At 37.1% G+C, this 72089-nt stretch overlaps 1 protein-coding gene across 1 annotated transcript; it reads right to left on the bottom strand.

The window, feature by feature from the left end:
• Positions 1-24846: 24846 nt before the first annotated feature.
• On the bottom strand, positions 24847-47962 carry CEBPE (CCAAT enhancer binding protein epsilon). The gene is made up of 3 exons (XM_053700587.1): positions 47850-47962; positions 28581-29148; positions 24847-27587 (listed from the first exon to the last, which is right to left on the bottom strand). Exons 2-3 carry the CDS (start codon positions 29055-29057, stop codon positions 27273-27275), a joined length of 792 nt encoding a protein of 263 aa, XP_053556562.1. The 5' UTR covers positions 29058-29148; positions 47850-47962; the 3' UTR covers positions 24847-27272.
• Between the last annotated feature and the right edge of the window lie 24127 nt (positions 47963-72089).

Below are 72089 nucleotides of genomic sequence, written 5' to 3'. Positions count from 1 at the left end.
GACCTGTAAGCTAGACTGCTAATTATGCGGGTATGGAGGTATATAGGGTGAGGAAAACTGGCTAGAGTGATAATGTGACCCAGCAACTAAAGTAAAAAACTTCTGTGGAATGACTGGATAACCCAGGAAGAGACTTCTGTTGGGATACGCAAAAAATGGATTAGTATGAGTTAAGCTAAGTTGCATGGAATTAGAGTAAACTAGATAGGGCTGATATCTGCAAGATACAGGAGAGTCCACCTCCCCGGCCGTAGGCGGCAGACCCCCCACTTTACATATTCTTTCAAGATCATTTGTAGGTGCTAATGAACCAGCCCATCCTTAGCCAGTTTCCTAGGGGGAAGAATAAGAAAATAAAAGAGCAACCAAAGCACCAATATCTTAGAAGAGGCATGCATTTCTATAGGTTATGCTAATAGGAACCTAAAAGGAACTATCATTTGCAGTCATAGCTAGTAAAGTTATTTAAATAATTTCAGTCTCATACAAGTATAATAATAAAAAAAAATAAAAAAATACACAGTCTGAGCCCTTAACACAACCTGAGGGAGGAGGATGATTGACGCATTTCATGTTTCACATTTGTAAGCCCTTAAACACGCACATACAAAAGGTACAAACAAGGGCAATTAATGTTAACAATTAGTCTCCCTTTCGGCAATACATACATAGGGCTTCTATGTGCACAGACCAATGCTGTTAAAACAAAATACTGCTGAAGTGAAGTTATTACGTCTGACTAAGTGGAACCATACACCATAAACACAATAACGTATGGGGTTAAAATGAGCTATTTCAACTATAAACACATAACTGACATTAACTTTATAAGAAAAGGAAAGCGCTTTCAATGTATCTGGGAAGACAAACATAAAAAGAACTGTTAATTTATATCCTGAGGTGCAAGTTAAATACGACACTAATACAACAAACTAAGGCCTAGATTTAGAGTTCGGCGTTAGCCATGAAAACCAGCGTTAGAGGCTCCTAACGCTGGTTTTAGGCTACCGCCGGTATTTGGAGTCACTCAAAATAGGGTCTAACGCTCACTTTTCAGCCGCGACTTTTCCATACCGCAGATCCCCTTACGTCAATTGCGTATCCTATCTTTTCAATGGGATCTTCCTAACTCCGGTATTTAGAGTCGTTTCTGAAGTGAGCGTTAGAGCTCTAACGACAAAACTCCAGCCGCAGGAAAAAAGCAGAAGTTAAGAGCTTTCTGGGCTAACGCCGGTTTCTAAAGCTCTTAACTACTGTACCCTAAAGTACACTAACACCCATAAACTACCTATGTACCCCTAAACTGAGGTCCCCCCACATCGCCGCCACTCGATTAAATTTTTTTAACCCCTAATCTGCCGACCGCCACCTACGTTATACTTATGTACCCCTAATCTGCTGCCCCTAACCCCGCCGACCCCTGTATTATATTTATTAACCCCTAACCTGCCCCCCACAACGTCGCCGCAAGCTACTTACAATAATTAACCCCTAATCTGCCGACCGCAAAGCGACACCACCTACGTTATCCTTATGTACCCCTAATCTGCTGCCCCTAACACCGCCGACCCCTATATTATATTTATTAACCCCTAATCTGCCCCACTCAACGTCGCCGACACCTGCCTACACTTATTAACCCCTAATCTGCCGAGCGGACCTGAGCGCTACTATAATAAAGTTATTAACCCCTAATCCGCCTCACTAACCCTATCATAAATAGTATTAACCCCTAATCTGCCCTCCCTAACATCGCCGACACCTAACTTCAATTATTAACCCCTAATCTGACGACCGGAGCTCATCGCTACTATAATAAATGGATTAACCCCTAAAGCTAAGTCTAACCCTAACACTAACACCCCCCTAACTTAAATATAATTTAAATCTAACGAAATTAATTAACTCTTATTAAATAAATTATTCCTATTTAAAGCTAAATACTTACCTGTAAAATTAATCCTAATATAGCTACACTATAAATTATAATTATATTGTAGCTATTTTAGGATTAATATTTATTTTACAGGCAACTTTGTAATTATTTTAACCAGGTACAATAGCTATTAAATAGTTAAGAACTATTTAATAGTTACCTAGTTAAAATAATAACAAAATTACCTGTAAAATAAGTCCTAACCTAAATTATAATTAAACCTAACACTACCCTATCAATAAATTAATTAAATAAAATACCTACAATTACCTACAATAAAACCTAACACTACACTATCAATAAATAAATTAAATACAATTTCTACAAATAACTACAATTACATAAACTAACTAAAGTACAAAAAATAAAAAATAACTAAGTTACAAAAAATAAAAAAATATTTACAAACATAAGAAAAATATTACAACAATTTTAAACTAATTACACCTACTCTAAGCCCCCTAATAAAATAACAAAGACCCCCAAAATAAAAAAATGCCCTACCCTATTCTAAATTAATAAATGTAAAAGCTCTTTTACCTTACCAGCCCTGAACAGGGCCCTTTGCGGGGCATGCCCCAAGAAATTCAGCTCTTTTGCCTGTAAAAAAAAACATACAATACCCCCCCCCCCCAACATTACAACCCACAACCCACATACCCCTAATCTAACCCAAACCCCCCTTAAATAAACCTAACACTAAGCCCCTGAAGATCATCCTACCTTGTCTTCACTATACCAGGTTCACCGATCGGTCCAGAAGAGCTCCTCCGATGTCCTGATCCAAGCCCAAGCGGGGGGCTGAAGAGGTCCATGATCCGGCTGAAGTCTTCATCCAAGCGGGCCAGAAGAGGTCTTCCATCCGATTGAAGTCTTCATCCAAGCGGCATCCATCCGGAGCGAAGCGGCAGCATCCTGAAGACCTCCACCGCGGAACATCCATCCTGGCCGACGACTGAACGACGAATGACGGTTCCTTTAAATGATGTCACCCAAGATGGCGTCCCTCGAATTCCGATTGGCTGATAGGATTCTATCAGCCAATCGGAATTAAGGTAGGAATATTCTGATTGGCTGATGGAATCAGCCAATCAGAATCAAGTTCAATCCGATTGGCTGATCCGATCAGCCAATCAGATTGAGCTTGCATTCTATTGGCTGTTCCGATCAGCCAATAGAATGCGAGCTCAATATGATTGGCTGATTGGATCAGCCAATCGGATTGAACTTGATTCTGATTGGCTGATTCCATCAGCCAATCAGAATATTCCTACCTTAATTCCGATTGGCTGATAGAATCCTATCAGCCAATCGGAATTCGAGGGACGCCATCTTGGGTAACGTCATTTAAAGGAACCGTCATTCGTCGTTCAGTCGTCGGCCAGGATGGATGTTCCGCGGTGGAGGTCTTCAGGATGCTGCCGCTTCGCTCCGGATGGATGCCGCTTGGATGAAGACTTCAATCGGATGGAAGACCTCTTCTGGCCCGCTTGGATGAAGACTTCAGCCGGATCATGGACCTCTTCAGCCCCCCGCTTGGGCTTGGATCAGGACATCGGAGGAGCTCTTCTGGACCGATCGGTGAACCTGGTATGGTGAAGACAAGGTAGGATGATCTTCAGGGGCTTAGTGTTAGGTTTATTTAAGGGGGGTTTGGGTTAGATTAGGGGTATGTGGGTGGTGGGTTGTAATGTTGGGGGGGTATTGTATGTTTTTTTTTACAGGCAAAATTTCTTGGGGCATGCCCCGCAAAGGGCCCTGTTCAGGGCTGGTAAGGTAAAAGAGCTTTTAAATTTATTAATTTAGAATAGGGTAGGGCATTTTTTTATTTTGGGGGTCTTTGTTATTTTATTAGGGGGCTTAGAGTAGGTGTAATTAGTTTAAAATTGTTGTAATATTTTTCTTATGTTTGTAAATATTTTTTTATTTTTTGTAACTTAGTTCTTTTTAATTTTTTGTACTTTAGTTAGTTTATGTAATTGTAGTTATTTGTAGAAATTGTATTTAATTTATTTATTGATAGTGTAGTGTTAGGTTAATTGTAGGTAATTGTAGGTATTTTATTTAATTAATTTATTGATAGGGTAGTGTTAGGTTTAATTATAACTTAGGTTAGGACTTATTTTACAGGTAATTTTGTTATTATTTTAACTAGGTAACTATTAAATAGTTCTTAACTATTTAATAGCTATTGTACCTGGTTAAAATAATTACAAAGTTGCCTGTAAAATAAATATTAATCCTAAAATAGCTACAATATAATTATAATTTATAGTGTAGCTATATTAGGATTTATTTTACAGGTAAGTATTTAGCTTTAAATAGGAATAATTTATTTAATAAGAGATAATTAATTTCGTTAGATTTAAATTATATTTAATTTAGGGGGGTGTTAGTATTAGGGTTAGACTTAGCTTTAGGGGTTAATACATTTATTAGAATAGCGGTGAGCTCCGGTCGGCAGATTAGGGGTTAATAATTGAAGTTAGGTGTCGGCGATGTTAGGGAGGGCAGATTAGGGGTTAATACTATTTATGATAGGGTTAGTGAGGCGGATTAGGGGTTAATAACTTTATTATAGTAGCGCTCAGGTCCGCTCGGCAGATTAGGGGTTAATAAGTGTAGGCAGGTGTCGGCGACGTTGAGGGGGGCAGATTAGGGGTTAATAAATATAATATAGGGGTCGGCGGTGTTAGGGGCAGCAGATTAGGGGTACATAAGGATAACGTAGGTGGCGGCGCTTTGCGGTCGGCAGATTAGGGGTTAATTATTGTAAGTAGCTGGCGGCGACGTTGTGGGGGGCAGGTTAGGGGTTAATAAATATAATATAGGGGTCGGTGGTGTTAAGGGCAGCAGATTAGGGGTACATAGGGATAATGTAAGTAGCGGCGGTTTACGGAGCGGAAGATTAGGGGTTAATAATATAATGCAGGGGTCAGCGATAGCGGGGGCGGCAGATTAGGGGTTAATAAGTGTAAGGTTAGGGGTGTTTAGACTCGGGGTACATGTTAGGGTGTTAGGTGCAGACGTAGGAAGTGTTTCCCCATAGGAAATAATGGGGCTGCATTAGGAGCTGAACGCTGCTTTTTTGCAGGTGTTAGGTTTTTTTTCAGCTCAAACAGCCCCATTGTTTCCTATGGGAGAATCGTGCACGAGCACGTTTTTGAGGCTGGCCGCGTCCGTAAGCAACTCTGGTATCGAGAGTTGCATTTGCGGTAAAAATGCTCTACACTCCTTTTTTGGAGCCTAACGCAGCATTTTTTTGAACTCTCGATACCAGAGTTAATTTTATGGTGCGGCCAGAAAAAAGCCCGCCTAGCGTTAACAGCCCATCTACCGCCAAACTCCAAATCTAGGCCTTAGTCCCCAGACACATGTTAAAGAGTCCATGAAACTGCAAATGTTCCGGCACTGTAAGTATGCAGGAGACTAACCCACACCGATTCTCCAGGCAGAGCTATGAGGTGCAGAGTATACTCGGTTGCAGCAGATGTCTGGATAGACTTGCCCGCTTGCCTGAATTAGTCCACACGTGAACAGTGCCTGTGTATCCAGGTCTCCGCGTCGGCTGTATGTAAAGCGGAGCATTACCGCAGCTGCTTTGCCTGTCACACCAAGCATTGGTCTTTTAATCTTCCTTGCTCGTCTGGTTAGCGCTTTTTTCCTCCTAATATTGCGACATCAAATTTTCATAGGGGTCGGAAGCAAGGCAGTATGAGTTTTGGATGGCGTAGTATAGTTCCCCATAATCGGTCTCTCATGGTTCCCATATCAGTTAGTGATTGCTCTCTCTCCCTGTAGCATACATAAGTGAGAGGTGTCTCGATCTGCTGTCTAGGCAAGGTGTTACCCTCATCAGTCAACTCTGGGCCAGATGTTACCGCTTTAGCTGTATCCATGCTGCATTGTTGAAAGTGATCGCCGCCATTTTCCCATGCTGCAGCTATGTCCCGCACAAGCCGAGCAAAATGATCATTTAGGAGAGTGGTGATCTGCTCGAGTAAAATGGCTTCTGTATGCTTCATTTTGTATATATAGTAAGGGAATCCCGCTGAATATATATAGAGCTAGTACCCTCTAGGCACCTTTAACGACAGAGACCCAAGAGTACTCTGCCGGGGGGTTGATTAGGAGGCCTCAACCTCAGAAAGTCTCCGGTCAACTGTAGCAAGCCTCAATTTTGAAAGAAATTAGTGCTGGTTGTTGAGCATCTCAAGCTATGCCTTCTGCGATGGTTATGGCTGAGCTATGGTGATGATAAAGGTTGATTAAAGGCAGAATAGTGTAGAGATTTATAGGAGCTAGCAATTGAGCGACCTGTCATGGCCTCCGCCCGGAAGTTCCCCCCTACCCACCCAGGTTTTAACTATTTGGGTGACAGTTCTTATTTGCACCTCTTAACCCTGCCTTTCTGTCTTTCCTACCTTTTCTGTGTCTCTCCTCTGCTCGGCTTTACGTAAACTGAGTGGGGAGAGGAGATGGAAGGGATTAAAGCTCTTGTGAGGTTCTTGATCTCCTTCTAGTGGCAGGAAGTATATCCCACATGTTATGGACTCTAATCATCCCGAAAGAAAGAAATGTATTAGTAAGTATAAACTCAGTTTTTTTCACTAGAATCTTAATTGCTTAATAGAAGAAGTTACATACCTCCCAATATTTGTGGCTGAGAATGAGGGACGCAGGTTGATAGCAGCCTGTCACCATTTTGTGGGTGTAGCCATGTTGGGAGGGGAGGGATCATAGGTGGTTAGTTGCTGGGATTGTGAGTGTTTCTGGGTGGTCTGTGGATATGTCAGGGCAGTTTGTGAGTGTTTCTGGGTGTTCTGTGGGTGGGGTTAAGGGAAATTCTGTAAAGAGGGACATATGGCTGTCTCAGAGGTACAGAGCTCAGAAAAAGGGACTGTCCCAATTTAAATAGGGACAGTTGGGAGTTCTCTTTAGGGCTACATTTATTAAGTTGTGTTCACAGCTTTTTCAGATATGTCAAGCAGGTTCGCATAAGTGAGCCTACTGCTACAGATTTGAGAAGTAGAAAATGCTTCTTGTTCCTCTCTACCACCTCAGAGGTGCTGAGATCAATCGTTTAGAGTGACTGACATTCCCTGCTCTAGTGCAATTGGTTGTGCTGGAGCAGGGGGCGGTATTGCCCAAGAAATCGCTTATGCAATGTTAATTTTTTTTTTTTTATATTTTTTATTTATTGAAGTTCAATTCACGGCATACAAGCAATGTTTTGCAGAATAATCAATACAAGGGAAAAGAAAGAAAAAAAAGAAATCAGTGCAAAATAATCACATCAACATCATATTTGCCTATGAAACTATACGCTTTCTGGATAACAAAAGAGGCCACTTTTGGGCCTCACACAAACCAAACCAAAGCTATAGAAGACTACTATGTACCATAGGGGGCCACTTTTGGGTCCCAATTATTAAACTTCATTTTTCCTATTTTATGGGATATATAAGAGGCAAAACTGAGCCACATGATATACCTTTGCAAATTAAGTATTAGATATAATATAATGCTTTTCTTAACCTCAAACAATAACTGATATGGAGCCTCAGTGAGGACTGGCAATTAAGGGTATGTCAGGACCTTATAAATACTAGGTGTCGATAGAGCAGTGGTCATGGGCGAGGCATGCAGGTTAGGGCTTGGCTTAGGAGGGTGGGGAAAGGCCACCACCAGGAGCTTTTTAGGAACAGGTAAATCTTCTGTATGGCCTAGGGTAAGAGGGGAGGGTATACTTACATATAGTTATTCGGCTCATACCTCATTCTATTTTGATACTCTTAGAGTAGGTAATGCTAAGTTAGAGAAGCCAGAAAAGCATTTGAGCCTGGCATATAAGGAGGAAAATGATAAACATTGTAACTTGATACATAGGGGACCGTTTTTGCATAATTACTGGGTCTGAGCCATAAATGTACACAAACAGGGTATCTAACAAAAACAGTTCTGCATTGACCATAAGTCATTTATATTATGTTGTCTGATTGCACACTGAATGGCACTATTTACAAGTACCATACCTTCATCTATGGGTCAGAGCGCTGGACTGCAATACAATAGTTAGGTCAGATTTACAAACAACATAAAACAACCCTTTTTTGCTGTTAGTACGACATTTCTCTCTAAGGTAGGTATACCAAAATTTATAGCCTCAAGCTAGTGCAAGCATAGTAACGATCCTGAACACTTTACATGTAGACTAGGGAATTCAGGCACATTAAATGAACTGATAGGTCTCAGTCGAATTTTTAAGACCCTGTATGTAATAGTTTGCAATATCAGCTTGCCAGTGTCAGTTAGATGAGAGTCTCAGGTTGAGGGCTTGAAGATGGAGAGTTCGGGTAGGCATAAACACACAGTTCAGCTAGGTAAATGATCAAGAAAGTCACAGTCCCAGACATTAAGTGACAGCGAATGGAGATATAGTAGAAGAAAGCTACCCGACTCCTGTTTTAACGAGCTCACTCCTGAGGGACATCCCTGATAATGCCTTCTCTGCATAGCCGTTTGTGAAGTGATATCCAGGGGCAACTGCAGGGAGGGTTGAACTGCGGGTGCAGATATTAAGCCCCTTTTTCGGTGTTATTCCCCAAGGCAAGTAGAAGTGAGATCCCTCAGATCTGTTGTGTGCACCGAAATTATTCGCCAGCCGGCGGCTGGATAGATTTGCTTTAAAGCGTGTCCGTCTCGCACCCGGGGGACGCCTTTTACCGATCCCGGCAGACACTGTCTTATTCTGGGTCCTCAGCTTGGGGGGTGTCCTCCGGTGAGAGCCCGTGCTGATGACTCCAAAGGCAGTCTGCCCCTGTCGCTGAGTATCTTGTGCGACCTGGCGAGTCCCTCCGGTTATGTTTAACTGGGTCAGAGGCCTCTGAGGTGGCGGAGCAGCGCCATTTTGCACAGGTAAAGTCCCCCCAAAGTGGCGGTTCCGATCCGGCTTAGAAGGAGCCTGGGGCAGGGGGTCTGACAAGTTGGGGATGATCACTTGGGTACTTGTTACAGGCTTCACCGGTAAGGCTCTTGGAGCTATACAACGTGAACCAACTTGTTTAGTTAGTGCGCTTAGGCTGCCCCATTCAGCAGACGACACTTGCATCAGTTTCTCTTGGTGATCATTCAGCAGGCAGGTCATTGCTTCAAGTAGATTATTGATTGTAGTCGCCATCTTTATTAGGAGCGTGTGCAACTAGAAAATCTTTCAATCCTTTTTTTAAGTCTGTCGCACTAGGGATTTTCCTCCTTTTTGTCGTTAGTAGAGAAGTTTTTCAGTGACATTACACTGCATACCCGGCGTACAAGATACCGGGGGGGGGGGGGGGTGTTGAGAGCCTCTCACTATGGAGCCTGCCTTAGGCCTCAGCGTTCCGGATCAGTTTCTCAGAGTGAAATTCCCAAGATTGTGGTATCATTCAATTCGGTTTGATGTGTATTCCTAGGAAATCAGGGTGAGGTAGATGGATGAACCTCTTAAACACAGATAAAAGGCATATTATCAGCGTTTCACTCAGAGCAACTAATATTGCAACCACTTAAGGTGCTGCCCAGAGACACGCCCCGCAATGTTAAATTTTGCTGTGCGATGCAACATTGCAATTGGCGCTTGCATGCAGACAGTTCCCACTACTTGCAAACCTATCCATCTGCAGGGATAGTAAACGTTGCCCTTAATGGAGTATATAGTAGAATGTTTCTGATCAAAATTGAAATACATTGATGTGTATTTCTATTTGAACTAGAATGTTTTTATTTAATCTTATAGGGTCATATATGGGGGAAATCTTTGATATTAGGGTAATTATATTTGTGAGAGTCTGTATGAGAGATATATTAGGTTGTATGTCATGGGGGATGTCGGTTATTACTACAGCCAGGCAAGTATATGGTTATTTTTGGTTGGGGTCTGGTTATTTATATTTAAATAATGGTAGTTGATCAAGTCCTTTAGGGGTTCATGGTAAGGGCTGGTGCAGTTAGGGGTTAATTGCATTTAGGGTGTGGCAGCCTAGGAAGCTGCTGTTCAGTAACATGGAAATAGTTAGTGTGATGTGATTAAACACAACATGGAAAATGTTATTGTCAACACGTGAGCTACTATTACAGAACTGCTGTTTTTATCATATTGGCTTGATTTTTTGGCATCTCAATTGTGATCTTCCATAAGTGTGAGGGGTCACAGTATGTCACACCTTCCAACTCTTCCTGGGAAGCCCTATATAAGGGTTATCTAAGGGAGATGTCTCCATCTTTTTCACTTTCTAGAGTTATCCCTAGTCAGATGTAATTTTCTAATCTGAAACTACATATTACCTCCTTCTTTGGAGTGATAAACAACTGATCACTTTGTTTTGAAGCGCTATATCTTATCCTAGTTTAGCTTCTACTTGGTCACTGTCCATTATCATTAGAGACATTCAGTTTTACAGATCAAAGGAGCTGTGCCTAATCACATATATGCTATTTATTAAATACTCGCTAAGAGTTACCTCTAACAGCAATTGATATCCTTCTTGGGGAGGGGGGGGGGGGGGGGGGGGCATTAACCACATTCCAATTCCCTAACCACATAAATCTTAAAATGTGTTGTTTTTAACCAATCTCAATCTTCTACTGGGAACTGCCCCTAACCACACACATACACACACACACACATATATATATAACATACACACATAAGGTATATAACCAATCAAACATTGAATTACAATAGGCTCCAATACGTCATTCCCTCTGTGTCTGATCTGCCCCTTGTTACTAAGGACGCGATCAGCAGCGCAAAGTCTCAACAACCACCAGGGAACAAAAACAAACATCAATAATCAATCCCGAGACAAGCGCATAGCCCACTACGTACAGCAAACCTGTGACCCCCAGATCGCATCACTAAAAAACATCGCATATGTTTAGGGGCATGTGTGCCGCGGCTTAACTCAGCATGATGTTATTACTTAAAGGGACAGTACACTGTAAAATTGTTTTTCCATAAATGTATTTTAAATGACTTGTTATACCAACTGCAGAGTATAAAATATTTGAGAAATTGCATTTTCGGGTTTATTTGTGTATCTGAAGTAGCTGGTTTTGTGCTTTGAAACCACAGCCTATTACAATGGGTTGAGCTTCAGGTAATATCAGATCTCATTATGTTATCACTTTTATGTACACAGACTTGCTCCCTTATCTTATATTTGTCTGGAACACCAAAGCTCAATACATAGAGAGAACAATGGAAAATGATAATGTTATTACTGAACTATCATGCCCCCCACTGAGGGTGTAATCTCTTCTGCTGGCTGTGTTTACTTAGGCTTGTCAATAGCTTATACGCCAGTATCAAAACTTTCAGTATAGGTTGGGAAACCACAAGCTAAATCAGCTATTTCAAATGCTGAAATAGGAGTAAAGGAGCTACTTGCAACCAATTTAATACACTCTAGCAGGTAAAAAGGATCATTGGGAATAATTTAAAGGGGAGAAAGTTTTTGGGTGAACTGTCCCTTTAAGTATGTGCATTCCTAAACCCTAAGTGACCAAACAATCATACCTACAATCATCACACCATTGTGTGAACACTTGTATCATATGTGTATCTGATCGCCGTATGGAGGTAAACTACAAAAGTTATAAACAACGAGAAACAGAACTATCCAATGGTGAAGTGCCATATCTAAATGGGCGTGTGTATAAGAGTGTATACGTCACGGCTTATCTCTGCTTTGTGATCTGGTATAGTAGTCTTCACTACCAAAGCCTAAATGATCGTGTACAAAATACTCTTACTTAAATAAACTAACCTTTTGCTCAAGCATCCTCATATAAATCTTCATTTGTATTGTGTATGTTGTAGGATCGCCATACAAAGATAAGTTACATGAATGTAAATACAGAGAAAACGGAATTAACCAATAGCGGAGTGCCATGCCAAAGTGGGCGTGTAAATAAAAACGTGAATTTACCACAGTACGCCTCTGCCTTGAACCCAGGCATAATAGTTTTCAATGCCCGAGCCAAAACAAACCATATTTCCCAAACATCATACATACAAGGTGCATAGTAGGTAGTCACCTATACATAATAGGAAGGAAAGTCACCTATATCTTATAGAGAGGAGAATGATCACTATTTTAGAGTGAAAGCGATCAATATGATCCAACTCCAGGAATACCAGTTGTTAGAACTCTTGTCTATAGTCAGCATACACAATCTACCCTATACCTGATAAAGAAAAGAAAAAAATAATCACTGTCTTGAAGTAAAAACAGTCTATGTGATATGTTCACCAGAATCCCAAAGAATCTATATCAATTTTAGAACTTAAAGCCTAATTACTCAACAAAAAGGTAACCATATCGTGCAGGACATGACTAAACAGCAGAAGGATCCAACAGGGATTGTGTGAGCTCAAAAAATAATAAAAAAATTAAAAAATTAAAATTAAAAAATAAATAAAAGGTAAAAAATAGAAAAGTATGTGATCAAAGCATGATCAAAAATTGATCAAAAAAATTGATCAAAAAAATCAAAAAATAATCAAAAAAAGGGAGATGTAAAGGCCTAGACCTCCATCTGGTGGGCTCATGGACTCTCATATGGGTTCATTTTATAGACATGGAATATCATGGACTCTCACAGAAACATAGATTCTCATAGGAAACATGAAGAATAAAAATTAAAAATCAAAAAAGTCACAAAAAACATTGTCATCCAGTGTGGGTATTGAGGCCTCTGGGATGTACAGTCCCCAACTCATAAATCCATCTTGATTCCTTGCATAGTAAGATATTGCCTCTGTCTCCTCCTCTTCTGGGAACTGGCACGTGGTCAATAAGTCTAAATCTCAGATCACTGACTGAGTGTCCCGCCTCTAGAAAATGCCTCGCCACCGGTTGGTCCGCTTTTCCATTTCGTATTGCCAGTCTGATGCTGGATCTATGATTGGCCATCCTGGTTTTAGCATCATCCGTCGTCTTGCCAACATAGAATTTGCCACACGGGCAATTCAATAAGTACACAACAAATTTAGTAGTGCAAGTGAGGAAATATCTGATGTCATAGATTTTATTGCTTTCTGGATGATGAAAGTGGGGGCCCGTGAGCATCCCACTGCAGGTCACACAACTGATGCATCGATAACATCCCTTTTTCTTTGTTTTTAACCATGTTTGTGAACCACCGTCAGGGTTGATATCGGCTTTCACCAAAAAATCTCTAAGGTTTTTGCCCCGTCTAAAACCTATTCTTGGTGGTTTCCAATCTTTGAATGGTAAAGCGTGGTCAGCTTCTATTAATTTCCATTCTTCTTTAACCATCTTGGTTAGTGGTACTACTTTGGGGGAATATGTGGTCACAAAAGTAAGTTGGTTAGTGTTATCCAATGGAGTAATAGTTGCTGTTTCTCCAGTTTGTAGTGCTTGTAGTAGCACTCCGCTATTGGTTAATTCCGTTTTCTCTGTATTTACATTCATGTAACTTATCTTTGTATGGCGATCCCACAACATACACAATACAAATGAAGATTTATATGAGGATGCTTGAGCAAAAGGTTAGTTTATTTAAGTAAGAGTATTTTGTACACGATCATTTAGGCTTTGGTAGTGAAGACTACTATACCAGAACACAAAGCAGAGATAAGCCGTGACATATACACTCTTATACACACGCCCATTTAGATATGGCACTTCACCATTGGATAGTTATGTTTCTCGTTGTTTATAACTTTTGTAGTTTACCTCCATACGGCGATCAGATACACATATGATACAAGTATTCACACAATGGTGTGATGATTGTAGGTATGATTGTTTGGTCACTTAGGGTTTAGGAATGCACATACTTAAGTAATAACATCATGCTGAGTTAAGCCGCGGCACACATGCCCCTAAACATATGCAATGTTTTTTAGTGATGCGATCTGGGGGTCACAGGTTTGCTGTACGTAGTGGGCTATGCGCTTGTCTCGGGATTGATTATTGATGTTTGTTTTTGTTCCCTGGTGGTTGTTGAGACTTTGCGCTGCTGATCGCGTCCTTAGTAACAAGGGGCGGATCAGACACAGAGGGAATGACGTATTGGAGCCTATTGTAATTCAATGTTTGATTGGTTATATACCTTTGACAATTTTATGAGTTATATCATTAACTTAGCTGATTGAGATTTTCATAGGATGTTTATTTCATGTAGGGGGCATGACTACCAGCAACAGGGTCCAAAGAGGGTTTGTTTTTAAACATTGTTTTGTTCGTTTATTTTTTAACACTCACATGCACAATATGTATCACTCAATTTTATTGGTCACTTTATGGGTGTGTTCAATTATTCAGCCTGGATTGGCTGATCTTGTGGGGAGTGTGCTTGGGAGCCTATTTAAAGGCTGTTTTTGTTCAGTGTTAACTTGTTAGAGGAAGGGACTGTTGCTGTCCTGAAACGTCACAAACTGCATTAAAGTTTTTTGTTACTTGTTGATGAAGATTCAGTGAGTGCTTCTTTTTGCATTTCTACAATTCACCGCATAGCACCCTGATAGTTGTGGAAAGTTGGTGAGAGTGCACATACACCTATCTTTGCTTATATATATATATATATATATATATATATATATATATATATATATATATATATATATATATATATATATATATATATATATATATATATATATATTTAAATATATATATATTTAAATATATATATATTTAAAAAAAATATTTTTGGAAGTTGCCAACCACAGATTGATTAACCCCCTTAAAGAGATCCCCCTAATTGGCTTCCTCTTGTAGAGTGGTCTTTATTCCTTTGCAGATATCCTTAAAGGTACATTATACACTAGACATTATCAATTAGATTTTTCTTTGCATAAATGTTTTGTAGATGATCCATTTATATAGCCCATCTGTTTTTCTTTAAAAAAACAAAAACAATGCACAGTTTTCCTTCTTTTTTTAAATACAATTGTACTAATTTTCAGGCTAACCAAGCCCCAAAGTTCAAGATACTGATGTCTACAGACTCCTACTTACCACAGTTTGCATAATGGGTCTTTTCATATGAGGGGGAGGGAGGGTCACAGTGCTAAACTGGGAGCTTCTAAGTAAATTGTTAAAAGGTTTTATACTGGATTTTTATATCAGTATTTGTGCAAATTCTTCTTTATAGTAGTGTCTATTACATGCAGTAATGACAATTGGTGTGTACTGTCCCTTTAAACTCACTTAATCATTAATTGTCTACAATCATAGGTTATCTCTCCTTTAGATGCTTCTCATAATACTACCTAATTTCAGACTATCTTTAAATCTGGAACAGTGTCCAGCCACACATCTCCACCAAAAGCAGGGAAGGTTGTGCTCAACCATGTGATACTTTGCAGGTTAGTCAGTCCTAATTTAGACTATCTCTCCCAACTATAGATTGCTTCAAAAAGAGGAGCTGTCTTCTGCTGAGTCATTGCATAGATACAATAAAGATATCTGGGTTTATCAGATCTAACTGACATGAGTTTGCTGTAATTGTGTACATTTTTTTTCTATTGAATACTCATTATCTCGCTAAGATACCTTCATTTGTAGTTCAAAGGGCAGTAAATAGTATACATAGTAATTACAAGGCATTTCCGTAGTGTTACTATAGAATAGAACATTTCAGCCAAGTCCTTTTATAAACACATAAACATCCTTTATACTGAGTCTATGAGGCCCATTTATTAAGCTCCGTATGGAACTTGTGGGCCGGTGTTTCTGGCGAGTCTTCAGACTCGCCAGAAACAACAGTTATGAAGCAGCGGTCTAAAGATCGCTGCTCCATAACCCTGTCCGCCAGCTCTGAGCAGGCGGACAGGAATCGCACTCGATCGGGTTGATTGACACCTCCCAGCTGGCGGCCGCGAGTCTGCAGGGGTGGCGTTTCACCAGCAGCTCTTGTGACCTGCTGGTGCAATGCTGAATACGGAGAGCGTATTGCTCTCCGCATTCAGCGAGGTCTTGCGGACCTGATCCGGACTATCGGATCAGGTCCGCAAGACCTTTGATAAATAGGCCTCTACAAGTAAGCCAAAGTATTAAGTTAATTATTTTGCAGTTGTTATCAGTTAAAGCCAATTATGGACAGATATGTAGCAGGGTTATAGCCCTCAAGAAATCAGCAGGGTACTTTTAAAGGTCTGAGAGTTAGAAATTGCTAAATTTTCAGAGCAATATTACATGAAGAGAGGGCAATATATAATGCAAAGTTGTTTAATTATGCATAAGTAAACAATTTATATAAAAAATATCAAGGAGTGTATTGTCCCTTTAAGAGACAAAGCAGTACAATATAGTGCTCCGTGAGACGCATATTATATAAATCTGTACATTTTATTTATATTTGCAATGTAACATGTTTCACGATACAGGGAACTGTGCTGAATATGAGCGTTACATTAATATATTGCAAGTAGTCCCACATCTATCCGCCTATTCAATTTTATTCAACTTTATCTCTGCAGAACTTCTATATGTGTCTCACAACTGAAATGTTTGTAAACTGTCTAAAATAAAAAAAAGTATAAAACTGGAAGCAAATGAAATCTAAACTGAACATTACATTTTATTGGCTTAAAAGCACAGGTTTTAGCACTGTGTTTATTTGCAGAATGTTACCAAGCCCCTTTACTTTATATTAAAAGCAGTTCAGCCCCCTTTCTTATAGCCACAGTGAGGATTGGCTCTGTCAGAAACATGTTCTTTTCAAATGGTCCTACTGAGGGCCAAATTACGTGTGCTAACAGTTATCCACGAGCAAAAAGGGGTCCATTGCGTCTGTTTGCGGGCTTCAGGTGTTGCGCTCGTATTACAAGTTGAAAGTAAACAAGATCGCTCAAACGCAATTTAAGTTAATGCGCATCCGGATAGCACGTCCTCAGAGCTATGATTAACTGTTTTGTGAAACAAACAAAAATCTCAAAACACATCAAAAATACATTACAAAGTACAGTTAAACTCATAATAACACTATCTAATAAAATATTTTTTTTTAAATATTGCAATAAAAAGTTATAAGGGCTCAAAGATATGAGGTCTCAGGTGTTAGAAAAAAAGGCAGACAAAGGACTTTAACATAGAGATACATACATATACGTGTCTAAGTATGTACACTATATTTATATATAAATATATATATATATATATATATATATAAAATATATATCTGTGTACCTAAGTATTTATATATTTGAATGTGTATTTATATATACACATAAATTATTATTATTATCAGGTATTTGTAGAGCGCCAACAGGTTCCGCAGCGCTATGAACATGGGTGGTATATAAAAACGATTACAGGGTTACAGGATCAAATGGGTGAAGGGTCCTGCTGAGAGTTGCACTGTTGTAGTCGGCTCTTATGAAGGTGAACTACAAACAGCTGGGCTCATAGGCTTACATGCTATGGGGTTATAGGGGATAGCAGTGGAGATAGGAAGGTTAGTGTAGGTTGTATGCATCCCCGTATAGTAGAGTCTTCAGGGAGCACTTGAAGCTTTTAAAACTAGGGGAGATTCTTGTGGAGCGAGGCAGAGAGTTCCATAAGATGGGAGGCAGTCTTGAGAAATCTTGTAGACGCGAATGTGAGGAGGTAACAAGAGAGGAGGAGAGGAGAAGATCATGAGCGGAGCGAAGGGGACAGGAGGGAGAGTATCTGGAGACAAGGTCTGAGATATAAGGAGGGAGCAGTGCAATTGAGGGCTTTGTGTGTCAGAGTGAGAATTTTGTGTTTAATCCTGGAGGCAAGAGGAAGCCAATGGAGGGATTGGCAGAGAGGTGCGGCAGATGAAGAGTGACGTGCAAGGAAGATGAGCCTGGCAGAGGCATTCATTATGGATTGTAAAGGAGCTAGGTGGCAGCTAGGGAGACCAGAGAGGATAGAGTTGCAGTAGTCGAGGTGTGAAAGGATGAGAGAGTGGATTAAAATCTTTGCTGTGTCTTGTGTAAGGAAATATCTAATTTTAGCGATGTTTTTAAGGTGCAAGCGGCAGGCTTTAGCCAAGGACTGAATGTGAGGAGTGAAAGAAAGATCTGAGTCAAGTGTGACCCCAAGACATCAGCATGTGAGGTTGGGGTAATGATGGAGTTGTCAACAGTTATAGAGACATGGGGGGGTGAAGATTCTTGAAGAAGGGGGGAAAAATAAAAGGAGCTCAGTTATTGGTGAGATTTAGCTTGAGGTAGTGAGAGGACATTCAAGATGAGATATGAGAGAGACAGTTAGTGACACGGGTTAGCAAGGAAGGAGATATTTCTGGTGCAGAGAGGTAGATTTGGGTATCGTCGGCATACAAATGTTAATAAATACATATGTGTATATATATATATATATATATATATATATATATATATAAAAATATATATATATATAATATATATATATATTATATATATAAGGGCATTGCAGTTAAGTAGATGACAACATGTAATATCATATTTATGCAATATTCATATTTAATAAAGTGTTATAGAGTGTATTTATTGTAAATATTTCACATTCCATTTTCTTCACATAAGGGAATATGTTCTAAGTATTTTTAAATAGGTATTCCTATATATATCTGTATATATCTATACCTATATATACTCATATATATATATATATATATATATATATATATATATATATATATATATATATATATATATATATATATAAATATATGTATACCATCATATATATATATATATATATATATATATATATGTATGTATGTATTTATGAATAAATAGAACATATTCTTCTAGAACATTGGAATGTGAAATATTTATATTTTCATGTCAAGTTAGCGCATTTGAAAATATGCTATTGGGTTTTGCTCCAGTGACTTCTATAGGAGGATACATTAACATTAAGTTAGGCTTTTTGCATGCATCGGCTTTAGCGAAAACTCTTTACTTTCAACTTGTAATACGAGCACTTCCCAGCACACGCAAAAGCTTACTAGCGGAGTTTATGCACCAGTGAGAGCATTGTAATCTGGCCCTAAAAGATCAATGCAGATACACCTTAAATAAACATGGAAGTCAGAACTACATTTTCATTAATCAGACAGAGGCCTAGATTTGGAGTTTTGCGGTAGAAGGGCTGTTAACGCTCCGCGGGCTTTTTTCTGGCCGCACCATAAATTTAACTCTGGTATCGAGAGTTCAAACAAATGCTGCGTTAGGCTCCAAAAAAGGAGCGTAGAGCATTTTTACCGCAAATGCAACTCTCGATACCAGAGTTGCTTACGGACGCGGCCAGCCTCAAAAACGTGCTCGTGCACGATTCCCCCATAGGAAACAATGGGGCTGTTTGAGCTGAAAAAAAACCTAACACCTGCAAAAAAGCAGCATTCAGCTCCTAACGCAGCCCCATTGTTTCCTATGGGGAAACACTTCCTACGTCTGCACCTAACACTCTAACATGTACCCCGAGTCTAAACACCCCTAACCTTACACTTATTAACCCCTAATCTGCCGCTCCCGCTATCGCTGACCCCTGCATATTTTTTTTAACCCCTAATCTGCCGCTCCGTAAACCGCCGCAACCTACGTTATCCCTATGTACCCCTAATCTGCTGCCCCTAACACCGCCGACCCCTATATTATATTTATAAACCCCTAATCTGCCACCCCCAACGTCGCCTCCACCTACCTACAATAATTAACCCCTAATCTTCCGACCGCAAAGCGCCGCCACCTACGTTATCCCTATGTACCCCTAATCTGCTGCCCCTAACACCGCCGACCCCTATATTATATTTATAAACCCCTAATCTGCCCCCCACAACGTCGCCGACACCTGCCTACACTTATTAACCCCTAATCTGCCGAGCGGACCTGAGCGCTACTATAATAAAGTTATTAACCCCTAATCCGCCTCACTAACCCTATCATAAATAGTATTAACCCCTAATCTGCCCTCCCTAACATCGCCGACACCTAACTTCAATTATTAACCCCTAATCTGACGACCGGAGCTCACCGCTACTATAATAAATGGATTAACCCCTAAAGCTAAGTCTAACCCTAACACTAACACCCCCCTAACTTAAATATAATTTAAATCTAACGAAATAAATTAACTCTTATTAAATAAATTATTCCTATTTAAAGCTAAATACTTACCTGTAAAATAAATCCTAATATAGCTACAATATAAATTATAATTATATTATAGCTATTTTAGGATTAATATTTATTTTACAGGCAACTTGTTAATTATTTTAACCAGGTACAATAGCTATTTAATAGTTACCTAGTTAAAATAATAACAAATTTACCTGTAAAATAAATCCTAACCTAAGATATAATTAAACCTAACACTACCCTATCAATAAATTAATTAAATAAACTACCTACAATTACCTACAATTAACAACACTACACTATCAATAAATTAATTAAACACAATTCCTACAAATAAATACAATTAAATAAACTAGCTAAAGTACAAAAAATAAAAAAGAACTAAGTTACAAAAAATAAAAAAATATTTACAAACATAAGAAAAATATTACAACAATTTTAAACTAATTACACCTACTCTAAGCCCCCTAATAAAATAACAAAGCCCCCCAAAATAAAAAATTCCCTACCCTATTCTAAATTAAAAAAGGTAAAAGCTCTTTTACCTTACCAGCCCTGAACAGGGCCCTTTGCGGGGCATGCCCCAAGAATTTCAGCTCTTTTGCCTGTAAAAAAAAACATACAATACCCCCCCCCAACATTACAACCCACCACCCACATACCCCTAATCTAACCCAAACCCCCCTTAAATAAACCTAACACTAAGCCCCTGAAGATCTTCCTACCTTGTCTTCACCATCCAGGTTCACCGATCCGTCCTGAAGAGCTCCTCCGATGTCCTGATCCAAGCCCAAGCGGGGGGCTGAAGAGGTCCATGATCCGGTCAAAGTCTTCATCCAAGCGGGGCAGAAGAGGATCTTCCATCCGATTGAAGTCTTCATCCAAGCAGCATCCATCCGGAGCGAAGCGGCAGGATCCTGAAGACCTCCAGCGCGGAACATCCATCCGGCCCGACGACTGAACGACGAATGACTGTTCCTTTAAGGGACGTCATCCAAGATGGCGTCCCTCAAATTCCGATTGGCTGATAGGATTCTATCAGCCAATCGGAATTAAGGTAGGAATTTTCTGATTGGCTGATGGAATCAGCCAATCAGAATCAAGTTCAATCCGATTGGCTGATCCAATCAGCCAATCATATTGAGCTCGCATTCTATTGGCTGTTCCGATCAGCCAATAGAATGCGAGCTCAATCTGATTGGCTGATCGGATCAGCCAATCGGATTGAACTTGATTCTGATTGGCTGATTCCATCAGCCAATCAGAAAATTCCTACCTTAATTCCGATTGGCTGATAGAATCCTATTGGCCCATCGGAATTCGAGGGACGCCATCTTGGATGACGTCCCTTAAAGGAACAGTCATTCGTCGTTCAGTCGTCGGGCCGGATGGATGTTCCGCGCTGGAGGTCTTCAGGATCCTGCCGCTTCGCTCCGGATGGATGCTGCTTGGATGAAGACTTCAATCGGATGGAAGATCCTCTTCTGCCCCGCTTGGATGAAGACTTTGACCGGATCATGGACCTCTTCAGCCCCCCGCTTGGGCTTGGATCAGGACATCGGAGGAGCTCTTCAGGACGGATCGGTGAACCTGGATGGTGAAGACAAGGTAGGAAGATCTTCAGGGGCTTAGTGTTAGGTTTATTTAAGGGGGGTTTGGGTTAGATTAGGGGTATGTGGGTGGTGGGTTGTAATGTTGGGGGGGGGGTATTGTATGTTTTTTTTTACAGGCAAAAGAGCTGAAATTCTTGGGGCATGCCCCGCAAAGGGCCCTGTTCAGGGCTGGTAAGGTAAAAGAGCTTTTACCTTTTTTAATTTAGAATAGGGTAGGGAATTTTTTATTTTGGGGGGCTTTGTTATTTTATTAGGGGGCTTAGAGTAGGTGTAATTAGTTTAAAATTGTTGTAATATTTTTCTTATGTTTGTAAATATTTTTTTATTTTTTGTAACTTAGTTCTTTTTTATTTTTTGTACTTTAGCTAGTTTATTTAATTGTATTTATTTGTAGGAATTGTGTTTAATTAATTTATTGATAGTGTAGTGTTAGGTTAATTGTAGGTAATTGTAGGTAGTTTATTTAATTAATTTATTGATAGGGTAGTGTTAGGTTTAATTATATCTTAGGTTAGGATTTATTTTACAGGTAAATTTGTTATTATTTTAACTAGGTAACTATTAAATAGCTATTGTACCTGGTTAAAATAATTACCAAGTTGCCTGTAAAATAAATATAAATCCTAAAATAGCTATAATATAATTATAATTTATATTGTAGCTATATTAGGATGTATTTTACAGGTAAGTATTTAGCTTTAAATAGGAATAATTTATTTAATAAGAGTTAATTTATTTCGTTAGATTTAAATTATATTTAACTTAGGGGGGTGTTAGAGTTAGGGTTAGACTTAGCTTTAGGGGTTAATCCATTTATTATAGTAGCGGTGAGCTCCGGTCGTCAGATTAGGGGTTAATAATTTAAGTTAGGTGTCGACGATGTTAGGGAGGGCAGATTAGGGGTTAATACTATTTATTATAGGGTTAGTGAGGCGGATTAGGGGTTAATACATTTATTATAGTAGCGCTCAGGTCCGCTCGGCAGATTAGGGGTTAATAAGTGTAGGCAGGTGTCGGCGACGTTGAGGGGGGCAGATTAGGGGTTAATAAATATAATATAGGGGTCGGCGGTGTTAGGGGCAGCAGATTAGGGGTACATAGGGATAACGTAGGTGGCGGCGCTTTGCGGTCGGAAGATTAGGGGTTAATTATTTTAAGTAGCTGGCGGCGACGTTGTGGGGGGCAGGTTAGGGGTTAATAAATGTAATACAGGGGTCGGCGGGGTTAGGGGCAGCAGATTAGGGGTACATAAGTATAACGTAGGTGGCAGTCGGCAGATTAGGGGTTAAAAAAATGTAATCGAGTGGCGGCGATGTGGGGGGAGCTCGGTTTAGGGGTACATAGGTAGTTTATGGGTGTTAGTGTACTTTAGGGTACAGTAGTTAAGAGCTTTATGAACCGGCGTTAGCCCAGAAAGCTCTTAACTACTGCTATTTTCCTGCGGCTGGAGTTTTGTCGTTAGAGCTCTAGCGCTCACTTCAGAAACGACTCTAAATACCGGCGTTAGGAAGATCCCATTGAAAAGATAGGATACGCAATTGACGTAAGGGGATCTGCGGTATGGAAAAGTCGCGGCTGAAAAGTGAGCGTTAGACCCTTTAATCACTGACTCCAAATACCAGCGGACGGCCAAAACCAGCGTTAGGAGCCTCTAACGCTGGTTTTCACGGCTAACGCCAAACTCCAAATCTAGGCCAGAGTGTGCAATATAAGGGGAAAAAATGTAAAATCCACGTTTAGTGTCAAATATACTTTATTGTTGAAATGTGGCTCCTTTTACCACAGAAGAAATTGCTATGCTCAGGAGTATGAATGCGTATTATATGGCAGCAGTAGTTACAACAACGTACATCTGAATGCTCATAAACCTATCTAGGTATGCTTCATGGACATGAGCTGTTTTAACGAGAATACAAAGAGAAATAAGTAAATTTGATAATAAGTGTAATGGAAAGGTTTTGTTTTTGTTTTTTTATTACATCCTCTATCTGAATCATGTGTTATTTTTACCTCTATGTTACTTTGAAAATAATCTATATATATATAAAACATACCCTTTTTGCATGTCCAAAAAAGTGATAGAATGAAATTGCACTTTTCTTTAAACATTTTAATTAGAGTTGTTTATGAAAATCAGAAACATATTGGAAACATAATGCTTAGATACATACAAATGAAGATCAAGTTCTGTCTGTCCTGTAAATTAGGAAAAAAACGCAACCCTTAGTGCATATATTCATAATTCTTTCTTTTTCTATAGAAGCCTTAATTCAATATCTGCACAAAAGATCTAAGCATCCAAACCTAACAGCAAAACACTTAACCCAGACACAGTTCTGCATTTACTGTATTTCTACAGTAACCCCCCCAACACCCCTCCGCCCGTTCCTCACCCATGTCCCCATTTTCCCTTCCCATACGCCCACTCTGTCCTTCCCCCATTTCTCACCCACTGCTTCTCTACAGGATGATGGGGTAATAAGTGTGGTTACAAATAACTATGCAAAAAAGTGTTGTAATAAGTACATCCCCTGAAGACATAGAGAAAACAGTAGAGAAGGAAGAGAGGGTATTTGGAGGGAAGGTGAGAGAGGAGGACAGAGAGCAAAAAACAAAACAAAACATAATTAAAAGAAAGCTAGACAGCAGGTGAAAGAGGAAAAATGAAGAACAAAGGGTGGGAGAATAGTCAAGAGACCAGAGGAAGGGATAATGAAGCACGCAGACAGAATAAGGAAACCAGAGCCTTATGTCAGAGACATTGTTGTTTCACTTCTTCTTGAGTATTTTCCTGTCTGTCTCCCATGTGTGTATATATATATATATATATATATATATATATAGATACAGCCTGATCTATCTATCTATCTATCTATCTATCTATCTATATATATGTGTGTGTATATATATATATATATATATATATTTATATGTATGTGTTTGTATGTGTATATATATATATATATATATATATATATATATATATATATATATATATATATATATATATATATATATACTGTATATATCACTCACAAGATGCCCTCCAAAACAACTCCGGATATCTAGGTGCGCTGTGTATCGCAATGTAATAAACAGCAAAAAAACTCAGTGATCTCCAACCATTCAAGGTGAATTGTATTTTTTTTTTTTATATATATATATATATATATATATATATATATATATATATATATATATATATAAAAATATATATAAATATATACACACACAGACAGGGTCTGTTCCAAGGGGGGGCATTGACGGCAAATTCCCGCCCAAATAAAATGCTGTGCCCCCTCCCCTCGGCAGGGAAGGCTGTGGTTAAATGAAGAAAAATAGTTTTTAATATACTAATTATTAATTAAGTGTATGAGCCGCGAGAGCTAGTGCCACCAAGTGGTGCTGCTTAAGCTCCTCACAGCCCATACGCTCCCATATAGAGGCTTCTCCTGTTTAAGCAGCCTCAGGACTCGGGAGACAATCAGGTCTTCTCACTCAGTCAGTGACATGTATCAATCTTGTGGAGACTGGAGGAGGCGTGTGTTATGCTGGCACGTGACGGAAGGCGATGGTGAAGGAGCAGCTGAGTCGCTGAGAGAACTTAGGACCTGTGACTTGTCCTGCCTGCCCCTGGAGGAGTCTGACTTACCATGTTGCCACTGACTAAACCGGTTACGGTTACGGGGTAAGTACACTAGTACTAACTTAGAAGTAGTTAAAGAAAATTCCTCCCCTATTCGAATCGTAAGCCTGCCTGGCTGTAGATAAACACTGGAGCTGGAGCAAACGCCTCCTGACCAGCCGGCTTACGATCTGATCCTGATCTCATATGTGGATGCGTGACTATTACAGTTATATTCTTCTCTTCTGAATTGTGTCTGTTTTTATTTATTGCAGGTAAAGCAGGAGTTTTGTGTGACTAAACTTTTCCTTTACCTGCAATAAATAAAAACAGACACAATTCAGAAGAGAAGAATATAACTGTAATAGTCACGCGTCAGACACAATTCAGAAGAGAGAGAATATAACTGTTACTGTAATAGCCGTCACGCATCCTCATATGAGATCAGATGGAGTTGATTCTTAAATTCTCTTTAGGGTGCATTTGCCAGTAGCCAGTATGAGAGTTGATTAAGCATAGACAGTCTTTATTAGACACTGAATAGAAAGGGTAGATTATTTACACCGAGGGCTACTCTTACTTTAAAATATAACATTTATTTAGATTATTGTGTAAGTGAATGCAAGATTATTGAGTAATGTCCATAGCGCTCCAACAGTTATATAAAGATAACTGCAAGCACTAAATGCATCTGTCAGTATGTTATGACGTATTTGTAAGACGCATCTGTAAGACAATACATACAAACTCACAGGTGCATGTGCCAGTATGTCTTGGTGTGTATGTATGTGCATCTTTAACAAATAAATATACAAGTGCATGTGCCAGTATATTATTATGGTCGGTGTATGTATGTGCATCTTTAAGAAAATATACAGGTGCATGTGCCAGTATATTATGGTATATATGTATGTGCATCTGTAAGACAATACACAGGTGCATCATGTGCCAGTATGTTATGGCATATGTGTGTACATCTACAAGACAACACACATTCGCATGTGCCAGTATGCTATAGTATGTATGTGCATATGTAAGACAATAAGGCCTATTTATCATATGTCTGTCTGACCTGATCCGACAGTGCGGATCAGGTCCGACAGACATCACTGAATGCGGAGAGCAATACGCTCTCCGTATTCAGCATTGCACCAGCAGCTCTTGTGAGCTGCTGGTGCAACGCCGCCCCCTGCAGACTCGCGGCCAATGGGCCGCTAGCAGGGGGTGTCAATCAACCCGATCGTACTCGATCGGGTTGAATTCCGGTGATTCCTGTCCTCCTCATCAGAGCAGGCAGACAGGGTTATGTAGCAGCGGTCTTTAGACCGCTGCTTCATAACTGCTGTTTCTGGTGAGCCTGCAGACTCGCCAGAAACACGGGGGCGTCAAGCTCCATTCGGAGCTTGATAGATAGACCCCAGTAAACAGATGCATATGCCGGTATGCTATAGTGTATATGTGTGTATCAAATGTATTTCCAAAGTAATATACTAACGAGAGCTCTTGTCTAAAAACAAAGTAGGTACCAGAATGTTCTTAATACTGGCATTGGCTATAATTTAAATATTAAGATGGATACACTTTCCTGCAGAATATGTAAGTCCGCTCTTATTTTGACTCTCATACATGCTTTGTAAATGTGTGCCCCCTCATGAAAAAAAATGCCCCCCCCATTTCATTTGTTCTGGAGCCGACCCTACACACACACACACATATTTATTGACGTACACTAATCAGTCCCCTCTTTTCAGACAACATTTCTAATATTCACATGTAATAATAATAAATCATAGGAGATGGAGGGTGATAGAGAATGTAATCTGTTAAATACATGTTTGTGCACAGATTATCCCACAATCAGTAATGAAGCTGACCCTGTTGTAGGTGTGTAGGATCATGAGTAAGACCATGACACTCTATTGTAAAATGATGTCTTAAACGTCTGCTACACCTTGTGTTTAGCAGTCCATTCCTTCCCCCACATATCTAATTATCTCAGCTGCAAGTTCCAGATCCTTTGGCCAAAGAAGCTGCCTCTGGGATTTGCCTGAATACCCCTCTCAGGGCATCAAGCTCCTGCGTTAGCTGCTGAATGCGGTTGCGCAGTTTTTCATTCTCTGCCATAAACTCTAGTGCACGTTGCTGAGTCTCCATATTTCTGCGTTTGGCCTTGTCACGACTCTTACGCACTGCTATGTTATTTCTCTCTCGGCGCATGCGGTACTCCAAGCTGTCCTTACTGAGACTTTTCTTACCCTTGCAGGGCAGCTCTTTCATTTGAGAAGTGGGCAACATCCCTGAGAGTGACCCCTGTGGGTAGAGAATAGTAAGCATGAGCTTTTGGTGACAGAAGATGTGGAATAAATTGGTGCAAAGAATGGAAGACGATATGGAAAGACAGAGGGGAGGAATCAGAGAATGGACCTTTGAGAAAGAACATGCAAGAAGCGAAAGAGAAATATAGACCTGTCAGCACTGGAAAATATTTGCCAAGTATCAATTTGCATATCAATCAATAATACTGCAAAAAAAAAAGATCTAATGTAAATTCTGTCATTTAGTTTGAGCTTTTATTTATTTTTTGGCAATGCTAACTTGCTCTTACAGTGAGATTCAAATATTGCAGCAATTACTCTCTTTAAATAACCCCATAAAACTATGAAATACATGACCCTATCGAATATTTTGGGGGATATTCTAATAACTCGTAAAAGGTTTTCTACTGATTTATGAACAAAAAGAATCCAATAGATTTCAAAGTTAATTTTGGTAGAACTAAGTTTTGGTAAACTAAAGGACAAGAATAAACAGGTTCCTACGGTATATTCCTTAGTGTGTTTATGTTGGCTACCCTCATTGTCATACTGAAAGCATGCTTATAGTATAGTATGATCTAAAGATTACTTTCCAAACAGTATATGATGATGGCTATAGAAATGGGTGACAAAAGGCAGAAAGAGAAATGACAGTATTAGCTGGGAAGATATGGAAAAGACAGAGGAAAATAATCAGTGTTCAGGATGTGTTAAAGGATCATTCTAGTGTAACAGTTAATTGCTCTACTTTGCTAAAGCATTTTATTTTTAAAATAAAGTATTGTCTATACAGGTGTGCCCTCGTGTCACTTTTCATGAGGTTACAGTTGGTGAGCAAATGAAAAAGTATAAGCAAATCATTGTCTATATTGTCATCTGGAGCAGAATGGGCTGTTCCAGAGCTGCAAAACTTTGGAAGATTTATTTAAAATGAAAACATTTTATTTTTACACTCGAATGCCCCTTTAAAGGACACCAAGCACCTCACCTTTAGGACTCGCAGTGCTGGGTGGGTCCCGTCAATAGATGAAGGAAGGTGCATTGCGGTCTGGCCACACTGCACAGCTTGGTACTGTAAAGAGTTACAAACAGCCCTGTGTTGTCCTCTTGTCTCTTCCTTCACAATCACCCCTCCTGACTCATAACCTCCTATCCTACGATCCTGGGCCAGTGTGGGAGGGTACCCATACAAGGATGTGGTGGGCTGCCCCTCTGGTAACATATAGGTATATGCAGCTTTCAGTCGCTCTTGTTTGAGAGGAAATAGATCAGATAGAATTTCTTCACCTGATTCAATATATGTAGATAGGTCCACAGAAGTTTCTGGTTCACAGAGGTTGCCAAGCTCTGCGTGGTTTGCCCCCAAGCGGGAATTGTAACCTGAGTTATGGCCACGTTTCTCACACTCATAATAACTGCTTTGAGACATTCTTCCACTATAGGATATCCTCTGGTCTTTTAACATACAAAATGTCTGCCTCTTCCAGAGAGCTTCTTCTTTCTCAGCAACTCTCTCCTTTTTTTGTGACTGTCTTTACCATGCCAGTGATAGAAATCTAGGAAAAAATGAATACCAAGAAGAACAGTGAGCAAGTGACGACATATCAGTGAATTGTGCACACTTTCCTTATGACCTTTCATTCAGGAAGCTGGATTTTTACAGTAACAGTAAAGCAAGCTCTGGTTGGCTGTCATCTCCCTCTAGCACTTCACTAGTGTATGCTATATCTCTTGTTTAAAATGTAAAGCCACTACCTTCTGAAATCCCTAAGCCTTGTTATGATACTCCCTCCTTATGCTTATTAGTATTGAAATAATAGCAAATGTCAAATTCATAATGTAGCTGTCCATCAGTACCTTAAAGTTAAAAGATTATTAGAATTTATGTGTAAATCACTGCCATATTCTGTAGAGCTAGGTACATGAGAATGAGTGCACTGTCACACTAATTGATGTTAAAAATAAAAGAAATATTTATACATAAAACAGACTAAACAAAATAAAAGAATACAGGAGGTAAATGGCTATGTTCTGAGGAGTTTACAGTCTACATGAGACATGTAGCAATGCTTCTTCTGTGTGATGTATTTAAAGGCTATGATTACGGCAGATTGCCGAAATGCGTAAGTTGTTTGTGCTGCGTTATGCATTGTCATATATGCTGGCTGTTTTCCTATTTTTAATTTTATTTTATTTTCAGGAATAAATGTTATGTTTTATGAGAGCAAAGTTTAAGGGTTAAAAAAAAGTTGCACCAAGCACAACATAAATACATTATCATATAAATATAAATTATTTTTTTTATAAGGGTTAAAATGTATATGGTATATGACAAGGTATTTGAAGAGCTGTAATGTGTATATACATACAGTCATGCGAAAAAGAAAATACACCCTCTTTGAATTATATGGTTTTATGTATCAGGACATAATAAAAATAATCTGGTCCTAAGTAGCTCTTAAAATTAGGTAAATACAACCTCAGATGAACAACAACACATGACATATTACACTGTGTCATGATTTATTTGTGAAAAACTAAGTACACCCTTACTGCTTCCATAGGAATTAAGAGTTTAAGTAGCAGCCAGGTGCTGCTAATCAAAAGCCCTTGATTAATTGATCATCAGCAAGTGTGACCACCTATATAAAAGCTTGGTTTGCTGGTCTGGAGCATTCAGGTGTGTGTTAACACAATGCCAAGGAGGAAAGACATCAGCAATGATCTTAGAGAAGCAATTGTTGCTGCCCATCAATCTGGGAAGGGTTATAAGGCCATTTCCAAACAATTTAAAGTCCATCATTCTACAGTGAGAAAGATTAGTCACAAGTAGAAACTGGAAAACAGTTGCAATCTTTCCAGGAGTGGACGTCCCAGCAAATTCACCACAAGGTCAGACCATGCAATGCTCAGAGAAATTACAAAAACTCTAAGAGTTACATCTCAGACTCTACAGGCCTCAGTTAGCATGTTAACGTTCATGACAGTACAATTAGAAAAAAACTGAACAGGTATGGTTTGTATGGAAGGGTTGCCAAGAGAAAGCCTCTTCTCTCTAAAAAGGACATGGCAGCACAGCTTAGGTTTTCAAAGTTGCATCTGAACCAACCACAAGACTTATGAAACATTGTCCTTTGGACAGATGAGATCAAAGTGGAGATGTTTGGCCATAATGCACAGCGCCACAAAAAAACAAACACAGCATATCAGCACAAACACCTCATACCAACTGTCAAGCATGGTGGTGGAGGGGTAATGATTTGGGCTTGTTTTGCAGCCATAGGACCTGGGCACCTTGTAGTCACTGAGTCAACCATGAACTCTGTATACCAAAGTATTCTAGAGTCAAATGGAGGCCATCTGTCCAACAGCTAAAGCTTGGCTGAAATTGGTTCATATCTATAACAGCTGCAAATCTGACTAGGGGAAAAAACAGACAATAATGGAACAGGCAAAGAATGTCAGATGTATTGCGCTATTAAAGAGATCCTACATAAAAAAGCCACCGGGATAGAGACTTTCCCCACAAAAATCTCACTATGGACAGATCAGAAAAGGTGTAAGACTGTGAGTGTGTGTACACAGACACACACACACAATCTATGGACCGGGGCTCTCAAAGCTAAATTAGTGTAGTAGTGATAAAAAGTAAATAAATATACATTTGAATAAATCTATCAATGCAAGTATAAACTAATATAGAAGGAAATAGAAAATGTACAAAAATTGTGTAGAACAAATATATATATATTTAATCCTATAGACATAGATTACGAGTTTTGCGTTATGATTGAAAAAGCAGCGTTATGGCCCATAACGCTTCATTTTCCCTAACCCTACTATTACGAGTCTTGTCGGTATAGTTGTACCGCACACCTTTTAGCCTGTCACGCAACGTCAGTACTGCACTTTTAAAAAAGTTCTTTTTCAATGGGACTCCCATAGCGCCGGTATTACGATTTTGCCTGGGAGGCCAAAAAGTAAGCGGTACACTCTATAACCACAAGATTCGTAACACTATCTAAAGTCAGTAGTTATGAGTGTAACATAAAACTCATAACTAAAGTGTTACAAAGTACACTAACACCCATAAACTACCTATTAATCCCTAAACTGAGGACCTCCCGCATCACAAACACTATAATAAATGTATTAACCCCTAATCTGCCACTCCAGACATCTCCACCACTATTAAAATGTATTAACCCCTATTCCGCCGCTCCCCGACATCGTCGCCACTATAATAAAGTTATTAACCCCTAAACCGCCACCCTCCCGCATTGCAAACACTATTTAAATATTATTAACCCCTAATCTGCCGCCCGCCCACACCGCCGCTATAATAAACCTATTAATCCCTAAACCACAAGCCCCCCACAACGAGATATACTAAAATAAACTATTAACCCCTAAACCTAAGGACCCCCTAACTTTATATTAAAATTACAATTTCCCTATCTTAAATTAAATTAAAATTTACCTGTCAAATTAAATTAATAAATTTTAAAAACTAACATTTAAACTATTATAATTATTAAACTAAAATTAAACTAACTACCAATTAAATTAAACTAAGCTACACATTTAAAAAATCCTAACACTACTCTAAAAATTACAAAAAGTACGTAATTACAATATAAATAAATAACTAAATTACAAAAAAAACATTAAATTCCGAAAAATAAGAAACAAATTATCAAAAATAAAATTGAATTACACCTAATCTAATAGCCCTATCAAAATAAAAAAGCCCCCCCAAAATAAAAAAAACCCTAGCCTACAATAAACTACTGATTGAAATATTTCAGCCAATAGGAATGCAAGGGACGCCATCTTGGATTGCGTCACTTACATTGAAGTTCCATTTTACGGTGGTGACCATATGAAGGATGCTCCGCGCCGGATGTCTTCAGGATGGACCCGCTCCACGCCGGATAGATGAAGATAGAAGATGCCGTCTGGATGAAGATTTCTTGCTGCCTGGATGAGGACTTTGCCGTCTGGATGAAGATCGAAGAGGCCGTCTAGATGAAGACTTCTTGCCACATGGATGATGACTTTGCCGGCTGGATGGATCCTTCAAGCGGGACTTCAAGAATTGTAAGTGAATCGTCAGGGGTTAGTGTTAGGTTTTTTTAAGGGTTTTTTGGGTGGGTTTTATTTTTAGTTTAGGGTCTGGACATTTAAAAGAGCAAAATGCCCTTTTAAGGGCAATGCCCATACAAATGCCCTTTTCAGGGCAATGGTTAGCTTAGTTTTTTTTAGATAGTTATTTAATTTGGGGGGGTTGGTTGTGGGGGGGGTTACTGTTGGGGGGGTGTTTGTATCTTTTTTACAGGTAAAAGAGTTGATATCTTTGGGACAATGCCCCACAAAAGGCTCTTTTAAGGGCAATTTGTAGTTTATTGTATGCTAGGGTTTTTTTATTTTGGGGGGGCTTTTTTATTTTGGTAGGGCTATTAGATTAGGTGTAATTATTTTTTATTTTTGATAATTTGTTTCTTATTTTTTGTAATTTAGTTGTTTTTTTAATGTAATTTAGTTATTTTTATTTTTAGTAATTTTAGTGTTTATTTTTTTTGTAATGTTAGGTTTTAGTGTAAGGCAGGTTAGGTTTTATTTCACAGGTAAGTTTGTATTTATTTTAACTAGGTAGTTAGTAAATAGTTAATCACTATTTACTAACTAATCTACCTAGTTAAAATAAATACAAACTTACCTGTGAAATAAAAAAATAAAAAAAACTATTAGTTATATTGTAGCTAGCTTAGGTTTTATTTCACAGGTAAGTTTGTATTTAGTTTAAAATAGGTATTATTTAGTTAATAGTTGTATTTAGTTTAGCTGTATATTAATTATGTTAAAGTTAGGGGGTGTTAGGCTTAGGGTTACGTTAGGGTTAGGGTTACGTTAGGGTTAGTGGTTAATGGATTTATTTAGTGGTAGTGATGTGGGAGGCCAGAGGTTTAGGGTTAATAACTTTAGTATAGTGGTGGCGACATCGGGAGCGGCAGATTAGCGGTTAATAATTTTATGTAGGCGGCGGCGATGTTGGGGGCGGCAGATTAGGGGTTAATAACATTATGTAGGGTCGGCGATGTTGGGGGCGGCAGATTAAGGGTTAATAACTGTATGTAGGTGGCGGGGATGTTGGGGGTGGCACATTAGGGGTGTTTAGACTCAGGGTTTATGTTAGGGTGTTAGGTTTAAACATTAGTTTTATTTTCCCCATAGACATCAATCGGGCTGCGTTATGGAGCTTTTCATTCCGTGATCGCAGGTGTTAGACTTTTTTTTGCCGGCTCTCCCCATTGATGTCTATTGGGAAATCGTGCATGAGCACATAACAGCAGCGCTTCATTTCGGTGAGGTATGGAGCTCAACGCAACCATATCGCCCACACAAGCCTGCTTTTTTAAAACTCGTAATACCAGAGCTATAGGGAGGTGAAATAACGCTAAGCAACGCTTTGCTCTATTGCTGGCCCCCTTCAGGGCATCCGTAGTTTGTGATTTGTCAGCTGTTGGAGCGGTTTGTTTGGAATTGAAGGTGAATGTTTGCAGCGAAAAGGTCCGGTAAAGAAAAGGACTCTTTATAATTTGCTTAGCCAGACACCTTAAAGACCGTATACCACAGAGATTATCGCCAAAGGAGGAAAATCCACACCAACCCGGTTTAAGTATTTCAAAGCACCTATTGTGTTTAGCAATATCGTACTTTTGAGAAGGATTCCATGTCTCACTGCAGGACCTTTGATGTTTCTATGACCAATAATACCCTCTGAAGGTTCCGGATTACCCCTGCTGTAGCCTCTCTGTTGTAGCTGTACGCTAGAGAGACTCTGTGTTTATATACATATACTATCTGATATAAGACTGTGCAATAAGGAAATCTTCTATGCTGGACTTTTATGCTGATTATTTCAACTTGGCAAGTTTCTGTTGTTGCTCTGTATAGATATCTGTGTATTTAGGCATTTGGTTGACATTATTAACTATTTTTAACAGCTGTGATTTTATGAATTTGTATGTTGTCTTTGTCTAATTTTATGCTAGCAATTATTAGTTTTGAAATATTAAATTAAGTTTATGTGACATACTAGCATTGCCTCACTATATCTATAGGATTAAATATATATATATTTGTTCTACACAATTTTTGTACATTTTCTATTTCCTTCTATATTAGTTTATACTTGCATTGATAGATTTATTCAAATTTATATTTATTTACTTTTTATCACTACTACACTAATTTAGCTTTTGAGAGCCCGGTCCATAGATTGTGTGTGTGTGTGTGTGTATACACACTCACAGTCTTACACCTTTTCCCAAATTGGTTCATGACACAGGACAATTGTCTTAAGCACACCAGCAAATCTACAACAGAATGGCTGAAAAAGAAAAGAATCAAGGTGTTGCAATGGCGCAGTCAAAGTCCACACCTCAACCGGATTGAAATGCTGTGGCAGGACCTTAAAGGGACCCGAAATATTAAACCCAAAATATTTATTTAATGATTCAAATAGAGAATACAATTTTAAACAACATTCCAATTTACGTCTATCATCTAATTTGCTTCATTCTTTAGATATCCTTTGTTGAAGAAATAGCAATACCCATGGGTAAGCCAATCACACGAGGCTTCTATGTACAGCCACCAATCAGCAGCTACTGAGTCTATCTAGATTTGCTTTTCAACAATGGATATCAATATCACAAGAATCAAGCAAATTAGATAAAAGAAGTAAATTAGAAAGTTGTTTAAAAATGTATGTTCTTTCTAAATCATTAAAGAAAAAAATTGGGTTTCATGTCCCTTTAAGAGAGCTGTGCATAAACGAATGCCTGCAAACCTCAATGAAGTGAAGCGACGTTGTAAAGAAGAGTGGGCCAAAATTCCTCCACAACGATGTGAGAGTGATAAAGTCATGCAGAAAACATTTACTTCAAGTTATTGCTGCTAAAGGTGGTGCTGCAAGCTATTGAATCATAAGATGTACTTAGTTTTTTACACATGGCTTCTCCATTTTGGCTTTATTTTTGTTAAATAAATCATGACACAGTGTAATATGTCATGTGTTGTTGTTCATCTGATGTTGTATTTACCTCATTTTAGGACCTGCTAAGGACCAGGTGATTTTTATTATGTCCTGATACCTAAAACCATATACAGTATATATGTGTGTGTATGTACATGTGAAATTATTTGTTTATATGTGTATACATTTATATACATATAAACTCATATATACACATGTATATACAGATATATACACTTTGGAGCCCTTTCTTCTCAGACACATTTTTTTTTTTTTTATATAAATTATTATTGAGGTTGTGCGAAAACAATACAACGTATATGAGACATCATATCCTTGCAACAAACATAAATGGTACATTTCAAGTTGACAACTTTTGCAAAGATAGAAAGTTAAAATTCTCCATATAAATAATCCTTTAGAAAAAAAAACACAAAAAAAAACTGGAACCTCTTTTTCTTTTCACAGACTAAAATTAGCCATTTGAGTGGTCATGGTAGGATCTGTAGGCTTAGAGTAGGTTGATAATAAGTAGTTGTAATGATAGCAAGAATGAGAATATAATTTTGCGGTGTAAATTATATGGTAGAATATGTAAATATATTGCGCTAGATACCCGAGCAATCCTGTTACGCTAGGTATGAAAAACAAGGTCAACTTTATATTGGACTGCAAGGGTTATTAGGAAAAATAAACTATAGTTAGGGTTCGGCATAGAAAAGATAAGCAGCGCAGTCAACCCTCCTATAATAGGAGGTTTATTATAGAGGGGGGGAGGAGGTGGTAGGTGGATATGATAAGTAGGATATGTAGCTTAGGAACTAAAAGGCTCATTATGGGTTGGAGAGGAGGTAGTTAAATATATGTGATAGGCAGCAAATATTAAGTAGACAGGCTGCAGTGTCACAGGGCAGTATAGTCATATATATAATCTCATGAACATATTGGTTAACAGGGGAAAATTAAAAGTAAACTGGTTACCTAGTAGGCTAATGGCATATCTGGCATAATAGAGCTTATTTCTTTATCTTACAAAACTAACATGGTTTATGTAGCACAATCAGAGTAGTAACCTAGCAGGACCAGCCCGCACCAGTAGTAGGTAGGGGAAACTATATGTCACCGCATAGTAATAGCCACTGCATCCTGTAAAACATGTTGCCAATTATGTCTCACATAAACAATAACATATAAACAGTACGACAACCGATGTGTTGGTGCAAAAAGAAAGATCCTAAAAATGCAGACCACTCACTATGCCACAACACATAAATATATCTGTTGCGTCACAATTTAGTATAGTATATTAGAGATAAACCTCAGATTATTTGTTTTTTTCTTTGAATTTGAGGAGCAGTAAAACATAATAGAAGGCACATGAAATTGCTTTTGTCATATAAAGTATTAACCTGAGGAATTTAAACATGTAGTAATAAGCCATGTAAATAAGAAAGAATCCCCCATTTAACATAATTGGATCCTTATATTTGAGAGACCAGCTTAGTAAAGTGGACCAAAAGAATGTTGAATGTCAACTAATTGTTGGTTGCAATGTGAAATGATCTACTTCTTAGGCCCCAATTTATCAAAGGTCTTGCGGACCTGATCCGACACTGCGGATCAGGTCCGCAAGACCTCGCTAAATGTGGAGAGCAATACGCTCTCCGCATTTAACATTGCACCAGCAGCTCACAAGAGCTGCTGGTGCAACTCCGCCCCCTGCAGACTCGCGGCCATTCGGCCGCCAGCAGGGAGGTGTCAATCAACCCGATCGTGCTCAGAGCAGGCGGACAGGGTTATGGAGCAGCTGTCTTTAGACCGCTGCTTCATAACTTGTGTTTCTGGCGAGTCTGAAGACTCGCCAGAAACACGGCCCTTCAAGCTCCGTACGGAGCTTGATAAATATGGGCCTTAGTGTAGGATAGTAGTGAATAACATCTTTTACTGTAAGGCATACTTGCTACCTAAAAATAAAAACAACACCAAAATGTAAAGTATAGCTATTAATTAGGCATTATAATGAAAATAGGGAGTATGGTTGTTCCACAAGTTTGTAATTTTTATGCTCTGCTATCCAGACACGGGCCCTATGTCCAAACAACAGGTAAAACAATTATATGTATAGGTGTGTGATTCCAAGTAGTTGTCCACTTAACCTCCCTGAGCTACTTGAATAATATTTTTAATGCCGATTATACTAAAATAGAGTTTTCCAAAATGAGCTATGTTTCTTTACCAATAAAAACACAGGAATATTTGCTCCTAGTTATCACTCACTTTATTATATTTACACTTGAATAACTGCTTATATTAACCTTGTACACCTGCTCTCAGATTACTTGTCTTCTCCATGTAAAATTTACCTTTGCCATTCGGCGTCCCATATTATATATTACTGCCAATGGAGCATATCTATCAAGCTCCGGATAGAGCTTGAGGCCCCGTGTTTCTGGCGAGCCTGCAGCCTCGCCAAAAACACCAGTTATGAAGCAGTGGTCTAAAGACCGCTGCTCCATAACCTGTCCGTCTACTCTGAGCAGGTGGACAGACATCGCCGCAATTCAACCCGATCGAGTACGATCGGGTTGATTGACACCTCCCTGCTGGCAGCCGATTGGCCGCGATTCTGCAGGCGGCGTTGCACCAGCAGCTCTTGTGAGCTGCTGGTGCAATGCTGAATACGGAGAGCGTATTGCTCTCCGTATTCAGCGAGGTCTGCCGGACCTGATCCGCACTGTCGGATCAGGTCCGCCAGACTTTGATAAATAGAGGCCAATATATCTTTATATATAAACATTCATCTATTTCTACTCTCCAAAGTATTTACACCAGGGTTGTCAAATATATATCCTGAAAAAAGGTTTTGGAATATTCCTCTGCGCTGAGCTTCTAATTGACTTGCCTTGGTTCAACCAGGGATAGCTGCCTACTGCCCTCAAAGATCTACACTATTTTGCTACCCAGATGTATATTGTTGTGTGTTATAACCAGTGGTTGGATTCAGCAGGTTCTCACCAGTTCCTAAGAAACTGTTCTTAAAATGTAAAACGTGTATAGGTTCTGTATTATAGAGAAGTTAGAGAACCTGGTGCTAAAATTTCAGCCTTTGACCATTGGTTATAACCCTATAGTTGTGTTAGCAATACAAGCAACTCAGCCATTCTTGTATATCTATTATATGTATATTTAACTTTTAAAATGAACACGTTTTTGCTCATAGTGTCCACAGATATTTGCTCATTCCGCGTGAGCCTCCCTATGTCTACACAGACAATGAGATCAGATCTTTTTTTATATCTCTCCATAAAATATATATAATGCTACTGGACCTATCCAATTTATACAATTACCATAGCAATCCCCTAACATGCTCAGGGTAATGAGATAACTTCTTTGAAAAATGAGGCATCCTCTTTTAAAGTAGGAGCCTTATATGCAGGTTTATTTTGTCAGGCATTCATTTGAAGGCTACCCATTGTTACTGTAGCATCTTGTAGACATTTACAGTTCATGCATCAACCAAAGGAAATCTAAAGGTTTAGTCAAACCTATTATGGAAAAAGAGGAAATTCTAATGCAGTTACATGCCCTAATCCATGAGAGCACGTCATTTTTACATTACTGACATTAGCTAACTATGGACTAGATTACAAGTGGAGCACAAATTTTCCCATTTGTGGGCACATGATAATTAACCAGCCATTACAAATGATAGCAATTAGCGCTCAGAAAATTAACCAGAGATCAGATCTCTGGTTAATTTTCTAAAAGTGCCCCAAATGCCCCCAAAATAAAGGGTCTTTTAGTTTTTTTTAAAGGGATATACTTTCTTAAAAAAAAAAAAAAGACTGATGAAATCCATGTTCTTGGTCTCCTTTGCTGTAGCCTGTGCTCTAAGCTAACCAATCACCATGGAAAATGTTACAGGCTCACTACAGTATGGAATGAAACCTGAATAAATAATGTATGTATATGGAATTGTTGTTTTATTTTCTTAAATGGTTAGAAAGATCAAAATTTAAAGGGACATGCAACCCAAATTTTTTCTTTCATGATTTAGAAATTGCATGCAATTTTAAACAACTTTCTAATTTACTTCTATGATCTATTTTGCTCCATTATCTTGATATCCTTTGCTGAAAAGCATATCTAAATATGCTTAGTAGTTGCAGATTGGTGACTGCACATAGAAGCCTCATCGGATTGGCTCACCCATGTGCATTGTTATTTCTTCAGCAAAGGATATCTAAAGAATGAAGTAAATTAGATAATAGAAGTAAATTGGAATGTTGTTTAAAATTGTATTCTCTACCTGAATCATGAAAGAAACATTTTGGGTTTAGTGTCCCTTTAAATGAGCATGAGTACATTTCAGTTTTAAATGGAAACATTTTTGCAATATAATTACATTAGCAAAAATGCTTCTAGTCAAAGTTGTTACTGTTTTCCTGCGACATATGCACATATGCTGTGAGTGCCAGTGCACTAGTATTCAAACACTGCACCTTTTTAGAGAGTCAGCAGTAGCTTGTATGACACAAATTAAAGGGACATTATACACTAGATTCTTCTTTGCATAAATGTTTTGTAGATGATCCGTTTATATAGCCCATACAGGGTTTTTTATTTTTTTTAAATGTATAGTTTTGCTTATTTTTAAATAACATTGCTCTGATTTTCAGACTACTAACCAAGCCCCAAAGTTTTAGAAGAATACTGATGTATTCCTCCTCCACCTTGCTCCTGTTTGTGTATAGAGTATTTTCAAATGCAGAGGAAGGGGGGGGGTGTCTGGTATTTAGCCACTTTCCCTGGGCGTTTCAGTTAACCTTTTTAACAGAGCTAAACTGGGAGCTTCTAAATAAGTTTTTAAATGGTTTTATACTGGATTATTATATCAGTATCTGTGCATCTTATTCTTTATATTAATGTATATTACATGCAGTTATATGAAAATTGGTGTATACTGTCCCTTTAAGTCTTCACACTACCGCCAGCTCTCAGCTTGAATACTGGTGCATGGGCCCACACAGCATATGTGTGTATGATGCTGAAAAATAAAAATAACTTGCTAGAAGCTATTTTTGCTGGTGAAAGTTTATTGCAAAATATTTCTATTTCAAACTGAAATACACCTATGTACATTTAAATTTTTGCCTTTCTATCCCTTTAATTAAACACTTTACTGGTAGATTAGATGCTGAATTAAATGTAACTCCAATGCTTTTTTATCTCAATCCCTAGGATTGAATTGCAGGTATTGATGCAATATGAGCGTATCCTCCCTAATCCAATGCTAATGTGTTATGAAACTCTTGTTTTGTTGAGGAATAGGTTCAGGAATGACTATTGCAAACGGAAAGACAGGGCTGTAAATCCACATAGCTATACAAAGAGGGTTATATATTATTATTATTTTTATTTATAATGTGCCAACAAATTGCACAGCACTATACAGATGGTAGAATACATAAAGAAGAGACAGGGATATACAAAACAAGCTCTATATATCTAGTTTGTAATAACCATCCAGTTAATCTATTCACCCTCTATTTCTACTCCTCAGAGACTTTTTATTTGTATATTTGGAATTATTGAAGCACTACCTATTGTTATTTATGTGTGATATTTAGTACAACTATTGATTTAAAGTATTAATTTAATTGATCTATTGTTCATTATACACCTCACTAGGTCTGATATATTGTTATCATTTAGGGCGCCCCCTATTATATAAGAAAAATAATCTATTCTGTTATATACTCCTGCTGCATATATACCCTGTATCTCTAAAGCATGTTTTCCCACCACCTTCATATTGGGTTGTCAACTGTGCTCCATAAAAATACCAAACGACACGGGTGGTAGCTGTGGTCACACAATGTCCCCACAAAAGCTCAGCCTTAGTCCCCACCCTTGATCCCATCACTGAGCTGTTATGTTATCCCCTTTGTTGCCAGTAACACAGATATTCAGTAGTGATTTGACCCCCTTGACTTCCAGGAGCACAAACCCAGCAATGATTTAACACCCCCATGGTTTCCTATAACACATATAATGCACAGTTACTTCTTTTTGAAACATAATTGTAATGCATAGAGGCCTAGAAGGCCCTTCATATTTAGCTGACACTCAGGGGACTTTAAAAATACTTGACATTTAAGTGTCCAGTATTGTTGTGAAGATTTTCCTAGACAGCGGCTAAAATACTGAACTGTCTGGTTGAATACTGAACACACCTCAAAACCCTACATATTTACCAGAATATACTTGCTGCTTGAGGAGAAATGCAGACGTTTTAAGACTTAAGTGTTGCAAGATATTTTTATGATTCAGTCATATACCGTAATCTAGTGAGAAGTGGGAATCTGAATGGCAGGCCGCCTAAAAGTGTAAAATGAAGAAAAAAAGCCTCTCTATAGTACTTATTTTGCCATATCAGAATAGCCATATTACTACACATAAACTGATATCAGTTGATAAACTTACAGTAAAAAAAATCATCCCCCCACCCTTCATCATAGGTTGATTGTTGATTCAGATTATTATTATTATTTATTTATTTATTTATTTTTATCTTTCTACTCATTTGGGTTCTTTATTGTTTATTTCTAATTTTATTTCAATAGCCACTGAATATAAGAATGAGAGTAACTTTCATACTTCTATGTAAATCCCTTTCTTTTCTTTTAAAAACCACTAATGAAAAGAATGAGATGCAGAGCAAAATATCAAGCCTACCCTCACCTTTAGCAGTCAGCTACATCGGTAGGAGTTCTGTATGCCTATATTGGGCCAGATTACAAGTGGAGCGCTAATGAAGCATCCCACTCGAGCATTAACTCTGCTAGAATTTCGGTTTTTTTCGCTGGTCGGGTTGCGCTCGTATTATGAGATGAATGTAAAAGTTTTAACTTGTGCACTATGAGTGCAAAAAGGTCGAATATTGTGTGCTCGTTCACGTATTCCACAACAGAAGTCAATGGAGAAAAAAAAAAAGTGGGAAAAAAACCTAACACTCTACTTGCAAGCAAACCCGATCCCATATTCTCATGTGCGCTAACCCGACAACCAAATATGAATATTCCACATTCCAATGTTCTTCACATAGATACATATATCTACATACATCTGATGGTTTGTTGGTAGAATATAAATCTATACCTATATATATATAGATGATTTTATTTTTATATATATATATATATATATATATATATATATATATATATATATATATATATATATATATATATATATATATATATGTATAGATATATACAAATATATATAGGAATATCTATTTAGAAATACTTAGAACATGTTCTGCTATGTGTAGAAGATTGGAATGTGAAATATTTACAGTAAATACATAGTTAAAACCTGTATTAAATATGAATATTGCATAAATATGCTTTTACATGTTTTCATCTACTTACTGTAACTGCAAAGGGCTCCCATGCACTTATAAATATATGTCTAGATATGTATACATTTGTATGTAAGTGTTTATATGTGAATATATGTCTGTAAATACATATATACACATATAAACACATAAATACATATGTACACACATAACACACACACACACATATATATATATATATATATATATATATATATACACACATATATATATATACACATACATACATATACATCTTTACAGATGTTTATGTATGTATCTCAATGTTAAAGCCCTTTGTCTGCCTTTTTTCCCTAACATCTGAGATCTCATAATCTCATAATTTTTATTAGATGGTGTTATTATGAGTGTAAATGTACTTTGTAATGTATTTTTCACATGTTTTGTGCCACTTTTTTGTTTCACAAAACAGTTAACCAGAGCTCTGAGAACGAACTAATCATTCTAGCGTAAATCGCTATAAACCCGATGAGCGTAAACACCCGCGATAAACCCCTTATTCCTTGCGCACAAACGTTAGCACTCCATTCGTAATCTGGCCTATAGAGGTCTATGGGATCCCAGCCCAGTACCTCACAGTAATGTTGTGCAACCACGTGCTGCACATAATATATTTGGGGTGACATACAATTCCAGTGAAAGTTCTGTTAAACATATGGTTCAGAGACAAAGAAAGGATTTAGCAAAGTTATACTCAAATTAAAAATGAGTTGAGGTCTGCTATTTCACTCATTTGCTTTAAATTGAATAAACCTAATATAATGCTGAGAATACATTTCAATAGTTAAAGGGACAGTGTACTGTAAAATTGGTTCCCACTAAAAGGGACATGAAACCCAAAAATTGTATATCATGATTCAGATAGAAAATACAATTTATAATTTACTTCTATTATCTAATTTGTTTCATTTTCTTGGTATCATTTGTTGAATGAGCAGCAATGCACTACTGGTTTCTAACTGAACACAAGGGTGAGCCAATGACAATTGGTATATATATGCAGCCGCCAATCAGCAGCTAGAACCTAGATTATTTGCTGCTCCTGAGCTTTCCTAGATAAATCTGTCAGCAAAGGATAACAAGAGAAGGAAGCAAATTAAATAATAGGAGTAAATTGTAAAGGTGTTTAAAATTGTATTATGTATCTGAATCATAAAAGAAAATATTTGGGTTTCATGTCCCTTTAATGTGTTTCCAATTACTTGTTATACCAGCTGCAGAGTTTAAAATGTATGGTAAAAAATTTATTTAGGTCTTTTTTGGATATGAAATAGTTTTTTTCTGTTAATTGAAACCACAACCCAATACAATTGATTGAGCTTGTCAGACGTCTATCTTATCTGTCTAATTATTTACACAAAGTCTTCCTTATCTAATTTATTACTGTTTACTCAAATGACAGTACTTAGAAAGAACAATGGAAGATTAACATTTTAGTACTTCTCTATCATAGCTCCCACTAGGAGCATTATTTAATCTAAAGCTTTTTGTTTACAAAGGTTTCTTGTAACCAGAACTTAAAGGGCCACTAAACCCAAAATCTTTATTTCATGATTCAGATAGAACATAAAAATTTAAACAACATTACAATTTACTTTTATTATTTATTTTACTTCATTTTTTAGATATACTTAGTTGAAGAAAAAGCAATGCACATTAGTGAGCCAATCACACAAGACTTCTATCTGCAGCAACCAATAAGCAGCTACTGAGAATATCTAGATATGCTTTTCAGCAAAGAATATCAAGAGAATATAACAAATGAGATAGTAGAAGTAAATTAGAAAGATGTTTAAAATTGCATTCTCTTTCGAAATCATGAAAGAAAAAATTTTGGGTTCATGTCCCTTTAAAGTGATATGACACCCAAAAAAATTATTTTGTGACTAAGACAGAGCATACAATTTTTAAAAAGTTTCCAATTTACTACAAAATTGCTGCCATATAGTGCTCAAGAAATGGACTGGCTCCTAACCTTATGTGCCTGCTTTTCAACAAAAGATACCAAGAGAATGAAGACAAATGATAATAGAAGTAAATAAGAAAGTTGTTTAAAATTGTATGCTCTATCTAAATCATGAAATAAAAGTTTTGGGTTTCATATCCCTTTAAGTACAGACGTTTTTAGTATATGTGGGGAAACAACAAGGAAAATCAGCTATTTCAGATGAGAAAATAAAGGTATAGGATCTACTTCTAGACAATTTATTATGCTTTAGTAGGTAAAATGGATCATTGGGAACACATTATAGGCCAGAAAATATTTGTGTACACTATCCCTTTAAGAATATTTTATGTTTGGGTGGAGATGATGGTTAACTATATATCAGGTAATTTATTGAAATTTTGAATGTCCTAATGTATTCTTCTTCTATATTTATTAATGCGATGCTTGTTAGCTTATAAACTATATTATTTTAAATGTAAATTATCTTTTGTTTAACAAAAATTAGTAGTACTCTAAATTTACTTTGTACATTTTCTATTTTGTCATATTCCATTCTATACAGTGAGATTCCCTACTATGAATTCTGTTCTTATTACATAAATATCTCTGTTCCAAAGCAATTTGTAAAATTCAATAAAATTCCAAAAAACATTTTTAGGATGATACTTTAGCTACGTTGGACAAGACTTTTATATATAATCCATTAAAATCCTTCCTGCATGTGTAATTTGTTATATGGTTATTCATGACTAACTGCCTTATAGTAACACCCTGTATATCTACCATATTTAAAAGCTACATAATCTGCTCTGTTTTTTAACCCTTAAAGGGACCCTGAACCCAAATTTTTTCTTTTGTGATTCAGATAGATCATGAAATTTTAAGCAACTTTCTAATTTATTTCTATTAGCAAATGTTCTTTATTCTCTTGGTATCTTTATTTGAAATGCAAGAATGTAAGTTTAGATGCCGGCCCATTTTTGGTGAACAACCTAGGTTGTCCTTGCTGACTGGTGGATAAATTCCACCAAAATTGATAATAGGAGTAAATTAGAAAGTTGCTTAGAATTGCATGTTCTATCTGAATCACAAAATAATTTTTTGGGTTCAGTGTCCCTTTAACCCTACATATTAATTATTTGCCTTGCAATCTTCTATGGAAGTTCATATGCTGTTCTAACTTTCCTTAGATCAGGGATGGCTGGCTGGTGGCTTGAGGGCTTCATCCAGCCCTCTGCCCTAGTTTTTGTGGTCCCCGAAAAAGAAGCAGAACTAATAATGTATGTAATTATTTTTGTGGCACCAGAAAAAAGTGGAACTAAAAATGTGCACTTTGGGGTGACCACAAATTTAAAAAAGCCCTCTGGAGAACAGCAGATTAGGGGTACCCTGCAACCTTATATAAAGCCACTGGACTATTGTAGGAATTACAGTATTTATTTAATAGCCATACATTTATATGTGGCCCTTAAAGGGATATGAAAAACAACATTTTTCTTTTGTGATTCAGCATACAATTTAAAAAAAAAATTCTAATTTACTTCTATTATAAAATTTGCTTTGCTTCTATTGTCACTACATGCCAATAAATCGTGCTGCCATATAATTCTCCAGACACGTGCACGGTCCCGAGCTTACGTTCAACAAAATATACCAAGAGAAGGAAATAAATTGTTACTGGCTTAGATATCTACACTGTGTTAAATTCCTCATTCTCTATTTACTCTGTGTTGTAATCTTCGTGTATATCAACTTATGTTTTTGACCGTAGATATGTTATGTTTATATTACGTTTATATTAATTTATTATGCGCTATAACCTCTGTTTTCTGCCTAGAGTTTAGTTAGTTTAATCATGAATGAATCTTCAATAACATACGTTTAAAATTCTTCAGAATGACATCTAAGACTATACTGTGTTAAGCCAAAAGTAATGCCAATAAAGGTACAATTTAAACTGTTAGGCCAAATATTCTGGGTATAACCCTTTTAATGTGTATTTAAATAGTTTCCTTATAATAGACATACAATAGAAATACTATTTAACAGTATTACAAAATGATTGGTGTTGAACTTTTTCATATCTGCATGTGTGGTCATTTTTCAGTTTATATGTTGTTTTTTTGTAATCGATGATAGAGATCACATTTGTGATAGCCTTGCATTCAATGAGTTTTGAAATTGGATACATATATCACTAAATACTAAAACTGTTTACTGTATAGGACATTGTTTTAAATTCCAGAACAAACAACAAATTATGCAATTGAATTTGAGAATAAAAGGGTATTTTTGAATTATGAGGTGGTATGATCTATGTGTTTAAGATACAATGGATATCTGTGTGAGTGCAGTTTATGTTTATTTGTGAGGTGTAGGTGTATATGTTTTCAGTTTATCTGGTTGTGAATATATTGGCCATGCAGTGTGTGTATTTGAGTGAATATGTTTGCCATAAATAGATTCACCTAACAGTGTAAATATTGTTATATTTTGATATTTGTACATATATTTTCATAACACTATATCTGTGAATTTAATTACATAATAGTGGGTGTGAAAATATTTCTTGTGCATGTAAATGTGTGAATATGTTTAATGTATGTGTGTGCGCGCGCATTTGTCATATGTGCTTGTGTGTGAATATATTTGTAGTACATGGTGTGTGTGTGTGTATTTATTATATTTGTGTGTATATATTTGTGCACTGTTTGTAGTGTGTGTTTTCATATCTGTACTTTATAATATTCTATATATTTTTAGCATGTGTTTTGTCTGTATATATAAAGAATGTATCCTTATTTCTTTGTTTGTGAATGTATTTGCGTGTACTAGTTACCTGGGTCAAGAGGTGTCTGTACCCACTCACTGTCCCTCCTCTCAGTCAGACTGCTGCCTCTTCAGCAGATGTGATGCTAGGGTCACTGTAACATACCTGTGAATGGGTGCAGGTCTGAACTAGTGATGCTAGAGGAAGGGGGACACCACTTTTGTCACTATGTCACCTCCCTTTGGCTAAGAGTCCGCTCCCCTTCAACCTCTCCCCCCCTCCCTTACAATGCTGCTCATCAGGAAGACAAGAGATTTCCCAATGGGGCTGGTGCAATCCTACTACTGCTATCAGTTTATCAGCAACTATCACCTGTCCGCCACAGTGGCCAGTAACGGCTCCTACAGAGGGTCATTATAAAGATTAACCCCTTGCCAGCAGCTAAGCAGTGTAAAAGGACGGTTTATGAGAGAGAGCTGAACAAGGACACCAGTTTAATAACACAGAGTAATGGACTCTAGCTTATCATGTCAGATAAATAAGTTTATTTAAATAGCTTATACATTACTGTGCAATTAAGGCAAATATGTTTTATATTTTTCATCCAACTCATCATTTGGGGTCCCACCAAAGAAGAAACACATATATATGAGTATAAATATCTAATTATCATCCATTTCATACAAAAAAAACAATAAGCTGTAATACTTTGTGAAACACACTATCTTAGGTTATAAAGAAAAACATGCTTCTTTGTCTCTTTAAATGAGACTAAAACTTCATTTCAATTGCCCATATAGGGCTAGATTACAAGTAGTGTGGTAATGTTGTTGTGCACAATATTAAAATATTGTGTCATTGTTAAATTGCCTGAGTATTACTAGTTGAAAGTAAATGCGACCGCACACGCACAAACTAAATATGCGCTCGTCGGGTTAGCACAATTGAAAATTTTGTATAAAGAGTTATGGCTAAAATTAAAGTTGCATTACACACTACATAAATACATTAAAATTAACAGTTACACTCATATATACACTATCTAATAAAAAATTATTCACATAAATATTTAAAAAAGCTATAAGGGTTCAAAAATATATGGTATAGGACAAGGTATTTGAATGGAAAGGGCTATAATGTATAAATACATGTACATGTGTATGTATATATGCATATGTATATATGTGTATACATGTGTATTTATGTTTATATGGGTATTTATGTATATACATTCATATATACACATATGAACACATGTATACACATATATATTTGCAAATATACTTTGGAGCCCTTTCCACTTAAATACCTGAAAATAAGAAAAATCCTTTTTAATACATTTTAATATTTAACAATGTGTTTTACTTTGTATGTACTGTAAATATTTTACATGCAAATGTTCTTCAAGTAGGGGAAAATGTTCTATGCATTTATAGATATACCTATTCATTTATATATAAATTGCTAGATAGATAGATAGATAGATAGATAGATAGATAGATAGATACATACATACATATATATATATATATATATATATATATATATATATATATATATATATATTACAAAAAATACATCAGATATATAGAAATATATATATTTTTTTAAAAAGAACATTTTCTTCTATGTGAAAAATGTTTTAATGTAAAATATTCATAACTACCTTCGGGTTGGCATTAAAGATTTAACACCTGTCGGGTGAGCGCGCAAGCAAACATTTTACTTTCATGTTGTAAAACGTGCGCTAACCTGCGCACGTTAAATGTTTATTTCTGACTGTTTTTGCTCATGAGCGAAAGCACTAAATCGTGTGTCACTGGCAATCTTGCCCATAGTATTTAGTTTTGCAAAATAAAAAATAAAAACTTCCGAGTTCAAAGCCTAACCCTGATATCCTCAGCATAATGGTGGTGTAAACCAAAAGATTGAGGTGTTTCCCTGTAGAACTGCCACTGGTCCCTGGACTGCAAAACAATGCAAATCACCAGCGAGTTCCCAGTAGTGTAGGATATGTATTTCATATTTCTTTCAACAAAGGATACCAAGAAAACAATGCAAGTTTAATAGTAGAAATTTATTGAAAATTAAGTTTAATTTTGATTTTCCTATCCCTAAATGTTATTCTATATTTAGAGCAGGGAACCTACTAAGTTATCATACAAAGCAAGGTTAGTTTATATTTTTCCATTTATTTGCTTATCCCCTGATGCACAATCCTGTTAGAAATATGGAAACACTCAATAGGAGCTGGTGTCTCAAAAAAAGTACAAATAAAAAGATTGTGCAAAATTTGAAAATGGAAGTAAATTTGATAAATTCTTAAAATTGTGAATCATGAAAAAAATTGTTGTGTGACTCACTTCATTGCAATATTTGTTTTATTGCAGTGGTCTGGAACCAAACCCTCAAAGTCTTCGAGGTGTACTTGTAATCCCTTTATTACTCATTCACTAATTTTATATAATCAACTCTGTTATATTATAGGGACACGATTTTTCTTTTTTTTTCTTTTATGATTTAGAAAGAGCATACAATTTTAATTAGCTTAATTCTCTTTATATCCTTTGTTAAAAGCATATCTAAATAGGCTCAGTAGCTGCTGATGTGTGGTGTTACAAAGATGTCTCATGTGATTGACTCACCCATGTGCATTGCTATTTCTTCAACAAAGGACATCTAAAGAATGAAGCAAATTAAATAATAGAAGTAAATTGGAATGTTGTTTAAAATTATATTCTCTATCTGAATCATGAAGGAAAAAAATTGGACTTCATGTCCCTTTAACCCCTCCGCTACCAGGACTTTCAGAGAAGAACTTTCCCAAAACACCAGAAAATGTTTAGCATTTTTCTTTGTTACGGGTAAAGTCAGAAATCCCAGTAATTCTAGGATTACCAGGTAATGCTAGGATTACCCAAGCGGCTGTGGGTAAAGCCCAATGTACTGTAATTCCCCCATCTACTCAATTTTATTTTTGCGGTGACTCGATCAGTCTGAGGGGTTTTATGACCTTACATCGTGCTTTACCCACAGCTGCTTGGGTAATCCTAGCATTACCCAATAGCTGACTTTACCTGCAACAACTCCATTTAAAGGGACATAATATTCATATGCTAAATCACTTGAAACTGATGCAGTATAACTGTAAAAAGTTGACAGAAAAATATCCCCTGAGCATCTCTATGTAAAAAAGGAAGATATTTTACCTCACAACTTCCTCAGCTCAGCAGAGTAAGTTCTGTGTAAAAAGTTATACTCAGCTGCTGCCCAGCTGCAGGTAAAAAGAAAAAAATTAACAGCAGTCAATCAGAATCAACAGTGCTGAGGTCATGAACTCTTTTACTGTGATCTCATGAGATTTGACTTAAAGGGACAGTCTAGGACAAAATAAACTTTCATGATTCAGATAGAGCATGTCATTTTAAACAATTTTCCAATTTACTTTTATCACCAATTTTGCTTTGTTCTCTTGGTATTCTTAGTTGAAAGCTTAACCTAGGAGGTTCATATGCTAATTTCTTAGACCTTGAAGCCCACCTCTTTCAGATTGCATTTTAACAGTTTTTCACCACTAGAGGGTGTTAGTTCACGTATTTCATATAGATAACACTGTGCTCATGCACGAGAAGTTATCTGGGAGCAGGCACTGATTGGCTAGACTGCAAGTCTGTCAAAAGAACAGAAAAAAGGGGCAGTTTGCAGAGGCTTAGATACAAGATAATCACAGAGGTTAAAAGTATATTATTATAACTGTGTTAGTTATGCAAAATTGGGAAATGGGTAATAAAGGGATTATCTATCTTTTAAAACAATAAAAATTCTGGTGTAGACTGTCCCTTTAACTCTCATGAGATTTCATAGTAAACTTCCTTAATCTGAATAGGGAAATAAGATGAGTGTGCACGAAAGCTTACTCCTTTAGCTGTCCTGGGACAGACATACTGATTTGCTGCTTAGAAGTCCTTTACAATGGGATGTGGCTACTGAGGAACTTTTGAAGTAAAATATCTTTCTTTTTTACATACAGATGTTCAGGTAATATTTTCTAGTCAGTTTTTACAGCTATGCTGCATCACTTTCAAGTGTTTCAACATTTGGGTATCATGGCCCTTTAAACAGAAATAGAGCCTTGGTTTTATTTTTATTTATCTGCCAAAACTATATATTTTTTTTAAGTACGCAACCCAAGGTTTTTTTTGGTATATTTTATGCCACCATTTCCCTGCCAAATGCGTTCATATAAAAAAAATTGTAAACTTTCTCACAAACTGTGGGTTTCTCACTGAAATGATTTACATACTGCTTGTGCAATCATGGCACAAATGATTGTAAAAGCTTCTCTAGGATCCTCTATGTTCAGAGATAGCAGACATACATGACTTTACCATTGCTTTTTGGAATTGAGAATGCTGCTATTTGCAACTGTGCACCACACTTCCATTATTTCCTGCAATAAAGGGGTTAATCAGGTAGCTTGTAAGGTTAATTTTAGCTTTAGTACAGAGATTACCCTCCCAACTGACACCTCCCACCCCTGATCCCTGCCTGATCCCTCTCAAACAGCTCTTTTACCTCCCTCATCCCAAACTTGGTGATATGTTATTCTATAGCAAGACAAGCAAAATGTCTTATTATTACAAGGCGTTTACGATCCCTTTAACATAAGTAGAAGTAACAAAGCCTTTCTCAAGCATTTCACATTAAACTAGTTATTGTTTGCCAAAGTCCTTCTTTTTAATGGAGATTATTCTAGCTTCAATGACCGAATAATCAGGATTTTGTTAAAAACAGGAGGCAAATATTTTGCTTAACTTACTTTACTTCCACACACAGCAGCAAAAATACAAGTTCACAAAATTGAACCAATCAAGTAACATCATAGGGTATATAAGTCCCCAGAACAGTAATCCCCTCCTCTTTCTTTGCAAGAACATCCCAAACAGTAGTCAATCAGGCTGTAATCCAAACTTTAAAACTGGAACCAAACACGAACAACAGAGCAGACACAAGTCAGCATGACGATCCATATGCCAGGGTATAAAACAGAAGCAACAATTCAAGCTGAAAAGACATAAGAGTGAGAACAAACCTCCATATAAAAAAAACTCCTGCCTTTAATAAAAATCGTTATTATTTGTCACTAAAGCTAGAGTAATCTCCATTTTATTACAAGACAGGATGCTTCATATTTTTTTTATTATATGACAAAAGAGAAGAAAACATGAGAAACAGGTTTAAAATAGAAAGGATGCAGAGGTCACAGCTCTCTTGACAGAATGTGCACTAAAATAATCAGGCACCCCTGCAAAATCCAACAAACCCAATGGCAAGAGTTGGAGAAGAAAAGTTGAGACGCTGTGTGGTGCAAATAGGCATGTAAAAAAGAAGCAAAAAATACAAAAAAGAGTGTATATGTGCGCTAAACAGCTAAGGGGTTATTAAATGTCTTATTACAAAAATAGGTATCTACAATCAACTTGTTTGAAACCTTTTAAAGCATTCAAATTGAAGCAATCAAAGTCAATGGATATATAATCCAAAGTAGGTAAATATTTATTGCTATGCAAGATTCTTAAAAAGTATTAATAAAATGGTTTGTGTTTGTACACAAATACAATAAAACACAATATAAAGCACAATAAAAATTATTCTTAACTATGAACGGTCATCTAAATATGTATATATACTCACACTTATATTTAAACAGTATCCACCTTATATATTGTTAAAGATGTGAGTTGCCACCTTACACATCACAATTATAGCAATATTATAGCACGTTTGTCACTATTATGTGTTAAATGCAAATTTATAGCAATTTTTGTCACTTTTACGTGTTAAATGCAAATTGCTATATACAAATAAGAGCAGATTTGTAAAAAAAAAACTCACACAGATGCAAAACACAGATAAGACATAAAAGAAGAAAAGATCTTAATATGTCTATTAACCACAAAATATACGCCATCCAGCGTGAAGCAAAGATAATTCACTTCCAAAGCCAGAACATCTGAAACATGACGAAAAGTGACAAGGCACAACAAAATAGTCAATTTCATCAAAAGTTTCTTCAAAGAGAGATGAGAATTAGTTGGCCAAGATCTTAGGAAAGAAAGGGCAAAAGAAACATCCCACAAAGCAGAGTAGGACTAGTGGGCTGCTGAAGTGTAATGCCTGTCAAAATGCGACAGACCAAGGGATGTTAGCTAACAGAATAACCTTGGATAGGAACATGGGCTGCATCAATTGCAGAGCGATGCACATTTATAGTCTGATAAGACTTACCCAAAGAAAAAAGGTTAGAAAGATAATTAATAACAGCAACAACAGGGGCTGTAAAGGGATCCATCTCCCATTGCATGCACCAATGTGCTCATCTTGACAAGGCATAAAGATAAAAGGAATGGGTGCCAGGGGCCCAGGCTTCCCAAAGTATGTAGCTCGCCATCTGGGAAAGGCCCTCGAGCAACCAGAGACACCGGAAATCCACCAGGCGACCAAAAAGAGGCAACCCTGAAGGACCAGGTTTTCACTTCCTGGGTCTTCTAATAACCCTGCAATAGAGGCAGAAAAATCTGAAAATTAACTGATATTTCCACAATAGCTGGAAACCATGCTTGAGACGGCTAAAGAGGACTGATTACAGTCAATTCCACTCCCTGATGACATACCTGAAGCAGAACTCAAGGTATCATCGAGAAGGGGGAAATGTGTAAGCGCCCGTCATAGGCCAGCTCTGCAAGAAGGAATCTGCAGCCAGACTGAAAGTGCCTGGTAGCCAACTGAAGTACCTCTCTGCCTAGAAGTTGTTCCTAAATGAAAACAAATGGATTTGAAAGGTACCCCACATTCTGTCCAGGTGAAGGAAAATTGAACTATGGAGCCTAGAATTGGTCAGACTTTGCCACTTGCAAGAAAACCAATCCGCAATTGGATTTCACAAATCGGGAATATACTCCACTTGAATAGCAATATTCCTGGAGAGGAAAAACTGGTAAAGGTCCAGCATCAAATCTGCCAAAAGCTTCGACCCAAAACCCACCAGTCTTCTGCTTGCCGAAAACAGACCCCCCCAGCCAGATAAACTGGCATCCGATTCCAGAATGAAATCCAGAGCTGTCCCTTACAAAACTCTGCCGCTCCACGCTTACATGTTGGAAATAAAAGGGATTCTGCTTGAGCAAAGCATTCTTGAAACGTTGCATTGCCTGGTAAAATAAAGGCACAGGAAAAATGTCTTGAATTCAAGCCAACAATAGACCTATAATATGTGCTTAACGCTTCAAAGTGAGCTCTGACAAGATTAAGGCCTCTAAAATCTCCTTTTTGATCTGGTCCAATTTGGACTAAGGTAGAGAAAGAGCTACAGAAACAACTTCGAAACCCAAAAAATCCACCTTCTGGCTGAGAGTCAAAGACAATTTCTCCACATTGATCACAATGCCCAGACATTGAAGACGCCAAATGACCACCTCTGGATGTTGGAGAACCAGGGCCTGGTCCACAGACACACCACAATTGGCTTCATTGGTTTGGTGAAACACCATTGAGTGGAAATGAGCATGAATGGAAGGCAAGTTAACTGCCATAACTCCACTCTCCAGAAAAAGTGGAGAAAGGGGTAAAAAAGAGAACTCATGGGAACTGCCAAATAGGAATCCTTCAGCCTGAAGCGTACACACCAATTTCAAGGAAGTAGAAGATCCCTCAGGAGATGTATGCCCTCCATCTTGAAGTGACGGTAGCATACAGAATAATTCAGCATGTTAAAATTTTTCACTAGGCGATAATCCCCTTTCTTTTTGCAAACCAAAAAAAATTTCTCACTATCTGCCAGCTCTGGCTATCTTTGGGAAAAATACTCCACTCGGTTGGAAGTGAGGGTCTGGGGCAAAACGATATCCTGGTCTTGAGACCATGATAGCTTTGCTGCCTGGAAAGCGGCCTCTATATCTCCTGGCCCTGGCAAAAACATGCCTGTTTAGTGCCTGAGCCTTGTCCAAGGCAGTAAAAGTAGACACATACTTGCTAATTTTTTTAATAAAACCCTCACCAAAAAGTAAACCCTGGGCAGCAGACCCCAACTTATTAATAGCATAATTACTTAACTTAGGGTAGTTTCATAAGTGCTACCCAACGGCGTTCAACACAAAGATCTACATTAGCATTGCCAATTTGACAAAAAGCATTTTGATACCCACTCCCTAATTGTTGCCGCATTGAAAGGCATCTTAGCCTTAAGGGCATTATTAGACAACAACAAAAAATTGTGCCAGAGGACTGGTGACATCAAGTAATTTATCCTGACTAGATTTCAGAGACTTTTCCAAATCCTTATTACATGACAGAAATTGTATCATAACTTTATAAAAAAAACTGGTTTGGAACTCCCGATAGGGAGGGGAGAGGACATTCAGTCCTCTGTTATTATGCCTCTTACTTTCAAGAGGCCTACGCATCTAATTCTGCAAAAAATGTAAATATGATCAGGGGGCAGCCAATCAGAAACCATGGATGGAGAATATCATACGGATTAAATATCAGTTCCCCTGTCATCATGTAAAACATCAGTATCGTCATTAACGGGAAAGAGGGAGTGGTCAACACTTAAAGTATCAGCAGACATACATTTAGAAGACCCAGCTTTAGAAGACCCGTTTAACCACCAGGGTAGAGCTTCTGGCATCCCTAGACTGTACCTTAGGGAGAGAAGATTTGAGCATCTTAGCAGGTTGTTTGGATTTTTCAGTAGGGGAACACCAAGCATGCTAAGAAGGGTGAGAGGAAGCCCCTTCAGCAGAGGAAGAAGAATCATCATCATCAGATAAAGCAGATTTCTCTGGGATTTAAAAGACTTGGAAGCCTAAGAGACAGTAGAAGACACTGCTCTGTCAACAGTCTAAGTAATCTTAGTATTCATAGAAGCATCAATCATGGATTGGATGGCAGTTAACAAAGTACCCGGAATTTGATCAGCCAACAAATTTATAAATTACTGCCAAAACTATTAGTGGGTAAAGAAGCAGAAAGCTATGTAAACACAGCAATATGTGTTACAGTAATAGGCAAACAATGCTTCTGCAAACAATCCAGTATATGTGAAACTTAACAAAAGCATTTGCAAATACAGACTATTGCTAGCTGAGAAGGCACTGATAACAAACAAAATAATTACCAAAGCCAGTGGAGATCCAGACCCATACTGCTGGAGCCTCGCATGTACACACTATGGAGGCAGTAAGTGAAAGCAAAGGTTTCCTACTGGAAAAAACAAAGATGGCCACCGCCTACCAAACGGCCCAACACACATGCGTGGGTAACATCAAAGATGGTAGACACAACCTGTGCATGTGCAAAGGGACCGGCCAAGATTGAGTCCTACAGGAAGACTGTGACCACCAAAACCAGCCAGCAGACACGGATCTCAGGTAAGAAATCACTGTACCACAACAGAATAACGTGCAGAAAGCGGGCTAAATATAAACAATAAAGTAGAAACGAAACCAAGAGAAAAAAACATTAGCCACCATTCCAAAGGAAAACAGCAAGAAGGTCAGACTGTAAAAAATACAAGTAGTAAGAGTGATAAGCAAGAAAGAGAATAATAAAGAATAACACCCAAAATACCTATCTGCTGTGTGAGAAGCAAAAAAAGAGCAGGGGTTTTCTTTTTTGGGGACTTATATACAGGACCAGACTGGGAATAAAAAGCAACCCTGGACAATTTGGAGACCAGTCCTATTTCCCTTGGCTCAGAATAATGCATACACCCCATTTTTTTTTATCAAAGTGTATTACCGGGATACTACTTCCCTAAATATTTTTTATTAGAACTATATTATATTAATTTGCTTTAAAAAAAAAAAGTACCAGATTGTGGTGATATAGGTATCCTGCAAACCAATTGCATCCATTAATCACCCCTTTAAATTTTAGCTTTCCAGCCCCAGCTGCTGCAGCCCACCGGGAATTCTCCTTGTATCCTGGTAGGCCAATCCGGCCTTGCTTATAAACCCTATGTTATTTCTTTATTGGTTCAATTCTGTTAACGTATCTTTGCTGCTGTTTGTGGAACTAAAGGAAGTTAAGCAAAATACGAAGCCTCCTGTGTTGCAATAAAATTTGTCTTTCTTTATATCAGATCAGATTTGCGGCTACTACTTTACTAACTTTTAAATAGCCTCATCTTTTTTCAACAGTTAGTGCTGGCTACAGCTTCTTGGTATCTCTGTCCTCTGTCTTACTGTTTTTATCTGTACATGTATGCCAGCCTCTGAACTGTACCACTAACATTATTGTCCATTACCTAATTATCAGTTTCAAAGGTCAGTGCCTTAATATTTTCTGCCTCTTCACAGTTAATCTGCTTTATGCACCATACCAGTATGAAGAATCCTATGGACCCTGTTGATGAATCAGACACACAAGTCCAAAAAGACGGACATCCTTCTACCAATCCATGACACAGTCCAGGTCAGTGAGCAACAAAGGTCTATGTTTCTCTTCCATTTCCTCTCTTTCTTTTTGCTCAGTGCTGTCCCTCCCAAAGGAATAAAAATATGTAATAGAAAAACTTTGCCACCAAATGTAATAGTAGTGCATTATGGTAACTCCTGTTAAAAGACTGCAATGCAATGCTTTACTGTGTGTTGCAGCCACTTCAGACATATAGGGGTTAATCTTATCCTAATACCTAACACCAGTTTAAGCTCTAAGTCTCACTCTTTGGAGCCTCAGATTTTGGTAATGCTCCATTTTATTTTAAGTATGGAGAATATGAATTAAAGGGACATTAAACACTAAATACATGCTAGATAGAATGATGCATTCAAAGAAAAGATTAGTCCATGACTAACATGTAGATGGATTTTTTAAAGTTTCATTAGTTGTTTAAAAAGTGACAAAATAAGTGTAAAGTTTTAGTGTCTATAAAACACTGGGAGCTGCCATGTTGTAACTTGTGTTACCTCCTCTGCTGTGGCCAATTATGGTCAGTTATAAATAGGTCACTAGAGTGTGCAGCCAATGGTTGTCCTGGATTTAACAGTGTTCTGCACTTCCATTTCTAACAGGAACTGAAAAGCTCACAATTTCAGAATGGAATTACAGGCAAAGAGGACAAAATAAATAATGAAAGTATATTGCAGAGTTGTTTTATTATATACAATGTATCATTTTATATTACCATCTCAAAGTGTTTAATGTCCCTTTAATGTTATCGCATCACTCTCATGTGTTTGTGCATTACAAATAAAGAATAGAAATACTGTAATTATAAATCTTACACATAACTGGGATTTGCTGGCACATTTTAGACTCTTTGTACTCTAAATATTGCACCTGTGATTTGAGTCCAACTACATGTTGCAAAGATGGGTGAGTTTAGACATGTGTATTGCGTTTTACCACAAATGCAAATTCATTCACTCAATTTTTCAACCATGCACATCTCTAGTGAAGTGTTTCCCCACTTAACTGGATTTAAACATTACTTAAAAGGACAGTCTAGTCAAAATTAAACTTTCATGATTCAGATAGGGCATGCAATTTTAAACAACTTTCCAATTTACTTCTATTATCTAATTTGCTCAATTCTTTAGATATCCTTTGCTGAAGAAATAGCAATGCACATGTGTGAGCCAATCACACAAGGCCTCTAGGTGCAGCAACCAATCAGCAGCTACTGAGCATATCTAGATATGCTTTTCAGCAAGTGATATCAAGAGAATGAAGCAAATTAGATAATAGAAGTAAATTAGAAAGTTGTTTAAAATGGCATGCTCTTTCTAAATCACGAAAGAAAAAAATTGGCTTTCATGTCCCTTTAAACTGTAAAGTGTGAACCAGATTCCTTACTACATTGTATCTGCCTAAAATACCCTTAAACAAAATTGGGCCTTTGTGAATGGGTTTTTATAGATACGCTCCTCCATGCACGATAAGTGCAAACTTGTTCACAAGAGTGCCTTCATTATTAAAGGGACAGTCTACCATAGAATTGTTATTGTTTTAAAAGATAATCCCTTTAGTACCCATTTCCCAGTTTTGCATAGCCAACACAGTTCTATTAATATACTTTTTACCTCTGTGATTACCTTGTATCTAGGAACCTTCTTCCAGCCCCCTGATCACATGACTGTGACTGTTTATTATCTATTGTCTTACATTAAGCATTGTTTTGTGCTAAATTTTAAATAACCCCCTGTGCCTGAACACAGTTATCTATATGGCCCACGTGTACTTTTTGTCTTTGTGTTGAAAAGAGATTTAAAAAGCATGTGATAAGAGGCAGCCCTCAAAGGCTTAGAAATTAGTATATGAGCCTACCTAGGTTTAATTTAAACTAAGAATACAAAGGGAAAAAGCAAATTTCATGATAAAAGTAAATTGGAAAGTTAATTAAAATTAAAGTCCTATTTGAATAATGAAAGTCTAATTTATACTAGACTGTCCCTTTAAACTCTTGGTCATGAATGCTCATTCCAATTTACAAGTTCAATAATGTAGGTACTCTTGTTAATGAGTTTGGACTTGGCATGCATATAAAAACCCATTATGAAGGTGCATTTAAAGGGATATGAACCCATTTTTTTACTTTTATGATCCAGATAGAGCATGCCATTTTAAGCCACTTTCTAATTTACTGCTATTATCAATTTTTCTTCATTTTCTTGGTATCTTTATTTTTAAAACGGGAATCTAAGCTTAGGAGCCGGCCCATTTTTGGTTCAGCCCCCTGGGTAGTGCTACCCATATGCTGAATAACCACTTTTAATGGCTGGTTATTTATATAACGCGCCTGCAAATGGGCAAAGTTTATGGTTGTGCTATAAATTAGCGATCCGCTTGTAATCTAGCCAATAGGGGGAATGTTGATTTCTAAAGGTTAAAACAATGATCAACAGTATGTAAAAATCCATCACAAAGGTAACCCTCTGAGGCACTTAAGTAGTTTTTCTTTCTCTGTCTCTCAAAATCTCCTTTCTAAAACTTAATTCCTTGCTTTCTCAACTACATACTTTGGATATTTCCGTTCTCTAAAACGCTCTGCTCGTTCTTTGTAATGGTGAACCGAGGAACAATTTATTTTAAGCCTCATAAACTGACCTTTTGCTACTGCAGCAAAATCTTTCTTTGGGTGTCAGCTTTTTGCATGAAGCAATGTGTTACTCGTAATAGGTTTTCTAAAAACTGTAGTGGTAATTTCTAGTAACTGTAGTGGACAATTCAAATGTAAAGTTTAGACCATCCATGTTTTCATTTAATTCCTGTACAAATTAAATCGCTGACTTTCTGTCATTCTGACAAATAAAAAAAGCAGAGCATTTATATAGCGAATGAAGAAAACAATTTCCTCCCCAAAATGGTTTCCATTTTCATATATGTGGAAAGTCTCCCACCAACCTAACTAATGGTTTGCATACAGAGGGACACATTTTGACTCCACTACAGTTCCACATATCTGGAGGTAAAATACATCCTCAAAGAAAAAATTGTGAATCAACAGAAAACAAGTTAGAAAATCAACAAACTCCCCTGTATACATTTGGCTCTCAGTAAGAAAATAGCTAATCGCCTTCAGGCCTTTACTATGTGGAATGGAGAAACATAAGGCTGTTACTTCCACTGTGAGCCAACTATAACAAGGGAGATTACAATAGAATAATGAATATGAATAAAGAATGGATCCGAAACAACGAATTAACTTAACACATAACTAATTTGCTGAAACAAAATTATCTAAACTGTCATTCCCCGACACTAAATAAAGCTATTAACCCCTAAACCGCCGCCCTCCCACATCGCCAACACTAAATAAAGCTATTAACCGCTGAACTGCCCCCCACATCGCCAACACTAACTAAACCTATTAACCCCTAAACCTTCGCCCCCACTACATCGCCAACACTAAGCCTATTAACCTCTAAACCGCCATTCCCCGACATTGCTGGCACTAAATAAAGCTATTAACCCCTAAACCGCTGCCCCCCCACATCGCCAACACTAACTAAACCTATTAACCCCTAAACCCGCCGCCCCCACATCGCTAGCACTAACTAAACCTATTAACCCCTAAACCGCTACCCCCCACATCGCCAACACTAACTAAACCTATTAACCTCTAAACCACCGTTCCCCGACAAAATAAAGCTATTAATCTGTAAACCACCGTCCCCCAAATGCCAACATTAACTAAACCTATTAATCTCTAAATTGCCGTTCCCCGAGATTGCCGACACTAACTAAACCTATTAACCTCTAAACCACCGTTCCCAGACACTAAATAAAGCTATTAACCCCTAAACAACCGCCCCCCACATCGCCAACATTAAATAAACCTATTAACCTCTAAACCGCCGTCCCCCCACATCGCAAACACTAAATAAAATAATTAACCTCTAAACCGCCATCCCCCTCTAACTTTAACATAATTAAAATACACCTAAAGTAAAGTTACAATTATTAACTAACTACCTATTTAAAAATAAATTCAAACTTACCTGTAAAATAAAAATAAAACCTAAGCTTAAAGGGACACTGAACCTAAATATTTTCTTTCATGATTCAGATAGAGCATGAAATTTTAAGCAACTTTCTAATTTACTCCTATTATCAAATTTTCTTCATTCTCTTGGTATCTTTATTTGAAATGCAAGAATGTAAGTTTAGATGCCGACCCATTTTTGGTGAACAAACTGGGTTGTTCTTGCTGATTGGTGGATAAATTCACCCACCAATAAAAAAGTGCTGTCCAGAGTACTGAACCCAAAATAAAGCTTAGATTCCTTCTTTTTCAAATAAAGATAGCAAGAGACGAAGAAAAATGAATAATAGGAGTAAATTAGAAAGTTGCTTAAAATTGCATGCTCTATCTGAATCATGAAAGAAAAAAATTGGGTTCAGTGTCCCTTTAAACTAAAAAAAAAAACTAACATTACTTGTTTAAAAAAATCTAATAATACCAAAATACTATTAATAAAAATAATAAAACCTAACATTACTAAAAATAATAAACATTAAAATTACAAAAAATAAAATAACTACCATTACAAAATATAAATAATAAAAGTTATTCCTACTTTAATACCCCGTTTAAAAAAAAAAAAACACACCCCAAAATAAAAAAACCCTAATCTATAATACACTACCAATAGCCTTTAAAAGGGCATTGCCCTAAAGTTAACAACTCTTTTGCCAATAAATTAAAACAAATACCCCCTAATATTAAAAACCCCACCCCCAACCCCCCAAATAAAAAAAAAACAACTAATCCACCCATTGCCCCAAAAAGGGCATTTGTATGGGCATTGCCCTTAAAAGGGCATTCAGTTCTTTTACAGCCCATTAAAAATAAAAAAAAGCCTTAATCTAAAAAAAACAACCCCAAAAATAAAAAAAACTACCATTACAAAAAATAACAAACGAAATTATCCAAAATAATAAAATGGTTTCCTTTTCTAATACCCCAGTTTAAAAAAAAAAAACACCCCAAAATAAAAAAAAAAATCTATAATAAACTACCGATAGCCCTTAAAAGGGCCTTTTGTAGGACATCGCCCTAAAGGTAACAGCTCTTTTGCCAAAAAATTAAAACAAATACCCCCTAACGTTACAAACCCCCCACCCCCAAACCCCCAAAATAAAAAAAAACCTAACTAAAAAAAACTAATCTACTCATTGCCCCGAAAAGGGCATTTGTATGGGCATTGCCCTTAAAAGGGCATTCAGCTCTTTTACAGCCCATTAAAAATAAAAAAAGCCCTAATCTAAAAAAACACCACAAAAAAAAGCTAACACTAACCCCAAAATCGGTACGCACTGTTCCTGAAGTCCTGCGAAAGATCTTCATCCCAGCGGTAAGCATCTTCATCCAGCCGGCTCCATCTGTATCCATCGCGGGACCGGCATCTTCTATCTTTATCCCAGCGGAGGCGGAGCGGTCAGTGGATGCACGGAGGTGAAGGTCCAGGTGGAGGTCCTCTTCATGCGATCGTTGACCGCACACTTAGGATTGAATGCAAGGTACACTTTTTATATTGGGATACCGTTGCATTCCTATTGGCTGAAAATTTCAAATCAGCCAATAGGATGAGAGCTGCTTAAATCCTATTGGCTGTTCAAATCAGCCAATAGAATTTAACCAGCTCTCATCCTATTGGCTGATTTAAATTTTTCAGATGAAGATAGAAGATGCCGGTCCCGCGATGGATGCAGATGGAGCCATCTCGATGAAGATGCTTTGCCGCTGGTATGAAGATCTTTCACCGGACTTCATGAACTGTGAGAACAGATTTTGGGGTTAGTGTTAGTTGTTTTTTTTTCAGGTGTTTTTTTTTTAGATTAGGGTTTTTTTTTATTTTTAATGGGCTGTAAACGAGCTGAATGCCCTTTTGAAGACAATGCCCATACAAATGCCCTTTTCAGGGCAATGGGTAGATAAGTTTTTTTTAGTTATGTTTTTTATTTTGGGGGTTTGGGGGCGTGGGGGTTTGTAATGTTAGGGGTATTTGGCAAAAGAGCTGTTAACTTTAGGGAAATGCCCTACAAAAGGCCCTTTTAAGGGCTATTGGTAGTTTATTATAGATTAGGGTTTTGGAGTGGGGTTTTTTAAGGTATTAGAATAGGAATAAGTTTTATTATTTTGGATAATTTTGTTTGTTATTTTTTGTAATGGTAGTTTTTTTAATTTTTTGTAATTTTAGTGTTTATTATTCTTTGCAATTGTAGTTTAAATTTTTTTGTAATGTTAGGTTTTATTATTTTTATTATTATTATTATTTTTTTAAACAAGTAATGTTAGTTTTTTTTTTTAGTTTAAACTTAGGTTTTATTTTTATTTCACAGGTAAGTTTGTATTTATTTTAACTAGGTAGTTAGTAAATAGTAATATTGTAACTAGCTTTGGTTTTATTTTTATTTCACAGGTAAGTTTGTATTTATTTTTAAATAGGTAGTTAGTTAATAATTGTAACTTTACTTTAGGTCTATTTTAATTATGTTAAAATTAGGGGGTGTTAGCTTTAGGGGTTAATAGTTTAATTTAGCTAGTTGCAATGTGGGGGGACGGCAGTTTAGGGGTTAATAGGTTTATTTCATTTTGGCAATGTGGGGGTGGCGGTTTAGAGCTTAATAGGTTTATTTAGTTTTGGTGATGTGGGTGCGGCGGTTTAGGGGTTAATAGGTTTAGTTAGTGTTGGCGATATTGGGGGCGGTGGTTTAGGTGTTAATAGGTTTAGTTAGTGTTGGCAATGTCTGGAAACGGCGGTTTAGAGGTTAATAGGTTTAGTTAGTGTCAGCGATGTAGGGGAACGGCGGTTTAGAGGTTAATAGGTTTAGATAGTGTTGGCGATGAGGGGGCGGCAGTTTAAAGGTTAATAGGCTTAGTTAGTATTGGTAATGTCGGGAAACGGCAGTTTAGGGGTTAATAGCTTTATTTAGTGTTTTAGTTAGTGTCGGCGATGTCGAGGAACGGCAGTTTAGAGGTTAATAGGTTTAGTTAGTGTCGCCGATGTGGGGAAACGGCGGTTTAGAGGTTAATAGGTTTAGTTAGTTTTGGTGGTTTAGAGATTAATAGCTTTATTTAGTGTTTTAGTTAATGTTGGTGATGTTTGGGAACTGCCGTTTAGATGAACAATGAAAAATTCCGAATATGAATAAAGAATGCAGCCGAAAATTCGGAAACGGATTTATTCATTTTCGGAATATTAGTTATGGTGCCGATTCAGAAATTCAGATTCATTTGAATCTCCAAATCGGCCAAAATTAGGCCGAAAACTAAATTTGGCTGAAATGAATTGCACATGTCTAACAATCATACCTCGTGAATGAATGCGGTAAAAAGTAGAGGGATTCTTTCACCTTGGAAGTGCTACTCTCTGATTCCTAGGTGAAATATATTGTCCCTGTTGAAACAATTCGTCTAAAGCCACTGTACTACAAAATTCTTGAAAATTGGGTGTGATATTTTCCTGTGTTAAAGGTTGACTGCTATCAACAAAATGTTTTGTCCTAATCAACTTATTTACATCCAATAATGTATTGAATAAATTGAAGTGTTCAGTGGGTACAAACCTCAATCCTAAACTCAATACTTTCTGTTCCAAATCAAAGAGTGGAAAGTGTGACAAATTGATCACACTTTTCACTTGTAAACCCTTTGTGCTGTAGCTTGTCTTAGCAGTTATCTGTTTTGTCTGTAATCTCCTATATTTCTACACCCCCCCCCCCTCTTTCAGGTTTTTGGTGTGGTATAGAAAAAACCTGTTCCAATTGCTGTTGCTGTTTAGCACTTTTAAATGTGTTTTGTGTAGTATTTAAGGAAGGTAAGATTTCAGGAGAATTTTCCATATCTACATAACATCTATTCCTATTCTTGGTTCTTTGTTGTAACGGAGCCTGTGTGGTCTAAGTCTGACTATAGGTAGTGTGTAAATTTTGGGAGTTGGTGGTGGGTGTGAGGCAGTGGTATGTTATCCTGAATCCTTAGTTTGCTGAAGTTCATCATCCCACTGGGATTACGTACTCTCCCCATTGGAGTTACCCTTTTATTCTTTCTATACTCTCTTTCAGACCTAGAACGTCTGGAACAAAATTATCTTTTGCTTCTAGCACAGGGTTTACAGACATTGAGGCAGCATGAGAGGGATGTAAGGAATCAGTAGTTGGAAGCAGTGTTTGTAATTGTAGAGTCTAAGAAGAGATACCGTTAAATGCTTTAAAAACAGAGTGATGGCGACTAGAGCCAACATCCAGCTTGGTGTTGACAGTATCATGAGGCAAGAAAGGATCTGGTGCAACAGAAACTGAAAAAAAGAACAAGGAAAGAGGCGCCGTATGTGTGAATCTGCAGCGACCAAAATCAAAAAATAGAACAAGTGCAGGGTACTCACAATGTGGAACGGCACTCAATTGTGCCTATAGGTGTGGGCTGGTATTCACAGCAAACCAGCTAGCTGTACAAGGCACTGACAGGATATCACAAAATACAGGGTCAGCAGATGCTTCAACAGGATGTTGGCATTCAATCCAGTAGTATGGAAATCTGGAGATTCTGTAGCGGCACTCCAATGTGCCTATAGAGGCAGGCTGGTTATCACAGCAAACCAGCTAGCTGTGTAGGGCGATATACAGGAACTCCCCAGCAGTAGAATTGACAGGTAGCTCAGAAAATGACAGTCAGCAATGAGGATATATGATAAAAACGAATTTAATAAAAGATAAAAACAATTATAAAATATATATATCACTCATGCAGTGTGAGTGTATAGCATGTAACGCGTTTCTCGGTGTAAACCGTTTCATCAGGCATGTATTACGTTGTGAATAAGTCCCTTAAATAGGGCTAAGCTACCTGTCCCGACCCACACCCATAAAACCAATACACCAATCAAAGTAGCCCTTTGTTTAATTGCTAATGAAGTGAAACACCTGGACACTTCTCATAGTACATCTTGTTGAAATACAATAATTGAATCAATAGTAGTATGAATACACACATCAATAAGCTGCATATATACATCTGTGACAACACATAATTATTAATAATTCATTTGAAGCACCCTGTGAACAACCACAATCAATAAACTCATTTATATAAGTGTTGGACAATCCTACCTTCCTGTTATACTCATAGTAGAAAACAACACCGAACCGACATATTTGCATATTTTCAGCAGAGCGGCTCTGCTTTGTAGTTTATAATTGACAAAAATGACCTTAGAATCATATGCACTATAATCGCCAGTAATAGTTGAATTCGCAACTTAACTAAAAGGTAAGCCTAAATTGCTAACTACATCCCAAAACATGCCGAGAATAGTGGTTTCTGATTGGTAGAATTGTTTGCTACCAGGAACCAATCGGCAACATCTTATCCACACACACCTAATTACGTATTCATCACAGATAATTTACCGAGAGTGGAGGTCAATAGGAGGAATATTACAGCCTCAACAGCACCAATCGGTGAAGCAGCATCCAAACACATCCGAACATTTCAGAACCGCAACACACACCGACCAAACAAAATTGGTGAAAAAAGACTCCATACGTGAATTGCCCACGTGATGAATGAGTCATTCTATGAATGAAATTGGTCACGCCTTACATCATCAGCACTATCTGATAGAATTACTATTGACCAATCGTGGATTAATAAGACAGACATCCCGTCAAACCAGGAATTAGAGGCTAATATCCCCAATAGAATATATTAATTTTGAAAAACGGACAATAAAAATATAATTACTAATAACCTGTTAACTGCAAGTATGATATCTAATGAAATGTATGCTAGCTGAAATAAACCAATCCTACATGAATTGTAAAAAAATCATTAACTAAATATATAAACAGACATCAAGATCCAAATAATAAGTTCCACCAATAAACTAATGCGCTTAGAACGTAATCTCTAATAATACTCCCTATAAGCAATAAGAACTTCCCTAAAAAGTAAGCTCTAATATAAAACCCACACACAATTAATACAATATTAGAAATAAGTATATAAATATATAATGGTAGTGCAAAAAGCAAAATAACTATAATATAACACATAACAACTAACTATGCTCCCTAAGACCTATTCGGCTTAATATCCAATGTGTACATTATATCGGAGCAATATGTATATGGGTTCGTAAACACCATTTGTGTAATACAATATTAAATTAAATTAAGTGTATACATTAGAGATCTTGGTGCATTAGATGGAGTTGCACCACCTTACCAACTAAGTGTGATCACTATGGGGTCAAAAGAAAAAAAACCTATATTGAAGTAAAATATGTGAGCTAACAAAAATAATAATAATAAGAAAAAATGAATGTGAAAATGTATTAATTAAGTGGGAGGTTACAAAATAATAATACTACCATCCCATTATGTGTATAATACATAAGAACTAATCATATTGGACTAAATAACCTGTGTCCCCAATTAATCGAAAACCATAATTAACCTTTAACAGCCCTATCAAAAATATATATGTGGTAGGTAATAAAAACAACTTACCTATAAGTACAGCGTTAATCATAATGGTGATAAATAATCATAATAGAACAATCTATCTATACATAATAGTGATCTAACACCCATAATAATGGAATATGGTCCAAATTAATAACCACATAATAAAAATTATACATGTGTGTATCCATATACTAAAGAAATAATATGACCATATTACAAATAACATATGGGACTATTGGGATATTACTAGTAAGAAAAATGTACAAGCATTCACATCAACCAATAAACTCCAGTTCACAAAAAAACATATATATATATATATATAAAATATATATAATAAAATAAAATAAAAAAATAATAATAAAAAAAAAAAATATATATATATATATATATATATATATATATACATACATATATATATACACACATATATATATATATATATATATATATATATATATATATATATATATATATATATATATATATATATATATATACATATGTGATAATTTATACAAAACTATACAAAATTAGCAGCATCTATCACTTCATTCAAACCTAATGGAAACAGTGTCTTGAATCTATAGATCCAATAGGTTTCTCTTTGTCTGAGTCGAGAAAACCTATTGAATGAACGACTGAAAGGAATACTTTCTAACGGGGTTATAGTAATATTACATCTTCCTGGAATATGCTCCTGACAAATGTGCCTTGGTACGCTATGTTTCAGCGATTTGTTTTTAATATTCCTAACATATTCGCTCCACCTAATTCTCACTTTTCTGCAAGTTCTCCCAATGTATTGTAACCCACACTCGCAAGTGAGGACATATACAACATATGAAGAGTCACATGAAAGTCTGGTGGTGATGTGATATTGTTCTCCTGTGGTATTGGATTTAATACTGGAAGCTCCATGTGTGATATAACCACACATAAAGCAATGTGTCTTCCCACACCTGAATGCACCTTTCAAGAGACTACGAGAAGCGAGGGACCTATCAGGTCTCTCCGTCTTATTCTCCGCCTTTTTTTTATCATTCTTTTGTTTCACACCTTTAGATGACATAACCACTTTGCTAGGTGATAATCTTTGTTTCAGGGTGGGCGCCCTCCGGTATACAATTTTAGGCCGTATTGGTAATGTTTTTTTCAAAATGGGATCTCTCATAAGTAGAGGCCAATGTTTTTCCAAGATTTTTCCTATAGCTTTGTAATTAGAATTATATTGAGTTATAAAAAGGGGTGTCTCTTTCTGTATTTCAACGTTTCCATTATCGTCTTTATTTTTTGCTGATGAAAGAAGTTTTGTGCGATCTAATTTCCTGGCCCTATCACAACTTTGGGAAACTAACTCCAGTGGATAACCTTTCTCCAAGAATCTCGACATTAATGTCTTTGATTGTTCATTATATTTATCTATAGAAGAACAATTACGTCTTATTCTACAGAAGTGGCTGAAAGGTATATTTTTCTTTCTTCCAGTTCAATAGATGATTGCTGCCAAAATGTAAAAAATTATTACAATCAACTTGTTTAAAGTAGGTGGCGGTGCAAATATTACCATCAATATCCAAAGAAAGGGTTAAATCCAAAAATTCAATTACGGTTTCCTGGATATTTGAAGTGAAGCTAATACCCATGTTATTATTATTGAGATGTGTGACCAATTTATGTGCCTCAGCTTGGGAGCCCTCAAAAATAAACAAGGTCGTCTATGTACCGGCCATAGAACACCAGATTGCCCCACCAGCTTGAGTCATAGATATACAGTTTTTCAAAATGACCCATAAAAAGATTTGCACAGCTAGGGGCAAATCTGGTGCCCATGGCTGTACCCTTGATCTGCAAATAAAATTCGTCCTGAAACTGAAAATAATTATGATGCAAAATAAAATCAATTAATGTGAGTAAATATTCCTTTTGTGTCTTGGGCATATAGATATCTCCCTCCAAATATATACTAGTAGTGAAAAGGCCTATGTCATGGGCAATATTGGAATATAAGGATCCCACATCTCACGACACCCAAAGGGTGTTGACATCCTGACTTCGTTTGGTGTATGATGATAACTTACCCAACAAGTCTTTAGTGTCCTTGATGTAGGATGGTAAGTTGCAGACATATCTCTGAAGAAAAAAATCAACATATTCTGACAATTTGTCAGTCAAGCTATTAATACCAGCGATGATCGGTCTCCCTGGGGGGGACCCTTTCATCCTTATGCAGTTTTGGTAGATGGTAATAAAAAGGTATATTAGGATGGTCGGGAGTCAAGTATCTTTTAGCAACAGAAACTGAAAACAGGAGATTCAGGCTGAGTTTCCTCTTTATGCTTCTGATTTTCTGTAGGCAGAAAGATTTTCTTTTTCTTCTTTTTTTTAGAGAGCTTAGATAACTGACATTTCTTCCCAATATGAGGCTTCTTAGGGTGGTGCCACTGTGGCCTGTAGTACCTTATATCAGGTTGAGAACAGAAATCCTCTTCATCACTGGATGCATAATACTGAAGTAATAAATCAGCATAGTAGTTGAGGGGACCATTTCTCCAAACAACAGTCTGTAAACCAGATGTCTCTTCTTCCGGCTCTGAATCTGTGCAATATAAAGAATCCATGGGAATATCAGAAATAGGAAGATCAGTATTTCCATGAGAGGTTTCGTGATGGGAGCTGTCTGTATCATCTACAGTATATTGTAAATATAACTACCAAGGATGTCATTATAGCCAATAGGTTGAGGTTTTATCTGAGTTTGTGGCGAATTAAAGTTGCGCTCATACCAGTCTAATGCCAGTTCGGCTGGATCTGTGAAGTCATCCTCCTCGTTGAAATATTCAGACTCAGAGTCAGTATCTCCAAAATGGAGTAGATGAAGTCACGAACATGAGTAGATGAAATTCTAAATAAGTGGTTGTGTCTCTTTAAATCTTTAAAGATCTGATTTTTTCTGCTGAATCTATGGATACATTCTTTTCATTTTCATAGTCAGATTCAGAATCAGTTTCACCAAAATGGAAATCATGAACATGAGGAACAGATGAAATTCTAGAAAAGTGGTCTGTCTCTTTAAATCTTTAAAGATCTGAATTTTTTTCTGCTGAATCTATGGATACATTCTTTTCATTTTCATAGTCAGATTCAGAATCAGTTTCACCAAAATGGAAATCACGAACATGAGGAAAAGATGAAATTCTAGAAAAGTGGTTCTGTCTCTTTAAATCTTTAAAGATCTGAATTTTTTCTGTGGAATCTATGGATACATCCTCTTCAGTTTCACCAAAATGGTAACCACGAACATGAGTAGAGGATAGTCTAGAATGGGAGTAC

This window comes from Bombina bombina, chromosome 2 (assembly GCF_027579735.1).
Source record: "Bombina bombina isolate aBomBom1 chromosome 2, aBomBom1.pri, whole genome shotgun sequence".
Taxonomy (NCBI): domain Eukaryota; kingdom Metazoa; phylum Chordata; class Amphibia; order Anura; family Bombinatoridae; genus Bombina; species Bombina bombina.
The sequence above is the reverse complement of the archived record's forward strand: the minus strand, read 5'-3'. Positions and strand labels throughout refer to the sequence as shown.

What these genes read in the sequence shown, in the direction of transcription:
- CEBPE (XM_053700587.1), bottom strand. Translation starts at nt 29,057, where the DNA reads ATGTTAAAAGACCAGAGGATATCCTATAGTGGAAGAATGTCTCAAAGC. An exon ending in CAGCACTGCGAGTCCTAAAG is followed by an intron (nt 27,588 to 28,580) that starts GTGAGGTGCTTG and finishes CTCTACCCACAG; the next exon opens with GGGTCACTCTCAGGGATGTT.